This window comes from Hypomesus nipponensis, chromosome 26, assembly GCF_054491055.1.
Source record: "Hypomesus nipponensis isolate SF chromosome 26, ASM5449105v1, whole genome shotgun sequence".
NCBI classification, from domain to species: Eukaryota; Metazoa; Chordata; class Actinopteri; order Osmeriformes; family Osmeridae; genus Hypomesus; species Hypomesus nipponensis.
Genome location: NC_140386.1, coordinates 1,445,390 through 1,517,478, shown reverse-complemented (window position 1 = coordinate 1,517,478; position 72,089 = coordinate 1,445,390). Strand labels below are relative to the sequence as shown.

Below are 72,089 nucleotides of genomic sequence, written 5' to 3'. Positions count from 1 at the left end.
CTATCTGCAGTGTGGCTTCCTCACTTTGATTACACAACTACAGCGAGCACAAAGAGGCTGTTCAGAAACCGAGAAATATTTACCTTATTGTCGTAGTTAGAGGACGTCTCCCGATGTTTGACAAACGGGTCCAACCACGACAGAAACGTTCGGATGGCAGGCATCTTCTTCCCTCCTGCATCGCCACTTCTGCTTTTAAAACTTGTCCCGCAACCTCCTCCATCGCGTTGCGCAGTCTTTAGGGTCCAGCTCTACCGCTGCAGATATTGATCGCCACGAATTGGCCGTCATTCGCGCATCTTTATAGTCTTTTATTGATGTGTTGAAGAGGTGAGGATATTTGCGTACCTCTTCAGCAATGCGCTCTTCGGTGTTGGTGATCTCCATCTTCTTAGTTTTTTTTGTGGATTTTAAACATGTCGGTATTGTGATATAGGGAATGAAACAGGAAACGCGAGGTATAGAAATGTGAGATTCCGGAAATTATGTCATTTGGAAATGATGTTGTAGCGGACCAATCACGGCCAAGGTGTATCCGTCGCTGTACAGCACGGCGTGACGGATCGACGGGAATTTCAACGGTGCACGGGAGAGCTCTCTGAGGGCCCCGCAAACGACAGAGAGGGCGTTCCAGGGCGTTCCATCTATGTGTAGGCCCTTCCCATGTGTCCGTGATCGTGAAGTACGGAGAACCATATAACGGCCTTAACTGTACACTGAGGGCACTAGCATGAACAAGCACAGTAAGTTTCAGGCATGTGACACTTTCCTAGTCAGGGTTAGCGGAAGGTGCATTTCGTGACAAGAAGTAATACAACAAGCCTGTCGTGAGATGCACCCCCCCTCTATTGTCTGTTCTGTATAGCCCAGCATCAAATTATTCTTACTGTACACTGAGGGCACTAGTATGAGTAAGCACAGTAAGTTTCAGGCATGTGACACTTTCCTAGTCAGGGTTAGCGGGGGGTGCATTGCACTTACATCTAATGGAAAACCTGCCATGAAATGCTCTCCCCCCGCATACGTTTCTATCCTTCTACGCCAGCATTATGTACATTTAAAAGCATAAATTGAATACCAATACATGTGTATGTTTAGGGTGGACAGGTCTGAAAACAGAATAGTCCATGCTAGGTGAGGGATTATTATGTTTTATTTTTTCATTTATTTCATTGACTTAAACAATAAGAATAATATTTCCTATCTTAAAAAAGGATTTGATGGTTCTTTTGATGTTGAAACATGGTTGATACATTGTTTTTAGTACTTGTCTTTTGTAGGCTAGACATGTGAACCTTTGGTCCCTTTTCAGAACAGCTGATAGCCTATTCTGGATCAGAAGGCTGTTGTTTTCAACCTGTCAAAATTCTTCACTCTTTGAATCGCGCGCGCTCCCGCGAGGGGGTGCCAATCCAGTGAGTCATGCATCGGGTGATACAACACCGGCCGTTTCAACGCGAGTGTTCAGAAATTCACAAATGTTAGTTAATTAATAGTAGGATTCACAGTACATATAGAGGAAGTATGATCAATGTAAAAATGTGATGATTGTAAAAGTTTTAAAATGTAATAATCTGTATATGAAAGTTGAAAGGAAAGTGCGGGTAGTAGTTTTGGCGGGTTAGCCTAGCAGTGGACGTCCTTGCTAGATTTCGACTTCATGAGAGTTAACGGCTACTTGCTACTTGTCTTTTGTGTGTTTGATGGCTTTTCCAATAGCTTATTAGTTATAACTGTATAAGCTGAGTATTTCTGAATAATAATAATTGTAATTTGAAATATGTGTGTATATGCATGTGTGCCTAGTTGCTACATTGTTGTACAATTGAATAATAGGACTATGTATAAAGAATCATTTAAATGTATGTAATGGTATTTGTGACCAGCAAATATGCACCAGAATAAAATGGAAACCAAAGTATGCACAGTTTGCTAACTGTCTTCACACGACTTCTATCTTTTCTATTCTCTTTTCTTCTACCACAGTTTTAAAACATCTATGTATCGGCTCAGGCACCCCTATACCTGAGGCCGGTAACATTAGCTTAACGGGTAGCCTACCTCTATCGTCATCAACCGAAACGTATTGACTTTTGCGACAGTTAACTTGTCCACTGTGAAAGAAAATTATTGCTGGACTGTGTAGATTGAACATAGTCGAAGATGGTGGTTGCAATTTAATTTATTAAGACTATACAATTACATATGATTAAACAAAGCTTTGCTGATCAGTCATTAACGAAGGAGGTGCCATCCACACAGATCGTTCGTAAGAGTGATAGCGACTATCACACATGCTCAACCTTATATAAACTTTAGATCAATGGCATTCAGTAAGGTCAATCAATCAATGTAGCAAACTCTGTGATTGGCTAACTCAACTTAGTGACAGTCTAAAACAATACATTTCCATATCAAATGTCTCACTGTTCTCTCCAGAGCAGTATATAATAAAACCATGGGAGTTTGACCAGTCAAATGGTCGACTGTCCTTTGTGTGACCATCTTCAAACAAGAACTTTTAATTAACACAAACAATGAAACAGGACACAGTCCTTCTCTAGCCAAATTTCAGAGCAACTGTCTCATTGACCCCTTACATTGACCAGAGGACAGAAGGCCATGTAAGATGCTTCACCCATCCCCCAGGGCAAGCTGCCCACAGAGCCATCAGCACCTCACATTCCTTTGAACTCAACTTAATTATCTTCCCTTCCTGTCTCTTACCAATGAACATAGAAGATTATAGATTTAATACACATACATATATGCATATGACCAAAATTTCTACAACATTCCATTCTTTTTTTTTTTTTTTTAACAACACCATAACCCAAACAGTACATTAAGAAGAATAAGAATCAAACATCAACATAAGTATGCAATACAACTCAGTAAAAAGCATCCATACCGAATACAAACATACACAAAGCAAATGTATTCCCATCAATCTAAACATACCCTCATATTTAGAACATCAGAAGCAAACACATTAATATCTTCATCTATAAATCTGATTTCATACTATCATTCACATTAATCTCTTCTTCCATCTTCAATTGGCTATAGGCAATCTTCTTTCAGGCAGTGTAGTCTAGTCGAACCAATTGCAAACGACGATCAAATTGCTCACAGCAACTTTCAAAGACCTGCACTATACGCACAGAATCTGAGTTTTCCTTGGAACTACGCAGAACGCGCATCCTCTCCTTCCGTCTCCAGGCAAGGCGCTAGCGTGTATCCACGTTGCTCTCCCCTCGGTCTTTACCGCCAAATTAGTCGTCAGGAGAATCTGTTATGGCACCAGGACTTGGGTTTCAGGTCCTTCACCACGATCCAGTCCCCTGGTATCAAATATGCAGCGGTCCAGTCACCAGTGAGGAAAAGCCTCCTCCACCTGCCTGTGAATCTCACACAAGGAAACTACAGAGGGTTGCACAGTGCACATTCTCACAAAGGTCAGTTAATAGTTAACTGACTTCTTGTCCTCTGACTAAGTCTTCAAGATCCCATTTTCTCATTCAACTGAAGTAAATAACACAATGTTGACTCCTATCACCCCTCCTTGAGTCACCACCTTACCGCGGTTGAGTGGTTTGCGTGTCCTAGTGATCCTGGAAGCTATGTTGTCGGGGGCTTTATGCCCCTGGTAGGGTCACCCAAGGCAAACAGGTTCCAGGTGAAAGACCAGACAAAGCGTGGCTCAAAAAACCAACCATGAAGAAAAACATTAATGGTTCTCAGTTGCCCCTGCCCGGAAGCGGGTCACCGGGGGCCCCCCCTGGAGCCAGGCCCGGGGGTGGGGCTCGATGGCGAGCGCCTGGTGGCCAGGCCTTTTCCCATGGGGCCCGGTCGGGCACAGCCCGAAGAGACAACGTGGGACCCTCTTCCAGTGGGCTCACCATCCGCAGGAGTGGTCATGGGGGTCGGGTGCAGTGTGAGATGGGCGGCGGCCAAAGGCGGGGGCCTTGGCGGTCCGATCCTCGGCTGCAGAAGCTAGCTCTAGGGACGTGGAATGTCACCTCGCTGGCGGGAAAGGAGCCTGAGCTGGTGCGCGAGGTAGAGAGTTTCCGGCTAGATATAGTCGGCCTCGCCTCGACGCACAGCATAGGCTCCGGAACCAGTCTCCTAGAGAGGGGCTGGACTCTCTTCAACTCTGGAGTTGCCCTTGGTGAGAGGCGTCGAGCTGGGGTGGGAATACTTGTTTCCCCTCGGTTCGGCGCCTGTACATTGGGGTTCACCCCGGTGGACGAGAGGGTAGCCTCCCTCCGCCTGCGGGTGGGGGGATGGGTCCTCACTGTCGTTTGTGCTTATGCACCAAGCGGCAGCTCAGAGTACCCACCCTTTTTGGAGTCTCTGGGGGGGGTGCTGGAAAGCGCTCCTCCCGGGGATTCCCTCGTCCTCCTGGGGGACTTCAATGCTCATGTGGGCAATGACAGTGAGACCTGGAGGGGCGTGATTGGGAGGAACAGCCCTCCCGATCTGAACCCGAGTGGTGTTTTGTTGTTGGACTTCTGTGCTAGACACGGCTTGTCCATAACAAACACCATGTTCAAGCATAAGGGTGTCCATATGTGCACCTGGCACCAGGACACCCGAGGCCTCAGTTTGATGATCGACTTTGTAGTCGTGTCGTCGGACTTCGCATGTCTTGGACACTCGGGTGAAGAGAGGGGCGGAGCTGTCAACTGATCACCCCTTGGTGGTGATTTGGCTTCGATGGTGGGGGAGGATGCCGGTCAGGCCTGGCAGGCCCAAACGTAATGTGAGGGTCTGCTGGGAACGGCTGGCGGAACCCTGTCAGAAGGAGCTTCAACTCCCACCTCCGGGAGAGCTTCGATCATGTCTCGGGGGGAGCCGGGGACATTGAGTCCGAATGGGCCATGTTCCGGGCCTCCATTGTTAAAGTGGCTGACCGGAGCTGCGGCCGCAAGGCGGTCGGTGCATGTTGCGGCAGTAACCCTCGGACCCGGTGGTGGACTCCGAAGGTGAGGGATGCCGTCAAGCTGAAGAAGGAGGCCTATCGGACTTTATTGGCTGGTAGGACTCCTGAGGCAGCTGATGTGTACCGGCAGGCCAAGCGGTACGCGGCTTTGGTGTCGCGGAGGCAAAAACTCGGGCATGGGAGGAGTTTGACGAGGCCATGGAGAATGACTTCCGAACGGCTTCAAAAAGGTTCTGGACCACCATCCGGAGGCTCAGGAGGGGGAAGCAGTGCTCTGTCAACACTGTATACGGTGCGGATGGTGCGCTGCTGACCTTGACAGGGGACGTCCTGGATCGGTGGAAGGAATACTTCGAAGACCTCCTTAATTCCACCAACATGCTTTCCGATGTGGAGGCAGAGTCTGGGGACATCGGGGGGGGGCCCTTCTATCTCTGGGGCTGAGGTCGCCGAGGTGGTTAAAAAGCTCCACGGTGGCAGGGCCCCTGGGGTGGATGAGGTCCGCCCGGAGTTCCTTAAGGCTCTGGATGTTGTCGGGCTGTCTTGGTTGACACGACTCTGCAACATCGTGTGGACATCGGGGACAGTGCCTCTGGACTGGCAGACTGGGGTGGTGGTTCCCCTCTTTAAAAAGGGGGACCGGAGGGTGTGCTCCAACTTTAGGGGGATCACACTCCTCAGCCTTCCTGGGAAAGTCTATTCAGGGGTCCTGGAGAGGAGAGTCCGTCGGATTGTCGAACCTCGGATTCAGGAAGAGCAATGTGGTTTTCGTCCTGGCCGTGGAACAGTGGACCAGCTCTATCTATACCCTCCGCGGAGTCCTGGAGGGTACATGGGAGTTCGCCCAACCAGTCTACACCTGTTTTGAGGATTTGGAAAAGGCGTTCGACCGTGCCCCTCGGGGGCTCATGTGGGGGGTGCTCCGAGAGTACGGGGTACCGGATTCCCTGATCGGGGCTGTCCGGTCCCTGTACGACCGGTGCCAGAGTTTGGTCCGCATTGCCGGTTGTAAGTCGAACTTGTTTCCGGTGAGGGTTAGACTCCGCCAGGGCTGCCCTATGTCACCGATTCTGTTCATTACCTATATGGACATAATTTCTAGGCGCAGCCAGGGTGTTGAGGGGGTCCGGTTTGGTGACCTCAGGATCGGATCGCTGCTTTATGCAGATGATGTGGTCCTGTTGGCTTCATCGGGCCGCGACCTTCAGCTCTCACTGGAGCGGTTCGCAACCGAATGTGAAGCGGCTGGGATGCGAATCAGCACCTCCAAATCTGAGGCCATGGTAATCGACCGGAAAAGGGTGGAGTGCCATCTTCGGGTCGGGGAGGAGATCCTGAACCAAGCGGAGGAGTTCAAGTATCTCGGGGTCTTGTTCACGAGTGAGGGAAGAATGGAGCGCAAGGTCGACAGGCGGATCGGTGCGGCGTCCGCAGTGATGCGGTCTGCATCGGTCCGTCGTGGTGAAGAAGGAGCTGAGCCGAAAGGCGAAGACCCAGGACACGCTGGAGGGACTATGTCTCTCGGCTGGCCTGGGAACGCCTCGGGGTCCCCCAGGAAGAGCTGGTGGAAGTGGCCGGGGAGAGGGAAGTCTGGGCCTCTCTGCTTAGGTCGCCGCCCCCGCGACCCGATCCCCGGACAAGCGGCAGATGATGGATGGATGGATGACTCCTATCCACCAAAAATACACCAAAATAACTTCCTTAACCAAGTGTGACCCATATAATTACATATGCTCTTAGCAAAATCTCATTGAAGAATAATCTAAATTCACAAAAGCTTGGCCACTGACCCCAAATCTGCCTGAAGTCTAAAATGTCTTCCCATTTAACAGCCTTCAACGATCATTAAAACAGTATCACATCTTCAAAATTTAACTCCACAAAATCAATCTATCAATACTCAAATAGTTTCTCGAACCTTAACGTGTTAAATTCCTTTTTCCATATTACTTGTTCCACACGAGTCTGACAAAATGACTATGCAATTATTACAAAGCCCCTTGTATATTAAAATTAATGCATACTTGATATCACACAAACTGTAGAGGCATGATCTTTCCATGTGTTAACTGAGCAAAATTTCAAGATAGATGTTTTATGCAGACCATACAACCTTCATTTCATTCTCATATCCTTCCTTTTTCCAAAACGCATTTTCTTGTGGTTTAGTCCAATCTCCATTCCACCACTGTCTGCTGCATTCTGTAATTCTTGTAAAATATACTCAAACAAAACAAAATTCTCACTCTGGGTTAAATACAGTCAAACATTTCCACTCAGCAGTATTACATCAACCCCCACAATCTTATCACAGAGCCAAACTACTGACGCTAAAGTAATAAAACCATAAAACCTCATATTCACTTTCTGTTTGGATCAGTCAGTCATCAGTCAGTCATAAATTACTAAACGTCATCTCTTCCACTCCAAGAAGCCTGTGCTTCCCTTCAAGAATCTGTGACAAATATTGTATTCAAAGTCACACAACAATTTTCCTCGAGACTCCTGTTAACCCAAATTTGTTAAGTTAGGCTTATCCGGACAATGACAACACCATCTCAGCACTTCCTGCAAACATATGTCAACATCGAAAACACATTCAAGTTTGTTCATCATTGCTTGCAGCCAATCTAGAAACTGCTCCAGCTAGTTTCAGCACTAGCATTTCTCTGTAAAATAATCATAATTGTTACAGTGAATCCCACATTTGCATACCGCAAGTTGTTCTAAGAAACTCCCTGATCCCAAATTCATATGTAACACCAATGGAGTATTAACTAATCAGTAAATATACTGACTCTTTTCCCTTTTATGAATTGACAAGCTTACACTGAAGCAGCCAACTCCTGAACCAAATTGTAGAGAATCAAACTATTTTACAAAACAACCAAATTAAGAATAACCTCAACTCTCTTTTTATCTTTTCTAAAGAACTTTAGGAACATTTCAAATTAATACCTTAATATTTTAGATTCTCTTCCATTTTCTAATTTTATTTTTTATTCAAATTCACCAAATCAAATCTCTCTTTGTCAAAGACATTAGGAAAACTATCACCACTACCCATTACCAGAATTGAATCTGCATGATTCTTATATAGGTGAGATAGGTATAACTTCATAACTTTCTTTGGCTGCAGTCCAAAACAGGCTAATTAGCACAAACCATCATAACCACAAGTTATCAGACATAATGAGTCTTCCCAAATCATTTCAAACCCAAATTTATAAAAACCCTCTATGCACCAATACCATAATAAAACCACTTCAAAGCCTAACTGTTCATCCCAAAACATTGTGCCAGGCTCTTGATAAAACACCCAAATAAAACTTAAAACCATATTCCAATCAAACTCCAAATAAAGTACATTGTAATCATTCTCTTTCTCATTACATAACCAAATGACATCCAATACCTCTATTAAACTCTCTAAAAAACCTTAGATTTTACTATTTTGACTTAAAATATTTGCCCATATACTTCTTCAAAGCATATGCATAGTTTATTTTCGTTTTTAAACCTTCAAATTCACAATTTAACAAAGTAACATAAGCCCATAAAACAAAACCTTATTCTTTAACTTCTCAAAAGTCTTATCAAAGCATAGAGAATACTCCTTTGAACATTCTTATATTTACCAGCCATTACACCCTTAGCATGCGTAATGCACGGCTCTCAAATTTCAAATTACCGGACCAAAAACCCCAAAGAAAATATTTAACTTGAATATTTTATAGTTTGTATATGGTTTAATGTAACACATCTCACTTTTACTCTTTTTTTTTTTCGTTTTTACTCAATTAATCAACTCAAATAAACATAGCCTGTCAGCTTGCGTTTTAAACTCAAATCAAACAACCCGCTCTGTGACAGAGCAAAACTCAGAAACCCTTTTTTATTTTTCAAATCATTCTTTTTTACGACACAGATGGATGGCGTTTACCTTCTATTCACTTATCACCTTTGTAAGATCTCAAAGTACCGGGACTCTGTTTTAGCCCCCACCTTTCCTCGGAATTTCTGAAACTCATAAAATGTACTCAAACAAACAAGAACCTTGTTAACAAATGTATCAAAATACTCATCACGTAACATTTTTCAAAAGCAACCAAATCAGTATGTAAAACTTGCTCCAAATTCTTCTATTACTGTAAATTTGCATCTTCGTCAATTTCTCAATTTACGTCTGCGCATGCGTAATGCCCTTACTCATCCTGAATCTCAAATGTAAACTGCAATTCCTTTACTAGCCTGTAACTGCCATCACTGTTGAGTCTGTCTGTAAGTTTGTTAGCTACAAATGTTGTTGCCATAGTTGCAAATTCAACTTCCTGGACTCTCCTCTGTCTCTGGACAGAACAAAATGCACTTTCTCCACGTTTTACACCGTTAGCCATTAGCTAGCTAACAAAGTCACAGCTTTGATCTTTTCCTCTCAGATCCCAAAGCTACCCTAACAATTTGTAACAGACTTTGTTCAACAGGCTGGCCTAAAACGGAACTAAAACGCAGACTGAAGCGCATGCGCCTCTTTTCAAATGGAGAATTTAGCCAAAGAATTAACATTAGCATTTCAAAAACAGACTGTCTCCATCCTCAAAACAAAACAGATTGATGTAAAATCCAACATCAAATAGCATAACGGTCAACTCAAAGTTGTAAAACAATACAAGAACAATACAACAATACAATACAACAAGTCTCTCCTCATACCAACAATGTCTTAACCGATAAACATCCATGAAAATCTGAAGAGAATATAACAGTCTCTCCCAAGTGTCTCATCTGTACCCGTGTCAACATAGTACGTCACCAGTTCGGAACTCAACTTCCGTTCACAAGTTCCTCTGATTTGCGAGAGCTCGCCCCCAATTCCCAAGAAAATTTTAAACCGTGATGACACATCTCCGGACATTCATGCCCATAATGCTCAAGTACTCCCAGTCAAACCACACATTTTGTGCTCAACATAGATTCACCATTCCTATCCAATTGTGTTGGCATAACTTTGTGTCTTTGACTTTCCTGCATGTTTTCCAACCATATTTCAACATGTTCTGTATTCACTTTGATCAATAGTAACTCAGTGCTGTCCCTTGAGACAGAAGCAATAGCACCCAAGCTTATAACATTCTTAAACTCGTTCAGGGACTCAAACCCTTTTGTACCGGAGAGGACTTGAACTTCTCCTTCTTTTGAATAAGTATAGGCAATAGTGCAAGTCAAGGCACAAGCCGCAATCTTTGCGGTAATCCAAAGCAAATCTATACACAAATTCCAGGATCCTGCTTTCTTGACTTTTCCTACATATAACCGTCTGTCAGAAGACACCCGCATCGTAAGACAAATAACTGACCTCACGTTTGAAGTTTGTTCTCGCTTTGCCAGGAAAACCTCACTTGCGCATCCTGCCGCAAAACCCCTTCAGGCTGCGGTTTGCGGGACAGCCAGAAAATTTGAATCGTGAATCTGTGTGGAAATAGATGAAAAATTCCCCACACTATTCTGTTCTAATATTCATTTCTCTCTGACTCTACCTGCCTCCATCCATTCAGAAAAGCCATCCAATCAGGCTTACATCTATTATTTTCCAATTGTATAACTATTTCACTCTCCGCAAGCTTTTCATAATTTAACAACAAAACGACCCCACACTCTGAAATCCACATATATATCAATCAATATTTGCATTTTTGCAATACACTATCGTTACCATACTTTTGCTTAATGTAATCGATGTTTGGACAAGTCAATTCTGCCTCCAGACCATTTTTAGCCCTATTCATTTTCGAATTACAATCCATATTCAAACACATTGAACCAACAATAACCAACGAAGGAACATAAAGATTTAACAAAACTACCTCTTTCCTTTTCTAAAACTCTCAAATTCCGACTTCACAACTTGTTGATGAACATATACCCTTACCGAGTAGCCTACAATCGTAAATTACAAACGTTCAAACCAAAAATAAAAAATAATTTAAATTTTGATTTTTGTAATTTGTAGATATAGCTTTTACGTTGACACCATTAATTACTACTCATACTTCTTTTAACCTAAAAAAACATAACTTGCAAGTAACGCGCGTTTACAAACTCACTTTGAAATTTCATAGGACACTTCCTAACCTTTTTCTTTTTTTTTTTAACACTCAGCTGGTCTTCAGGGACTCTAACCCAATACCGGAAAAGGACTTTAACCTCTTCAAGGGACTCAGAACTGAATACAATTCCTTACCCAGGGACTTTAAGACACATTAAACGATATCACATGTGAATCATTACCCTTTTGTGCGTTCGTCAACGCAACCCCGCATGCTTTCGTGCGACTTTTAACGCAACAGGACCAACGTTCCAAATGTTTCCTAGTTTGTACGGACTTCAACCGCACAGGACAAAGTTTTCCTCCGGCCTCTGCCCTCCCAATTAACTTAACCAAATTATTGGCAAAAGTCTAAAAGAACACAAATTTAGACAATTCAATCACACAGAGGCCAACAGACTACCTCACCTGTTCTTTTAAGATCCCGCGTCAGCGACAGCGCAAATCAGTCAAACCCCCTCAGAATCGGCCCCGCTATCTCCGTCAAATTTTGGAGGTAAAGGCAGCCGTTTCCAGCCGGATTGATCAAATCGCCATCAGAGGGAGAAGTCTGTTAAACGCTGAGCAGACGAGGATTCAGGGTTTTGGCACCAAAGGTTTGAATTATACTTTGAAAGTTCTTTCCAAACCCAAAATGAGCCTCCTGGATGAAGGGGTGTTCAACAGTATCAAAGGCTGTGTAAAAGTCTAGAAAAAGTATAATTGCCTCATCATCAAAATAGTCACAATAATCTGAAATATCCAATACGACAAATATTGTTGGAAATGTGTCTTCCCTTCATAAAACCACTCTGAGAAACAGAGATTATTTCAGTCAGACAAGGCTTGAGTCTGTTAGCAGAGACTGAGGCCAGCAATTTGTGTCTGAATTTAGTAAGATTATAGGACCCCAGTTATCTAAGAAGAGAGGATCCTTATTAGGTTTAGGAATTAAAGTTATCAGCCCTTGTTTCATGGAAGAGGTCAACTCTGTGTTGAAAGCACATTCCTTAAAAAACTCCAAGATCAAAAGATGTATTTCATCCCCAAAAGTTCTATAGAATTCAAAAGGCAGACCATCAGGCCCTGGAGATTTATTTAAAGGAGACTTTCTATTCACAAGATTCAGTTCCTCTAAAGATGTAGGCCGATCACATAAATTCCTACTTTCTTCACATATTTTTGGGATGAAATTGCCAACTTGGTCAAAGAGAAGCTTGGAAGAGTTTGGGTCAAAGTTCGAAGAGTATATTTTCTGATAAAAAGTAGAGACAATTTTTTCATCTGAAGTACACTTATTATTTATATTAAGAGTACAAAGTTTCTTTACCTCACTGCGTTTTTTTTCCAGACTACCAGGTGCCTTTTGCCTTTTCCAAATATAAAACATTGCATTTTTCCTTAAAGGAATATAACTTTTGTTGATCCTCATCACTAGGAGATGGATTATCTAACAAGGTATTTAGACCATTTACAATTTCCTCAATTCCTTGTACCCTGTTTTTTGCATATTGTTTGCCAAAACGAATCGAGAATTTTCTACATTCAAATTTAAACAATTCCCACTTAGAGATTGAAGATAAGTTAGGTTTAGAAACAAATTCACCCAAAAGTGCTTTAATTCCAAGACAATAGGAGGGGAGTTGCAGCAATGAGCAGTTGAGCTTCCAGTAACCAGCTGATTTAAGTTATTGTCACACAATGTGAGATTAATGGAAGAATGATCAGTCAAATGAGCAGGAGATGTTTCAGTAGAGAGCAGAGAGTTTAAGTCATCAGAAATAAGCCATAGATCTATACGTGACTTTTGTGACATATCTGCTTTAAACCAGGTGAAAGCAAGGGAGCTTGGGTTCAAATATAGGTTGATGGACTTTCAGCAGGTCAGAAAGGTTAGTTAGGTGATTAGTGCCATGAGAAGATAAAGTTGTCCCTCCCCACTGGTTACGCCAGAAAGATTCCTCTTTTTGAGATGAATGTGTTTTCTTGTAAAAAGTAGATCCTAAAATAGATCATAAATCCTCTTTTTGCTCTTTACAGAAAAGAAATAAAGCTTTCCTTTCACGAATCCCCCTTACATAAAAAAAAAGAAAGTTGAAGCTGTGAACTGAAAAGGTTGCAACTACGGTGGCCCTGAAGTGCAAATCAAATCCCCTAATATGAGTACATCCCCCAAATGAAAACACTCCCCCCGAATACAAGTCAACTCCCCCCAAATCGGATGACTTGTTCACCTCCCCCCAATACAAAAACACACTCCCCCAAATGGAAAACGACATTATATTAACTCAAAAACACATTACATTAACTCTGAACAGAAAGGGTAGGTACTGCACTTCAGCGCTGATTGGATGCCGTAGGCTAACAAACAAGAAATAAGAAAATGATCGACAGAAGTACAAAATGCAATAGCCTGACAAAGTTACGTGCACCATGACATTTGTTTGGCTATCGAAGAATGTAGCAAATCGTAGGATAGCCTACTAATGCAAAAGTACTGCGTGTTAAATGTACAAATCGATAGCCAAACAACTATCCTGGTCCACGTTACTCTGTCATTGTGGCATTTCGTTCTAGTTGTGGACAATTCGTTTTTCTTCGGAAAAGTCCTGCTTCCTTCAACTGCGTTTTTAGCGCGCGCATAGTACTTATTTTAATATTGTGATACGTTAACAGCATATCTAAGATTTTTTTATAGGAATGACCCAGATTAAAATATATAGTATTTAGTGTATAGTGTCATGACTCTATGATGAATTGTTAACACAAATGTTTCCTCTTTCCTTCCAACCAAAACAACCAAGTTCATGATAATGACAGAGTACGTGGACTAGTTGTTTAGCTATCGATGTTTACGTTTAACACGCAATTCATGCTTTTGCATAAGTAGCCTATGTTAAATGCTTCGATAACCAAACAAATGTCCTAATGTACGTAACTCTGTCATTTTGTACTTCTGTCAATCAATTTATTGTTTGTTAGCCTACTGCATCCAATCAGCGCTGAAGTGTAGTACCTACCCTTTCCATTCAGAGTTAATGTAATGTGTTTCTGAGTTCATGTAATGTCATTTTCCATTTGGGGGAGCGTGTTTTTGTATTGGGGGGAGGTGAACAAGTCATCCGATTTGGGGGGAGTGTACTCGTATTCGGGGGGAGTGTTTTCATTTGGGGGATGTGATCATATTAGGGGATTTGATTTGCACTTCAGGGCCACCGTATGCAACAGCAACAAAACTCTAAAAGGTTAAGGATGTCTGAACAACTACCCTAGTGGTAGTGTTTGAAAGGTGTGCTCAAAGTAGTAGTGGTTGGAGTGCACATTTTGTACCCATCGCACATTTCTGAAATGAAAAATTGTGCATAGTCTTAATCGAATTATCATATTTACACTTAAAAGCAAATGGCAACATGAATGACATGTGGAATATGGGTATTAAGAATTAGATATCAACATAGATGCCAGTAGCCTAAAATCATAATCATTGATACTTTAAGTAACAATACTTATCACATCAGGAAAACGGTAAAAGCAAAATAACCGACCGAGCCTTATAAAGACACTAACGTAAGAGGTAGGCTACTAATTACGATCACGTATCATCAGCGGAGACTCTTTTTCCATCAATGAAGGCAAAAGGACCACTGTAGCCAGCCCGTTTTCCCTCCTTCCTCGCTTGTTTAACAAGGGGCAATAGTTTGCTTCCTGCCTCCTTAACTCAGTCTGTCAAATCTTTGAAAATCTTGATCGTCTTTTGCCTTAAAACTTCAGTGTTTAGCATCAGACCATCTCCTGTCTCTGTGTGTGCGGGAGGTGAATTGTACAATGATGCGACGTGAGCCCACATTCGCTTTTTTCCAGCCGAGTCTATGTGCAACATCGACCGTAACTGTAAACCTTTTTACTCGCCACGTGAGTTTGCTTCATTCATACTGGTCGGCGTCTACATGCCCCTTCAGGCTAGCGCCAACGAGGCTCAACGTGTGCTCACCAAACAGATATTGTGCGTGGAGCATGAAAATCCGGATTCCTTGGTTATTGTGCTAGGCGACTTTAACAAAGGCAATCTCACTCAAGAACTCCCCAAATACAGACAACTCATCAAATGCCCTACCAGAGAAGGGAACACTTTGGATCACTGCTACTCTTCAATCAGTAAAGCATACCATGCGGTTCCCCGAGCAGCACTGGGTCACTCAGACCACGCCATGGTTCACCTGATTCCTGCATACAGGCATAAACTTAAGCGTTGCAAGTTTGCTGACATCGAAACAGTGGACCAGTGAGGCTATGGTGGAACTGCGGGCGTGCTTGGACTCTACTGACTGGAATATGTTCATGACTGCCTCCAATAGTTTGGATGAGCTCACGGAGGCTGTGACATCATACATCAGCTTCTGTGAGGACTGCTGTATACCAACACGCACCAGGGAGAGCTACAACAACGACAAACCCTGGTTTACAGCTAAACTCAGAAGGCTGAGGCTGGACAAAGAGGCCGCGTTTAGGAGTGAGGACAGGGACAGATTCAAGGAGTCGAAAAACAGGTTTAGCAAGGCGGTGAGAGAAGCGAAACGACTGTACTCGGAGAGGCTGAAGCACCAGTTCTCTGCTAACGACTCTGCTTCTGTCTGGTGTGGGCTCAGGCAGATCACCAACTTCAAGCCCAGAGCCCCCCACTCCACTAATGACTCTCGTCTGGCCAACGACCTGAACGAGTTCTACTGTCGTTTTGAAAGGCAATTGGACAGTCCTGAACAACCCCTTTCCACCCGTGAGGCCTCCCCCCTCCCCCCCTCTACAGTGACGACCCTCTCCATTCAGGAGAGAGAAGTGAACAAACTGTTCAAAAGACAGAACCCCTGCAAAGCAGCTGGGCCAGACTCTGTCTCTCCAGCCACCCTCAAGAACTGCGCTGACCAGCTGTCTCCAGTGTTTACCTACATCTTCAACACCTCCCTGGAGACATGCCATGTGCCAGCCTGTCTCAAGTCCTCCACCATCATCCCTGTGCTCAAAAAGCCCAGGCCAACTGGACATAATGACTACAGATCTGTCGCCCTGACCTCTGTGGTAATGAAGTCTTTTGAGCGCCTGGTGCTGGCACACCTTAAATCCATCACAGACCCTCTACTGGACCCCCTGCAGTTTGCCTACAGAGCCAACAGGTCTGTGGACAAAGCAGTTAATATGGCCCTCCACTTCACTCTACAGCACCTGGACTCCCCAGCATCCTATGCCAGGATCCTGTTTGTGGACTTCAGCTCTGCCTTTTACACCATCATCCCCGCTCTGCTTCAGGACAAGCTCTCCCAGCTGAACGTGCCTGATTCCACCTGCAGGTGGATCACAGACTTCCTGTCTGACAGGAAGCAGTGCGTTAAGCTGGGAACACAAGTCTCTGATTCCCGGTCCATCAGCACTGGATCTCCCCAGGGCTGCGTCTTTTCTCCTCTGCTCTTCTCCCTGTACACCAACAGCTGCACCTCCAGTCATCTGTCCGTGAAACTCCTGAAGTTTGCGGACGACACCACCCTCATTGGGCTCATCTCTGGTGGAGACGAGTCTGATTATAGGTGGGAAGTAGACAACCTGGTGACCTGGTGCAGCCAGTACAGCCTAGAGCTCAATGCTCTCAAGACAGTGGAGATGTTTGTGGACTTCAGGAAAAACACCGCCCCACTCACCCCCATCACCCTGTGTGACTGCCCAGTCAACACTGTGGAGTCCTTTCGCTTCCTGGGCACTATCCTCTCCCAGGACCTCAAGTGGGAACTGAACATTAGCTCCTTCACCAAGAAAGCACAACAGAGGATGTACATCTGCCACAGGATTTACATCTGCCAAAGACAATGATGGTGCACTTCTACACATCCATCATTGAGTCCATCCTCACCTCCTCCATCATCACCTGGTACGCTGCTGCCACTGCAAAGGACAAGAGCAGGCTGCAGCGTATCATCCACACTGCAGAGAAGGTGATTGGCTGCAATCTGCCTTCCCTCGAGGACCTGCACACCTCGAGGACCCTGAGACGAGCGAAGAAGATTGTGGCGGGCTCCTCCCACCCTGGACACTCCCTGTTTCAGTCACTCCCCTCTGGCAGAAGGCTGCGGTCCATCAGGACCAAAACCTCACGCCACACAAACAGTTTCTTCCCTTCCGCTGTTGGCCTCCTCAACAAGGCCAAGAGCTCACTGACTGAATGTCTTAAAAACTATTTACATTTTGCACTACATTCAATTCCTGTAATATTTGTATTTTAGATGTATTTTATATTGTAAATTGGCAACGTATGTTTTATTTTATTGTATATTTTATATTAATTGTATTCCACTTAGTATTGCTAGTTTATGTATCCTTAGTATAGTTAGACCTATATATTTATTGTATGCACCTCCCTGCCAAAGCAAATTCCTTGTCTGTGCAAACCTTCATGGCGAATAAATCCCTTTCTGATTCTGATTCTGTACTTTGAAGTGAATCTCCAATTCCAGGCGACTCTTCAGCAAAACAAGTCAATCGCAGTCATTTTCACATTTTCCCTTTCCCATTCAGGAACGCCAGAGATCTTGAGATTCCATATCCTTTTGTAAGCATCCAGCTCGTCTACCTTGTCACAGAGTGCCTTGTTGTGAGATCCTGCAACTTCTTGCTCCAAGCCTCTTACCTTCCCCTTCATGTCCTCCACCTCCTGACCAGTAAACTCCAGAGAAGATGTAAGCTCATGAATTGAAGTTATCTTTGACTCAACTTTCAACAGCTTGTAGCTTTACCAGGAACTCATCTAGCCTTTTACCAACCTTTTCAATTGCTGTGAGGATATCAGCATTAGACATGTTATCAGAGTCGCGCCGGCAATTGTCATATTTCTTTGAGTGTTAGAAATGGTCATGATCTCTTTTCAGGCTGTCGGGATTAAGAGACGAATCCATATCTTCTGTCTCTGTAGGGAGTTGTGAATCATTCGTTGACAATTACATTTCAAAATTGTTGCATACAGAGAGTAGCCAGTAGCTAACTAGAAAAGTTCTTATTTGCCTGGTGCCTTAGTTGAACGGTGCGAACTCAGAACAATTTTTTTGCGGCGTTCCTGGTTCAAAAATCACAATTTGATATAAATCTTTATTCTTTATTTCAGACGCCAAGTTCCATATCAAATAACAGACATAGAGCTATAAAAAAGAGAAAAACAAAAAGATACAACATACATAATACAGTTTATTAAAAAGTACGAAGACTTTTGTGCCAATGTCGTCTTAAGTTCGAAGTAAATCGAAGGCAGCTCTTTAGAGGGTTGACCAGAGCCTCTACTATACAGTTCTCAGACTTGTCCAGTCGACACATGAAACCATACATCAATTGTCTCGAGAGTGCCTCACAGGTTGGTACGTGCTTAGACACAAACAACTGACTAGCACTGTGCCACCTAGGCACATTAAGCAGCAATCTAAAAGCATAATTGTAAGCTACTTTCAGTCTCTGTATACTCCTTTTTCTGTAAATAGACCACAAATGAGCAGTGTACAATGGTGTTATGTAGGTTCTAAACAGGGAACATTTAACAGAATCTGAGCACATAGAAAACTTCCATAAAACATATTGGCCTGAGAATATATTTACAGCGCTGTCGATATATATCGTTGTCATCGGTGTCCAATCATCAGAAATGACATGGCCCAGATATTTTATTTCCTCACATACACCAAGGGGACTGCCAGATAAATAAAAGGTAGGGAAGGTTAATATCCTGTCCTGATTACTTCTGACCATCATTGTGTGGCTTTTCTTTGCATTATATTTTATATCATGATCCAGGGTCGGACTGGCCATCGGGAGACTCGGGAGATTTCCCAAACGGTAGGTCAAACTCCTAATAGTTTACACTCACTTTGAGGACGGCCTTAATACCATATCAACTGTTTAACTGGAGCGATCCAAAATCCAAAGGGTGGGGGTGAGCATTTCCCCCGTGTAAACTTTTACGGTGTACTTGTCCGTCCATTATACAGATCATGATTGGTCAAAAATCAATCGTTTTCTCGGTACAGCCAATTCGTTGGAGCTATTTTAGCTAACATCTGTGTTTCTTTAGCAAAAAATGGAAAGTAAAAGAAAAGGAGAAAAACAACGGCACAGCAAGCAAATACTGCACAATGTAGAAGTATAGCATACATGTTTACGTCGTCAAAAGACGGAGAGTTTGCAGCCCGAAGATGCAGCTGTACCAGAGGTGCCAGGTGCAAGTAGCTGTAAGATGCTGTAATTTCGACATTTAGAAAATTCTAATATCATTCCAAACCATATTATTTTCATTTTTCTAATAACATTATACATTTGGTATTACTGTTAGCCAATATATAGGCTATACATTTTAAATGAAGTAAAAGAAATTGCAAAGAGAAAAAGGCAATCATCTAAATAAGCACAACATGTTTTTTGGCTTTAAATAATTAATGCTATGTGGCTCAAATGCAATTGTGTTGATTTTTTGTTCTGTGTATTAAAGCAGGCACAGGTGACACAGGGAAAGAGATGGAAGCTGCTGTGGTGACAGGGTCCAGTGGAGAGACTGTGACAGGTGCAGCACTAAAACTGTACAAAAGAGTCAGTCTGTTAACAGGGTTATTATATGGAAATTAGTTTGTTGAATTGATAGTCATGATTGAATATAGTTAACTGATTATTGTTCTTTTGCAACATCAAATAGCAGATGCAGAAACAGAGACAAGTATGGAAAAAGTAAGTGAGGGAGAGGGGGGGGGGCGGTCTGTGTTTCAAAGTCCCGGGCTGTTTTTAAGTCCCAGTCCGACCCTGTCATGATCTATGCCATACTGAGAGCACACCCTCAGCATCTGTTGCAACCCAGCACTATATGGGCTGAGTAAGACCAAATCATCTGCGTACATCAGATGATAAACAATAGATTTGCCTACAAGACAGCTGTATTTGTCTTATTCAGCTGGCTTGATAAGTCGTCCATATACACATTAAACAAAAAGGGAGATAAAATTCCTCCTTGTCGAACTCCGTTACCAACATAGAAAGGAGCTGATACAACATTGTCCCATTTAACATGAAAAGTTTGATTGGCATACCAGAACACCAAAATCCTCACAAGAGGTTTAGGGACACCTCTCGCTGGCAGCTTGATAACCTGTTTTTCATGACATATTCGATCGAAAGCTTTGGAAGCATCAATAAAGCATTAAAATACAGATTAATTAAGACTTGTGTACCTTGAGACAATCTCCTTCAGAGCATAGACACGTACAGAGATCAGAACCGTGTTTTCTTTTAAAACCAAACTGATGTCAGCAGTTAGAACATACATTTCCAATTTCATTATTAGAATTCTCTCAAACACTAGACAAAATACTGGCCAATGCAATGGGTCGATAGTTGTCTATGTTGTTCAGTTTACCAGCCTTATCTTTAACAACAGATAAGAGTCTATAAGAGTCTATAACTGGCATTTTTTAGATGCTCTGCAGAAATGCAATCCATAACACAAGCGTTGTTGTTGTCTAGCATTAGTCAAACGACTTGATCATTAATAATACATTAGCACAATGTATGTGTTAAATACCCATTTAATACAAGTTTTGCACAGAAGTTTCACTCTGCGTCAAAAAGGCATGTTACATTACATACCATCTTGGCCCTACCAGAAAACCTGTGCAGTTGCTCTTGCGAAAATGTGCACGGCTTAACAGACGGCTGTTCTCTAATCGATCTCACGGTACTTTGATTGATATGTCACAGTGACAAAAAGTCTAACCAGAATTCACTGCTTCAAGTCAGCCGTCTGCGGCGCTGCATGAAGTCGAACACACCTCATGCTCTTGGTACCCAGAATGCCCCGCGGCAAGCTGAAAAGTTATTAAGTTAAGGGCATTAGCTTAGTTAGATAAGCATTGTTTGGAGTTCTATTGTTGTATTTGCTCTGTTTTGATATGTGTAATGCTATGGTCTGTAGTTTAGATCATTTGAGTGTTCACCCTGATTGGGAATGTTGTCTAGTTAGATCGCTATCGAAGCTGTCCGATAGAAAATTGCGTCTGGTAAAATAAACAGTGGTGAACATTGTTACGCTCAATGTTAGCTGGCGCTACGGTATCATTGTTCCCAATTAAATTGCGTTCTACATTCCAGTGCAGCCTGTACTCCGATTTACAAACATAAAGCTCCCATTCTGGTGGGTTGCGGTTAAAGAAAATGGATACTGGAAGTATGCAAACTGTTTATACCAGCACAGCTTCTATCCTATCGGGATGAGAAGCTGATGAAGAAAGTGTTTTGTCCGTCTCTTCATAAACGGAGTGACTAAGTTGAGTTGAGTTCTGGATTTTAATAAGTATTTATCAATCTGCAGATTGGGAGAGAAAACCAGACCTCTGACAATAAATGACAACACAACACCAGGTTTAGGTCTCAATCATGTCTCTCTCTCCTCTGAAGGCCGGAGGGCCATCTTTAATAGGGCACAACAATGTAAACATAGATAGTGACAGTCAGGCAGTAATGACGTTACAACAGTCTCAGAGAAAGAGGTTCACAGCTCCCAACACATGACCACTCAGACTAGAGAGTTCATAGTTGGAGCTCTCCTTGTAGTCATGACAAGGAACATTTAGCCAGTACTTTCTCCTGATCTCGAACATCTATTAACCCTGACACAGACATAATCTACTCTTATTAATAGCAAGCTTACATGAGAACATACTAACTAGTATCCAATGACAAGTTCTCTTGATTAGTGAATAATGTGAGCACACAGGAAATCTAAATTTCTTCCACAAAGCGATATCCCACAGCAGAAGTGTATGTGAATGTGCAAGGAAAGTCTTATCTGCTTAGAGTAGGCCTGATAGACGCTCCCATTCCTGGATATGTTAGGAAGAGACCTGCCTATCCTGTTTTAAATACTGCATCCTAGTCAGCCATGTAACATGGTCCTTACCAGAACACAAGCCAAAACAGTGGAGGCACAGACCCCTACTCTAAGTGTTCTACTTTTTTACCAGTCAGAGATTGAGGGGCAACTGGGAAGACCCAAGACAGCCAACAAAGGCTAGGCAAGTTCCAGCACACTGTCGTGAACCTTGTAGGTGTACTAGGCTGTGAAATGCCCATCAGTTCCTGAGGATATTGGTCAACAGCAGGAAACTGACCCCACCCTGGGCCCAATACGTGCAGGCCAAAGAGAGAGAGAGCTGTTAACCCTGTAAGACCCCTGGTTGTAAAAGTTCAACGTCACTTTTAGCTCTCTAATTGCAAATTTTTGAAAGTTAATTTCTGTTTTTTGGAAAGCTAAAAGTGACGTAATTTTATAACCGGTTCTTACAGGGTTAAGCCCAACTGAGGTTGTTGAAGCTAAGGAGGGCTATTTTTTAAAGTCATGAGTACTGTACTGGCAGAAAGGTGAGGTTCTGCAGATGGCGGTGCCAGCAGATGGTAGGGACATAATATTGACATTGGGTCACCATACCTTGGGCAGACAACCTGGGGAAACACAAGACCATGGCACGTATATCTCAGCACTTGGCTGGGGCTTCGTACTGAGGTCGCCAAGTTCTGCTGAACCTGCCCTCGGTGTCAACTGACTTCTGAAAGAGGACCCACCAAGGATCCTCTACAACCACTACCTGTGTTGCGGTCCCCTTTGAATGTATTGCAATGGACTACAATATCCAGTGAAAAGAAGCAAGTCTGGAAATCGTTTCATGCTGGTTGCATGGGATTATGCAACTAAGTACGCAGAAGTCTTCCCATTGAATAATAACCAAGCCAAATTTGCTTTGGCAGGATACCACCCACAGTCAGACGGTATAGTGGAAAGATTTAATGCCACGCTTTAACACATGCTGAGGAAATTTCAGAAAAGGTCAGACTGGGATCAGTGGATTCCCTATCTCCTTTTTACATATAAGTTCCAAGTTTTTGGCCAAGTGGTAGGGGCCCTTTGAGGTAATCAGAAGACTGACCAACTACATATTAAATTGTCACACCTGGGTCTGGCTGTTCCAAATGGACATTGCACGAGACCCTCCTGAAGGAGTGAAATTCGAGACCTGAAAAGCAAGCAAATGTGCTGCTGATCAGAAGAGTGGGGGAGGAGGTAGAGCAACAGTACCTGCCTGTTCCATCCACCCCTCCCCCCCAATCTTGGACATAGGTTACCAGCTGAATGCTCCGTGTACTCCATCTTTCAGGACATGCCTGGACATACTACACTTCTGGAGAATGATATTATTTCTAAAGGAGGATGCTCCTATTAGAAGGAGTTATCATACCCCTGAGCGCCTCCTGGTGGTGTTGAGTTTGGCGCTGGACAAGATGTTGTCCATGGAAATTATTGGGTCATCAATAAGTGAGTGGTGCACCCCTGTGGTGTTTGGTACCAAAGAAAAGAAAGAAAAGAAAAATGTCAGTCTTAGATTTTGCACTAACTTCCGATATCTAAACTTGGTCTCTCAGTTTGACTCCTATCCAACACCGAGGATTGATTACATCATTGAACGTCTGGATCAGGCAAAATATCTAACAACAATAAACCTATGTAAAGGATATTGGCAGGTTCCCCTAAGTCACAGGTCCCATGAGTTGACAGCGTAACGGACTCCCTGGGACCTATACCAGTGCTCAGTCCTTCCCTTTGGACTTCATGGTACTCCAGCCACCTTCCAAAGGATGAGGGACCAGGTACGGTTTATCTAAGTTTGCTTCTGCCTACCTTGATGATGTTGTCATCCACCGCAGGACTTAGGAAGACCACCTGAAGCATCTGAAGCTTGTATTTGAGAGTATCCAGGCAGCTGGCCTGACCATTAACCCTGCAAAGTGTGCCATTGCCAAGACGGAGTCTGAGTAGCTTGGGTATGTGATTGGGAATGAAGTCATCAAGCCGCAAGTCCAATCCAGACCATTGAGACTTGTCCGCAGCCCCAGGTGACATCCTTCCTGGCTGGTACCGTTGGTTTATTTAAAACTTTTCTGCAAGGACTGCTGTGCTTTCAGATCTAACAAGAAAGACCCAACCTAACCTCATCCAGTGGACTGAGGAAGCAAAGAAGGCATTCTGAGACATCTGAGGAGCCCTCAGTAAACATCCGGTATTATACAGTCCCAATTTTAATGAAGTTTATCCTTCAGACTGATGCCTCTGAGTACAGTAAATGGGGCGGTCCTCCTCCAAGGGTCACCAGGGAACAGACATCCTGTTGCCTGTGTCAGCAAGAAACTGTTAATCAGAGAAACCCGCTACTCCACAAGGGAGGAGTGTTCAGCCATTAAATGGGCCTTGGATACCTAGGAAGTAGTGCTGGAACCTCAGCTTGGAGACTGACCATCGGGCCTTTCAGTGGATGAACAAGATGAAGGACTCTAACAGACACATTACCCGCTGGTGCCTTACGATACAGCCCTTCTGGTTCACCATTCACCATGTCCCTAGCAAGGACAATGCCACCGCTGACTTTCTATGCCGCTGTACGCAGGGACCTGAGGTGGGGGAGTGTATGATGGACAACTTACCCGTCCGCATAATGACATACCTTCACTGGACAGTTTCCCCTATGTTACACATGTTCACATCCAGTTGCACCTTACACTTTTCCTTCTTCATGTTAACATCACAAATGGCACAGACTTTTGTTATATCATGTCCCATCCATTGCTTTACTAACTTTGATTTGTAGATGTACCTTCCTTGGTTGCCTGATTTACACAACGGTCATGACTGCTGCATGGCCATCATGTTCCTCCATAAGGTAGTCCTTCTGGAAAACGGGGATTTGAGTGCAGGGGAACCCTCTAGCATTGTCTGGACTTTTGTATATGCGCATTATGTATCGAGTGTATAGGGCTGGTTAATGGCACATAGGTAATTTTGAGGCTTGATGATTTTTGACACCTATTGTCTTGCTTGAGATTATGAGGTGGTGTTGCTACCCCTCCTGTGGCAGAGTGGGCTAGGTCAGCCCTATATAGGGTTGTCAGGATCACACTCAAGAGTATGTTTTCTGACCAACACATGAAAGGTGGGGGCCCAGTGTGACCACACTGCCTGCCTTCTTAAGTCCTCCTATGGGGACCCGGTTAGCTTGGGGTAAAGCCCTACACAGGACTGTTTTTGTAATTCCACATCCGCCCGCTCCCAATAAATTTCTGACCATTACTGCCCGCTGTAATATAAATTATGTTAGTTTCAAGAGTGATTTAAATTACAATGGTCTATTGTTGGGGAACATCCTGAGACTTACAGTGTGCAGAAAATGAGTTAGGGCTAAAGGGAAGGTTTGTTTGTCCTGAGGCTTCTCACCATTTACATTTAGCAGACGCTCTTATCCAGAGCGACTTACAGTAAGTACAGGGACATTCCCCCCGAGGCAAGTAGGGTGAAGTGCCTTGCCCAAGGACACAATGTCATTTTGGCACGGCGGGGAATCGATCCAGCAACCTCCTGATTACTCTAATCACAACCTTTGCGTGGGAAGTGGCGTACGCACATTTTCAGCCCCGTTATGTGCGTACGCCACTTCCCACGCAAAGGTTGTGATTTAAAAAACAAACTTTGACGGGAGAATGTGCGGCCCTCCATGCAAAGTTGGACACAGTGGAGACAGTGAGAATTGGCGACACAGATGACCGTACTGTAGTCAGACTGCAGAAAGTAAATGTGGGAAGAACGATTACTCATATTTATACTTATTTAGTTTTCCTCACACAATTTTTTCACTCCATATCATAATTTTAATGAAGATTAAATCCAGTGTTATTTGTTCTTGTACTGAGTGATAATTGTTCCATAAACACTTTACAAAAATTGTAAAATCCAACTCAAATCTTAAATAAAAATTCAGCGCTGTCTCACCATCACATTGTCCACTATGGGTGCAGGGGGAGGAGATGTCCTGACTGCATGGAATACAGGATAACATCATATATCCTACCTTTAGATAGCTGCAAAAAACAGTGGGCCTAATTTATCAAGCCGTTTGCGCCTGTTTCCAGGCGTTTATTGTTCGCAATGACTGACTTAACGATGCGGGCTATTTACAAACGGGGCACACTTGGGTAAAATCACAGATTGCCTGCCACGTGAGCGAGAACAGGCAAGTTGCGCTTTCAATATGCGTTTGTGGGGGGGTCATGGGGAAAGTGGGAGGGTCGTGGGGTATGTTAGCCTTTGTCATACTCATAAGTAAGTTAGACGTTGTCATACTCATAAATCTAGTCAGAGTATGAGTCTGAAACCGCTCTCTTGGGCTAGGAGAATGGGGCGTTTCAACCGAACCCGGAAAAAAATGCCTCTTTGCTAAATTGGATAGACCTATAACCAATCAGAGCAACGTAATATATTGTTTGTTGAAAACAAATTCAACCCAAGCTCTCTTTGGTGACATGGTTGATAACATTACTGTTGATCATCTGTCCATCATTGTATAAAGCCCGCCCTGACAATATGATTGGACAATTTGATTGGTCCGAACAGCTCCTGTACATACTTTTTCCCAAAACTAGCAACCCCAGACCCAACTTCCCGACAATTTTTTTTGTAGGCGGGGCTAAGTTGGGCTGGCAGTCAGGCTCGGGGTGAGTGGGAGTTCCACCCAAAAAGGTGGGAAGATATGTGTAAAGTGTGCCCACTGACACAAGCTTTGTGTATACAGAAAATCTGCTCATCACATATTGTCACAGGTAACAAGCTAACCATCGCAAAGTGTTGTGATAATTCTGGGAACAGGCAAATTGTATCTTTATAATTGTATCTTGGCTGCAGTACCCACATTTTATTTCAGAAAAAATATATGATAGAAACATTTAGTATTACTTTAGCTATTTCCCCCACAGAACACTACACATGTCCGTTTTATGCAGATTTTATTAGTGGCAAGCAAAATTATTTCCCATGTCCATCTACAGGTTTACAGAATTCACCAATTCTAAAAGCTATTGGAGAGGGACAGAGCATTGACAGTGTTTCTTCAGATTACATTGTAGTAGACCCCATAAAGTTATCTTACAACTGATTTAGATTCTGTACTGTATGGATGGTCGCTGCAGGACATGCTTTGAATTCATAAGATTTAGCAATACAGTGTTAGGGACAGATCAGATGGCCATCTGGCACTTGAGACTTGACTTGGACTTGTGGCAAAAGACTTGAGACTTGACTTGAACTTGCCCCTCAAAGACTTGAGACTCGACTTGGACTTCCCAAAAATGACTTGTGAACACCTCGACTAGCGTGTGATGTCTATTCCAAACGAACAGCAGGTTCCTGATGTCCTCTCCTATTTTTGACACATGATTTTTGACAAACAACACCCTCGAAATGAGACCAAGTCATTGTTTGTGTAATGAATGGTGCTACATATGAATGAAGTTAATATGGGTCTTGCATATGGGTTATGGACCCAGTGCCGGTCCTTGCTACAGGCGACATAGGCTGGCGGCATGAAGAGGGGGTCGGCAATTTCCCAAGTGCATCCAATGAAATTAACCATCCCGCTGCCCTTGACTTTCAAACGCACTACCAGCAGAGAGCGCCAACCACTTCACGTCATATGTCCATGTTGTGGTTGGCGCCCTCTGCTGGCATTAAAAACTGGGTAATCTTAGAAAGCTAAAGGAGGCATATTGCTGAAGTGGTGAGCTGTGTACGCATTGGAATGCTCGGAATGTTGACGGTAACTTGACTTGAGTAAACTATATGTATGGTGGCCTGCGGAAACCCTTCACATGGTGAAAATTGTACTTTCTGTGTATTATACATATTTGAAAACTACAAACTATCCTGAATACAAATCTGTTTAAATCACTCAGATATCTTTATCACAACTGAAGTTACATAATTTTAAAGTTGACCTGTGTAAAAAAAAGTGATAAGGAAGAAAACTGCATTCAAAGATTCCACTCCGTTTCATCATTCGATTTGACATGGCTTGAAAATGTTGCTAGCTAACATGTCCAAAAGACATTCCCCCCGAGGCAAGTAGGGTGAAGTGCCTTGCCCAAGAACACAACATCATTTTGCATGGAGGGGAACCGATTCTGCAACCTTCTGATTACTAGCCCGACTCCCTCACCGCTCAGCCATCTGACTCCCTATGTTGCAGCAATGTAGGTTATCTTATAGCCTCGCTCAAACAAAGTATTGATGATTCTGTGCACCGTGATGTGACAGTTCCGATGGTGATATGCTAGCTTCAGCAACTTTAACCCCTGCCACAAGGGCCAGGGGCAGACGTGTCAAGAAATGGGAAGACAATAATGTAACTAAAGTAAGCGACTAGCCTTACACTTCATATAATATATAATAAAAGTCCTTTATAAAGTCTGAAAATCCAGTTGTCAAACCTCTCATGAATTAACCTATTAATCAAGAATAAACTATTTGCAACTGTGTTGATCAAATTGTGTATATAGAGCTTTACCATTTCATCTGTTATTATAAAGTGTGACCTTTACAATGTAATGTCCTATACCCTCTACTTCAGAAGTTATTAGCTACCTATGAATTTAAAAAGTCTAGACTGATTTTGATACGCTACAGCTAGGGCTGGGCGTAAACATTTTTGATTTATCGAAGTAATGACTTTCCTCAATAAAGATATCGTAACATGAATTCATTTTCAATAATATCGATAATGTCAATAGAGAACAATTAGGAACAGCAGCCCATTTAATTTCTGTGATGCAGCAGGAGGTTGCGGAGAAATAGTAGCCTACGCTGACTAAAATATACTGACTGAGCTTCTCGAGTGGAGTAGCTAATGTTAACCGCGGAAAATTAGTCTTATTGCCAAAAACAGTGGCAGCGATAGCCATGGCAAGGGAGCAACTTCCAATGAATAAATTGTTGATAAAAAGGGTTCGTCTTCTTCAGTTATTTGGAAGTGGTTTGGCTTTTTGAAATCTGACAAGAGCAGAGCTATGTTTGGTGCAAATTGTGTAGTAAACAAACAGGTGGCTACCAAGTCTGGTAATAGGCCTACGACAAACCTTTTTTACCACCTGAAGCAAAATCACTCGTTGGAACATGCAGAAAGTGTGAGTGTGCGCCAAAGTCAGTGTTGGGTAAGTTACTTCAAAAAAATTACTTACTAATTACTTCATCAATATTTTATTTAAAATACTTTAGTAATTACTCTGTCTAAAAAGTTAATTCAATTACTCAATAAGTAATGTAATGCATTACTTCTTACAATCCCTATAAACTTTGACTGGTTGGACAACAGAAAGGAAAGTCTTTCAAGAATTAAATACAAGTCTTTCAAGAATTAAATACAAGTCAAACTTGCCTTTTAGTTTTTTTAAACATAGCCTACTAATACACATTTTAGTAACACATGTAACCTTCTTTCATCTTTAGTTACCAAACAATATGTGCATGACACAAAAGCTTAACTTTAAGTTAAACATGACATCACAGCAAGGCCGTAGCCATGGAGTCAACATTGGGGGGACAAATTACATTTTTTATGATAATTTCGGACAGCGTGCGTGGTTGCCTGTCGTAGCATAGCACATTTATATGTTTATATCAATATATTGGGGGTGACATTTTGACCAGATTTGAATATTAGGGGGGATGTGTCCCCCCAATATGTATTATGATTACGGCCTTGCATCACAGGATTCTACAGTAGGCAGCGGTAGCATCTCTTCCTGCTATCTAGTTTGCAGGAATTTTTTTAAGCTCACTTTCAGACACTTTCTGCACTGGCGATGTAAAATAAAGTTTTGCCTGCTTAAAAGGTGTTGCTGAGGTGTTATCTGTCAATGCCAAAGTAAATTCCTTGTCTGTGCAAACTTTCATGCCGATTAAAAACCCTTTCTGATTCTGAAGAACATGGATCACTCAAAATGTTCGTGGATGCTGCATTGTGAGGTGCTTCAGTAGGTTACTTGTGCTAGCCGCAGCTGCATATCGTTTTTCTCCCCAGGACATAGCTTTCATTTTACATTAATGTTCTTGTCAACCTGTGACAAAAAGTCCTTAGACTTCTAGGTACTTAGAATATTTCCATTTGGTAAAACAGCTGGAGCTACTTGCTTCAGCTGAGTCCGAAATCTTCCACTTCAAACCGCTAGAACCCGCGCTTATGCAGCAAAAACTCGCGTCTCCCGTGCAACTGCACTACAGCTAACGATTTTAAAGAGGCAGCATTCACTTTTACCCTAAAACGATACATTTTGATTTTAATTCAATATTGATTTATACAGAACTGTTTGACTAATTTACAGTATGTAACGCAAGTACATTACAAGTAACTGTAATTAAATTACCTAAAGATGAACAGTAATCCCTTACTTTACTTTTTCAGTGGATAAGTAATTTATTACAGTAACGCGTTACTTACTAACGTTACTTAGTAATGTTACTTAGTACTTAGTTACACTTAGTAACGCGTTACACCCAACACTGGCCAAGGTATTGATAAAAATCTAGTTTTTAAAAAGCTTAAGTTACTTGACCCCAGGTAAGCGCTCCCTGGCCGCAAACATTTCTCTCACACAGAGCTGCCTAAACTTTATGCCGAGTGTAGGGAAAAAGTGGAGTAAGAAACTTATTTTTCTACTACTACGGATCTGTGGTCTATCATCTTAATTATCGTTATCAAATGGAAATATAAATATCTATCGTGATAATTTTTTACCCATATCGCCCAGCCCTAGCTACAGCACAGATTACTTCATGTTCAATTCAAATTACAGTCCACAATTCTACTATAATTTATTGCTAGTATTTTTGTACAAGCATTCATGGTGTATCTGTTCCAGCAGATGCTTCAGGTGTTTATCAGTAGAAGTTCTTCAAGTGAATCTGGAATTCTGCTTGTGCTTTATTTCTTTCTTTCCTTCATTACCGTCAGTGTGCATGTTCTCCCTGTTGGCCTGTATGACAAAAGACATCAAAAGAGAAAAATTCAGCATTGTGGTATTTGATGAATGCTAACAACAATATTAATTTACACAAGAACACTATTTATTGCGACTAAATGTTTATTTACGCATCCATTTACCAGATGCTAACAGATAATTGCACTGGCTCATCAAAGCAGGTGGATGGCCTTTGTTGACTGTGTGAAGGATATTGTTGACCCACAGTATAAAATGTCACTTTCCACGAACCAAAAACACTTACCATTAATCTACGCTGGGCTCAGTCTATGGAGTAGACATGAAACAGAAGGTGAGAAAGCATGAAAGTGTTTATTTTTGTGTGGCAAATCTAGAACTTGGAAAGGTATATTTTCTGAAGATGTGGTGTCAAAAAGTGAAGTTAATAAATATATGTTGTCACAAAGAAAGCTGTAAGGTTAAATGTGACTTTAGGCATATCTTGCATAGACATTTTTCCACTAATAATAATGTCAATATTAGTATGTCAGACCAAACAAAATAAATTGGTTGTTATAGTACACAAAAAAATATGAGTATTCAAGATTAAAATAGTACTTCCATATTAGTTATTATAGATTAAGAGGAATTTCCATTAGTGGATTAAGGTTGTTGTTGTTCTTTTTGTCATCTGGGGATTTAATATATTGACAATGGAAGGTTTATTTGTGGAGGGAGCTGGGGGGTGTTCCATCAACGTCGATTAAGGGAAAGCGAGACTTATTTTGCCAAGTCTCACTTACTTTAGCGACTTTTTGAAGTGCAGACATGAATGATTCGCGTGTTTAGCCCTACTTCATCTCCAAAAAAGATATTAATTTAAATTAACAAGTTAATAAATAATTTCACTTTATCTGTTTTCAAAAGCCATAGGTTAATTGACATAAAATAAGGCCTTAGAAACTAAGCAGAGCCTCAAGACAAGTTACAATCAATTATGGCGTATCCGTTCTTTGACAAGCCTGTGGTGGATGAAGGTGCTCAGAGTAGACAAAGAGCGTTTATCCCACCAGCCCCAAGGGTCTTCAGAGACAGAAGTAATGCTTCCCTGACCAGTATCTGTGGAAGAAGTATAGGTTCAGCAGGCCCAGCATAGTTTATCTAGATAGATTTAATTGTCATTCTTAAATAAAATAAAACATATATATATATATATATATATATATATATATAAAATAACACTTAAGCAACTCTTAAGGATGGCAATGAACACATAAGAGCAGCCTACCATCCTTTGTAGAAAGTAATAGAAAGGAGAGTAGACTATAATAGTAGAAAGGAGGGTAGTAGACTGCAGTTTATGTAGGTAGGCCTAGACTATGTAGTCTAGTCTATGCTTGAGTGCCCAGGATGCCCCACGCAATAAATGACAGTGTGCCCTCTATAAATGTAAAAACATGTCTTAATGAGTTCCTTTATAGTATAGAAAATGTGATGCAGTACCCTATATGGTGCCCTTATGTCCTAAATTGGACTGTTCCCATGCCCTTACTTCCAATGGAAAAGGCTGCTGTTATGAAGTGCCCTTTATGCTGCCCCTACATGACAGTGTTCCACGTTGCCCTTTCCAAAGAAAACAATTAGATGCTGTGCCCAACAGTCTCCCCTAATGTTCCCAGTAGGGCATGCTTTCCCAAAGTGAGTCTATCACTGTCCAAGCCCCCTCTGGATCTGTGGAGGCAGACTATGTTAATTGAAAATACTTGTGATATAATAATGGTAGTCATGCTGAGCAATTTAAAATTACTATTCTGCCAAACAAAGTGTGCAGTTTGGGCACCTTCTGATCTAAAAAGTCAGTGCTGGATCTGTGCAATACTAGTCATTTCAGTTAATCCCTATTTCAGTCATGGTTATCTTTCCCTTTTATCTTAAAGCTCAGCATTTAGCCTATCAGTTAATAGCGTGTGGCAAAGTTATTTTGAAGTAAATTATAGATTTTGTTCATGATGTGAAGACAAAAACATTATTAGCCCACATCAAGTGCATGGCTTTCTTTAGTGTTTTGAATTTTATCCTACAATTTTCAATTGCTCCCACGTTCTTTTTTGGGCTATTATTCTTAATCTCCTGTTGAGAATATCGGCCATAGGCTAGCCTGTCAGAATGGTTTCAGACAGCTCATCAAATTACGCTAATTATCAGTAGGCCTAAATGCATATATATATATATATGCATATATATATGCATTTAGGCCTACTGATAATTAGCGTAATTTGTTAAGTAGATTTGGTAGGTCTACAATATACGCATTTTAACGGTCGTAATGGTTTGACAAGTTGTCTCCCTTGCCATGTTAATTGCGGCAACATTGCCCTTTTTGGGGACAACTCCAAAAAAACTCAAATCTATTTACGCTGCTGAAACAACACCACTCGCTGGTTTACGCTTTACTTTTTGCGACATAACTCTTTTCTCTTTTCGACGATCGCCTGATCTGGGCTGCACAGTCTAAGCTCATTGAGGTCTAGCTTGAATTAGCATTGCCTGTTAGTGGAACGGAACATTAGTGGAACGGCTTCAGGCTTAAATCTAAGTTGACGTTTACCCAAGTGAGACTTATTCGCGTTAGCGCGACTTGCGTTAGCGACGTTGATGGAACACCACCCTGGGGTCTGAATTGTTATTTATTTGGGGAATATGCATGTGTACTGATTTACCTACAGGTCCAAGTCCTATCTTTGATTTATTGTACAACAGTGATTTCCAACCTGTGAGAAATGCAGGTGGGCCGCCAAGCCATTGAAAACTAAAATATGAAAAATGAATAAATATCAAAAGATTTTGTATTCAGACTCAAAAGGGCTTTCTTTAAGTATAATGTCGAACCACGCTAAAAAGTTGTAAAATAATGATGTTAGAAGGTTAAGTAAAAGTAACATTATGACAGCTACATTTGGACTTATATAACTGATAAATTATGACTTTTCAAAGAGACTAATGTAAGTAAATATTACATAAGCGAATCTGGTACTACTTTAGGACAAAGAAAGTATAAAATGAATATGAACAGACAGAACTACAATTCCCAGAATTGCCACCAGAGCGTCTTGACAATAAACATGCGCCATATTTGTAGTCCGCTTATAGTCACATTCATGCAAGTTGCTACTGCTAGACTCCATTAATTAATCTCTCTCTCTCTCTCCAACCTATGTCTGGAGACTTTCGTGTTTTGGGATTGAAAAATATTCGACGATATAAGAAAAATCTTCCGTATACAACGGCATCCCACCCTTCCTTTATCCAATGGGAATGGTGATCAAAGCGTCCAATATTGCCTCGGATGGGTTTACATTGGAGTTAGTTGAAACCCCAAGACGTCTCATATCAAAGGGTAACCTGTGCGTCCGGATCCGATGCCTAGGGCCGCAACAAAGCGTCGGTATTTGACGAGTTGGGAATGAGAACGGGTTTTTATATGGCTCTGGGATCACTATATGAAAGGGGCGATTGTAAACTTCTGCCCTTCTGCTGGTTTAAGGTCCAGGCTGGCTCATTATTAACACACACGGCTTAGCATATCATTAGACAAATCGAGTAATTCCAACCTTAACTAGGCCTACTAGTAGGTCAGGAGGTACCCTACTACTGTATCGGGTGTACTGGGATATGACATGTTTTCGGGCAATGATTCGCTTTATTCACTGCCATATATATTAGGATAACAGCAGTTGCCCCAAAAAATAGCATCGTCCGAATAAAGCTAGATTCGAATTGATACCATCATGGAAATTTACTGAGTGTGACTCAGCTGGTGGGTTAATTTACCTGGTTATGTTGCATAACCTGCTTTCTGGAATACCCCCCTGGACCTATGTGTCCATGCAGCATTGGCTATTTGGCAAGCTCAGAAGAGCGCGCTGAAATAGAATTCGGAATGCATATAGGTTTGGGTTTTCGGTTAAACACTTTTACAAGTGTTGATTGGGATACTGCGTTAATTTTCCGGGATTATCAATCTAAATTAATGCACTGACTAATAAAGTAAATTGTTAAAACTCAAACTTCAGATTTTACTGGGGCACAGCAGATTTATACTACAGATTTATACTTTATATAAAATATACAGAAATATCAGTTGTAAAGATGTCTTAAAAAAACCCGGACCCATCTGCAACCGACGCACACCCCACAATTACCCCAGAAATTGTACCCTCTCTGGTTAATATTATCCTTCCAATCCGTTCAATGTGAACTGCAACTGCAATCCCAAAAGTGTAACACAACACAGCAAGAAAGCAAGAACGCCCAGGCAAGCAAAACACAGACCATAATCCACCAGTCTTTCAACTCGGGAAAGAATGAAAAACAGTACATGACATTAAAGGAAAAAAAATCTAATCTAAAGGGCTAAATAAATTATTATGTAGACACAAAGTATGTGTAAGATGCCTGATATACACCATTTAGACATATCTGCCCCGTACTGTAGGCAAACATATTTAGTAAGGCTTCTATTTCCGATAGAATAGTAACATACATGTCATATATTCAATCGGAAGTAGTTATTTGACCATTCTGTGTCCGTTTTTAATAGAGGGCGTTTTCTCCTTAATCCAGAACAGGGGTTTTCAATTGGGGGCATTGCAGGGGGTCCGTGACATGAGCCTATGTTGATCAGTCCACCATTGATTTAAAAATATATATAAATTTGCTAGACAGATTTTTCTAGATTTATTTGACTTTTTTGTAATTGTATTTATATTTTATTAGTGTTCACTATCTCACATATTTAAATTTTTCATATTCTATGTATATTGTTTGAGGTTTTTAAGTAGATATATCTAGGTTTTTAAATAAAAGCAACATGGAAAACCAAATGTTAAAACTTCCTTCATATCCACATGCACGCACGCACACAAGTAGGCATGAGCGTGCGCAGGCACATCAGTTGGCCACGGATTACTTTCTAGTAAGAATGGTGGTCCCTTGGACAAAACCAGTTGAAAACACCTGATCCAGAACATCAAGATGTTTTTCCTGGCGGCAAAGGTTATAATGTTAAAGAGTCTTTTATGGTCTTTATTCAGGATCTTTCCAGTGTGAAGTCCTGGAATAAGTGTACATGGATCAAGATCCAGATTCATATCTAGAACATTTTCAATTTGGTGTACAATCTTTTCCCAATACAATTAGTCAGCCAACAATTTATACAGATATACAGATTTAAACACTATGTTTTTCTTATAAAACTATTTCACATAATATTTGACCCAGTTCTAGTGCTATTAGGACTACTTAGGTGATGAGAAAAAATGTGTTATTGTTTTACTTACTGATGTATCTGTGCTGGGTAGGCCTTTGGCAGTTGGCATCTGTGCCGCAGAGAGAGTCTTGTTTTTCACCAGTGTTTGAAGGACTGCAGCCAGAGAAGAGAGAAAATACATACATTAAGTATATAAAAGACAGTTTCCTACTAAATTTGGCCATTCTGTTGGCGGCATTGTGGCACACAGTAATAGCACAATAGTTAGGATGATGGAAGAAGGTACATCTTTGGGGGTTATGCTGCGTTCCATTTGCCTATGGAGTCTGAACTGGAATTTTGTCACACCCGAGTTAACCCTAGTTGCTCTCTTTTCAGAATCCAAAGTCGGGTTCCTCCGACTTTCCGAGTTGGGATGTAGTAGCCTCTGTCCTCACTCTATGCTTCAGCTTGCGCTGTGAGGTGTCAGATGGCTGAGCGGTTAGGGAATCGGGCTACCAATCAAAAGGTTGCTCCTAGTCTAGGTTCCTGGCCGTGCCAAATGAAGTTGTGTCCCTGGGCAAGGCACTTCACCCTACTTGCCTTGGGGGAATGTCCCTGTACTTGCTGTAAGTTGCTCTGGATAAGAGCGTCTGCTAAATGACTAAATGTAAATGCTTCCTGTAATGGTAGCTGTCAATCAAGGTCGGATGATGTTTCACCGCTGCCCCTCTGCTGCTGTGTGTGAAGTTGTGTGTCAACTGATGGAGGCGAAGACGGCACTGTTGATATCGATACTATTGCAAATGAGTATCTAATCCAATTCAAATGTAATTGTACCGATTAGTATCCGAGCATCGTTTTTTTTTACAACTGTATTTTAATTGATTCCACTTGCATTGCTTTGGTTGACACTTCTTCAAGTTGAATTAGCTTGCGATGTTTTCTTCTATATTTTGACCCGACTTAATGTAGTTAAGATATAACAGATATAACATACAGTTTAGGTTATGTTTACTCAAATATAAACTAATATCCTGTGCTCATTTACAAGTAAATGCAGCCATGTTGTAAGGGTCACACGATCTATGGTCACACTACAATGGACAGATGTAAGACTGTCCGGATAATTAGTGTCCAATTGAGATAACAGATGAGCTCTGATCATGCATTTCCAATACAGTTATTCTTTTTGTTTTACTGTCTTGTAATTAATGATCATATGTGATGCAGGCAGCAGCTACCTTTGGATAAAGATTTTACACAGAGAATGTTTAAGCATTGGTTGACTATTTTGACTTCCAAACAGTAATTCTGAAAGCTGATTGTGGCAACAAAAAGCTCAGTTGTTTTCTGTTTTTGAGTGGAAGAATGAAAGGCATTAAAGGGGGATATTGTTCACCTACCATGGGTGTTGGAAGTAGGGATGCAAAGGGTGTGCTACACCCCCTGGTGGATTCTAGAGGACCTACAAGTTCAAACTACACGGGCTATGCCACCTACTTTTGAGTAACGTCTTAGTAACCTCTGAGAACAAAGTCTCCTCCAGCCACAACACATTACCTTTCAAAGAAAGATTTAAATGTAGTAAACCTTTCTGGCCACTCAATGATTAGCGTGGAAAAGGACACTTTGACCAAATATTATTCCACAAAAATGATGAGCAAACCCCCATGGAGTTGTGAGTACAGTATGTGAAGGAGTGTGCCCGAGCGGTGGCTTCGGTCAGGGCTGAAGAATAAACGAAGGCACAGCAGTATTTCCATGAAACGACGTAGTCTTTAGTTGTAATCTTATTTACTCCCTTAGGACTTGCTCCCACAATGTTGGAAGACAAGCTAATGAATATGCAAGCATGGGCATGTATGGCTGCCAATGGAACTGGTTCCCTTGTATTTATCGATGATGTGACTGCTGACAAAAGCAGTAGGATGAATTCTGAAGTGTTTCGGGCAATATTATCTGCTCAGATACAGCCAAATGCTTTTAGAACTCATAGGACGGCGCTTCACAGTGCAGATGGACAATGACCCGAAGCATACTGCGAAAGCAACCAAAGAGATTTTTAAGGCAAAGTAGTGGAATGTTCTGCAATGGCCAAGTCAATCACCTGACCTAAATCCAATTGAGCATGCATTTCACTTGCTAAAGACAAAACTGAAGGGAAAATGCCCCAAGAACAAGCAGGAACTGAAGACAGTTGCAGTAGAGGCCTGGCAGAGCATCACCAGGGACGAAACCCAGCGTCTGGTGATGTTTATGGGTTCCAGACTTCAGGCTGTCATTGACTGCAAAGGATTTGCAACCAAGTATCAAAAGTGACAATTAGATTTATGATTATGTTAGTTAGTCGAAATATTTTTGGTCCCTTAAAAAGGAGGGGGCCACATATCAAATATGTTGTAATTCCTACACCGTTCACCTGATTTGGATGTAAATACCCTGAAATTAAAGCTGAAAGTCTGCACTTAAAGCACATCTTGATTGTTTCATTTCAAATCCATTGTGGTGGTATACAGAGCCAAAATGATAAATATTGTCAATGTCCAAATATTTATGGACCTAACTGTATCTAGGTTTTTAAATAAAAGCAACATGGAAAACCAAATGTTGAAACTTCCTTCAATCCACATGCACGCGCACACACACACACACACACACACACACACACGTAGGCACGCGCGCGCAAGCACATCAGTGGGCCGCGGATTACTTTAATTTCGTTCTGTAGTAACTAGCTAGCTAGCTAGCCCGGCTGGAACTCACTATCGCGTATCGACAGATTAGCAGAGACTGAGGAATATAATAAAACGTTTTTTTACACATGTCAACGTATATGTCTATTAAGCAGATTTGTATTTTGTATACAAGTTGTATTTTGATCAATGTTTCAACTACGTAAACCCAAGTCTGCACACTTGGCCAGGACAACTACAACAGTGATTTTATAGAACTACATTGTACATTCATCTGTTTGAAACAGAGCGTGGTGAACTGTGGGAAGGCGAGCGATGGCAAGCGATTTGCGTCGCTGCAGTGGACACGCACTGTTACGGTGCGTTCACACTGCAACGACGCGATGCGAGCGACATGTTTTCCATTCATTTTCTATGGAGCCAGGCAAATCTCTTGCGTGGTGCATTGTGGGTAGCGACGCGACGCGATCGAGTCGAGATGTTCTCAACTTTATGCAAATGAGGAGCGATTTCCACTAGCGATGGCCAATCGCAGTGTTTTCTTGTTTCTCGTAACATAGCAACCATGGTAAACATTTCTAGCTTTCAGTTTTTAAGATGCAATAAAAAAATCCATAATTTTAATACTGTAACATGTACATGTACAGGATTGACAGAGTTTGTGCCTACAGCAGACCAACATGTGTTTAAAATAATCCCTTGTCTTGCAAGGGCACCACTTGGTCTACTGCATCCTTGATTAATGATCCAATTTGAATTTGTATGCATTAGACAACTTTTCAGTCATATGACCGGTGTCCCCATTTTAGTCAGGCTTGGGTGTATATAGGAAGAAATGTTACCAATCACTTTGAGCACTGTTTACGATACAGCTCCGGTGCGTTAGGCGCCTAGTCTTCATTGTTAATACCTTTGTTAACCATTGCTCTGAAGGTATGTTTTGTATTTGATATTTCAGTATCATTGTATTGATCATCTTACTATTTAGATAATAAACTATTATTGTGCATTTTTAAGTTACTTGTTCTCCATGAAACGTATCTATCAAGCTACGGCGGTGAAAACGTTGATGTAGTCTGGTTGATGCGGCTAACTGATTATAAACATAGACTTTTGGAGTAGGTTTTAACTTAAGGCCTCTGAGTGATCGATTACATATCCTACTAGGTCTACTATGGTTAAATCCATATTATAGTAGAGATAAATGACTGATTAGTGAACACGCATACTTTAGGGTCGGACGATTTTTACCTACGTCAGAGTTTTATGTCATTAACTGTTTAGCGCTCAAGGTTACAGGTGATGCACTTGTGCACATTTCTAAAATTGGAGTCAGATATTAGCGAGTCAATTATCTCCCTGAGAATCTAACGAAAAGTTAATTGTGGTTCCCAAGCCAGGGACAAACACCAAGCGTCTCTGGCCTTTCAATTCACCACCTACACTTCAAACTGGTTCGAAGTTTTGCCACTCTTCTGAACCAGAGCCATAGAAGGAACAAAGCCACCGCTTCTTGTTACAGACAAGTTACACATTGCCAGAGAAGCAGCACCAGGCATCGCTCGAGTTTCTTCCATCAGTCATTATGATTTAGCCAAATCCGTATTGTAATAATTATAAATCTGTGCATTTGAGTGTTGTTATTTTATTTAAATGAAACGTAACATGATAGGATTAGGTCGGTCTATACAGTGCCCAGAAAACAAATGTTGTTGATTCGTCAACAGTAATAATAATTAGTAAAAATAAAGTATCCCAGGTCACAATAGGCCTACACAGGCCCGGCCCTAGCACATTTGGTGCTCTAGGCGAGTTTCACCCTTGGCGCCCCCCCCCCCCCCCCCTCCACAACAAAAATAAAAATTTAAAAGATTTTGCACTAAAACGGTATTGCAACTTTCAAACGCTATTTTGCCCTGCAAAACTGCATTTCTTTTAAATAATATATAAATAATATAAAATATATAAATATTTCAAGGTACCAGATGGCACCGGTGAGGGCGCTTGCGAGGAGCGCTCTGTTTTGTCTGTTAATTCAGTGTTCTGCCAAGATTTCCGGGGTTCTCTAACAAGAGAAGTACTTCTGAACATAAGGACCACAACTCCTGTGGACTTATTTCCCACTTTTCTGCTTCCAGCGGCAGATTTAGTGGGAACTCTATCCAGTGCCGCGCTAGGCTTTGCTCATGCGAAACGCCTTAGAAGGGCAAAGCGAGCGGGAGCGCTAGTTCGGCTACGCAGACGTGGAGTCCGAACAGTGCTTCCAAGTTTTTTACTCTCCAACGTAGGTTCACTGTGCAATAAAATGGACGAACTTAAGCTACTGATGGTGAAAAACAGAGACTTTCTTTCATCTTCGGTTTTGTGCTTCACGGAGACATGGCTGTGCGATTTGATCCCGGACACCGCCTTACATCTGGCAGGCTTTCAACTTGTGAGAGCTGATCGGGCCACTGCACTCTCTGGCAAAACCAAAGGCGGTGGTATTTGTTTTGTACATCAACAGTGGCTGGTGTGTAGATGTGACAGTGATTCTGCAACATTGTTCTCCGGATCTGGAATAATTTTTTATAATCTGTAAACCTTTTTACTCGCCACGAGAATTCGGGTCGCTCATTTTGGTCAGAGTTTACATGGCGCTGGGTCCACAGGTTAAAGATGCTAACGCACGCTCGCCGACCAGATTCTGAGTGTGGAGCGAGCAAACCCGGATTCCCTTATTGTACTCTGCGACTTTAACAAAGGTAATCTCAGCCATGAACTCCCTAAATACAGACAATTCATCAAATGCCCAACCAGAGAAGAGAACACTCTGGATCACTGCTACACTACAGTCAGTAGAGCCTACCACGCCGTCCCTCGTGCAGCACTGGGCCACACCATGGTCCATCTGATTCCTGCATACAGGCAGAATTTGAAGCTCTGTAAACCTCTTGTGAGGACATCAAAACAGTGGACCAGTGAGGCTATGGAGGATCTGCGGGCGTGCTTGGACTGTACTGACTGGGATATGTTCTCGTCTGCTACCAATAGTCTGGATGAACTCACTGAGGCTGTGACATCATACATTAGCTTCTGTGAGGACTGCTGTATACCAACACGCACCAGGGTGAGCTACAACAACGTCAAGCCCTGGTTCTCAGCAGAGCTGAGAAGGTTGAGGTCAGAGAAGGAGAAAGCTTTTAAGAGTGGGGATAGAGACAGATTCAAGGAGTCGGAGAACAGATTTAGCAAGGCGGTGAGAGTGGCTAAACGACTGTACTTGGAGAAACTGAAGCGTCAATTCTCTGCTAACGACTCTGCTTCTGTCTGGAGAGGGCTAAGGCAAATCACCAATTACAAGCCCAGAGCCCCCCACTCCACTAACGACTCCCGCCTGGCCAACTACCTGAACAAGTTCTACTGCAGATTTGAAAGACAATTGGACAGTCCTGAACTACCCCTTCCCATCCGTGAGCTCCCCCCCACTGTGACGACTCTCTCCATTCAGGAGGGTGAAGTTAACAGACTTTTCAAGAGGCAGAACCCCCGCAAAGCACCAGTGCCGGACTCTGTCTCTCCTGCCACCCTCAAACACTGCACTGACCAGCTGTCTCCTGTGTTTACAAACATCTTTAACACCTCCCTGGAGACATGCCATGTGCCAGCCTGTCTCAAGTCCTCCACCATCATCCCTGTGCCCAAAAAGCCAAGGCCAACAGGACTTAATGACTACAGACCCGTCGCCCTGACCTCTGTGGTAATGAAGTCTTTTGAGCGCCTTGTGCTGGCACACCTCAAATCCATCACAGACCCCTTCCTGGACCCACTGCAGTTTGCCTACAGAGCCAACAGGTCGGTGGATGATGCCGTTAACATGGCCCTCCACTTCACCCTACAGCATCCTACGCCAGGATCCTGTTTGTGGACTTCAGCTATGCCTTCAACACAATCATCCCCGCCCTGCTCCAGGACAAGCTCTCCCAGCTGAACGTGCCTGACTCCACCTGCAGGTGGATCACAGACTTCCTGTCTGACAGGAAGCAGTGCGTTAAGCTGGGAACACAAGTCTCTGACTCCCGGTCCATCAGCACCGGATCTCCTCAGGGCTGCACCTGTACACCAACAGCTGCACCTAACCCCATCGAAGTTCCCGTTTGGCGGTGAGGCAACCGGTCCCGATCGAGGAATGGCCTGTTCCTCGACTTCTTTCCGGGTACTACGAAAAGAGCCTTAATCCTCCGGTTGGTCTGTCTCATGAGGATTTATACCCCCATTTCATGGACGTGTGCGAGGAGGGAGCCGAGGTTCCCATTCCCCGCAAAAGTCTGGGGAAGAGCAAGCGAGGTTCCGCCGCGGGTGCCGGCCTGGCCAAGAAGCCCAGAGCAGGGTTAGGGTCAGGAGGCCCGGTCGTGGCGCCGCCAGACCCCGTGCAGCATTCTGCTCCCGAGCTGCAGCCCGATCCCGTGCTGGTGGCGCTGATCGATCTGCGGAGCATGCTCACTGCCCGTATCCAGCACCTCGAGGGGGCTGGGGCCTTGGGTGCAGCTCCCGTCGCCGCGGCGGCGAGTGTGCTGTCTGCGCAGGAGTTCCGGCCTTCGTACACTTTGGCCAGCGCGGTGCCAGCTGCTGCCTCTGGGGCCTCCTTTCTGCCTCCGTCTGCTGCCGTTCCGGCGGGTCTCCGCGAGCAGATCCTGTCAGGTAAAGACGTGAACCTGGTGAAGATATTGCTGTGTGGGCCTGAGTCGGTCGAAAGCGGGAACGTGGCTGTGTTTCTGCGGGACGCCGATCCCCGTCTGACTAAGACGCTCACGATGTCCGAATTCGTCGTTGCTTTTGGGGTTTTTCGCGACGTCATGTGCGAGGGGTTCCCCGGGAGGCGGGTCGAACTGGACACCTACCTAGCCATCATTGCTGACCTGTCGCTCTCCTATGGGGGAGCGCTGTTCTATGAATATCATAAGGGTTTCTCCGCCGAGGCAGCCCTGTACGTTCAGCGGTTTAATCTGCGTCTGGACTGGTCTGTGCTAGATCTAGAGCTGGTTAGCCGCACATTCACCGGGCTTCGTCCCCTGTCATGTGTGGTGTGTGGGTCATTCTCCCATCCTATGGGGCTTTGCCCTCTCATGGTGCCTTCTAAAATGGGGGATTCTTCCCGTGATGTGAAACCTGGGTCCAGTGGCACGGAGCGTCGCTCCTTCAAACGCCAGGTGGTTAATGCTGGTTCCGCTCCTCCCGTGTGCATGTATTTCAATGAGGGGGTCTGTACCTATCCTAATTGTCGATTTCTTCATGTCTGCAGTCAGTGCTCATACGCCCATCTGAGCTCGACCTGCCCGCGTCAATTCCGACCGGCGGGCAAGGCCATGAAATAAATAATCATCCTTCTACCCCCGTTAACATTGTTCGTCTGTCTGAAGCTTTGAGTGGTCACCCCAATTGATGTTTCGTGAAATACCTCCTCACCGGGTTGCGGGAGGGGTTTATGGCTGGGGTAGAAAGTGTGCCCACTGTCACTCGTGTGTAATAACTTGCAATCGGCGCTCAGGGAGCCAGACGTGGTCGATGCGTTACTTGCTAAAGAAACCGGCAAGGGGTATTTGTTGGGGCCGTTCGTGGAGTCGCCGTTTCCCGTGTTTCGCGTCAGTCCCATTGGCGTGGCTACCCGCAAATATTTCGGGAAAAAGCGCCTGATCGTGGACCTGTCCGCTCCGCACGATACTCAGATCCCTAGCATTAACAGCCTGATTCCGCTGGAGCCGTTTTCTCTGTATTACACTAACATCGATCACGCAATTCGGTTAATCAAACAGGCAGGCGTGGGCGCTTGGCTTGGGAAGGCCGTTATCACCGACGCGTTCAAAGTGATGCCCCTTCACCCGTCGCAGTGGCACCTGTTCGGCATTAAATGGCGGTCGCAATGTATTTTTACGCTCGCTGGCTTTCGGCTGCCGCAGCAGCCCGCGCATTTTGACACCCTGTCCGAGGCGCTGTGTTGGGTTTTGCTGAACGTGCACAGACTGACGTTTGTCCTGCACCTGCTGGACGACTTCCTGGTGGTCGATTTTCCGTTTTCGCCACCGGCTCGGTGCATCTCGGTGGTGAGGGCAACTTTTGGGCAATTGGGCGTGCCGCTCTCGGAGGAGAAGACGCAGGGGCCTCTCACGTCCATCGAGTTTTTGGGCATTCAGTTGGACAGCCTGTTGATGCGTGCGTCTCTTCCGGCGGAGAAGCTCGTACGGGTGCTCGCTGTTCTGGCTTCGGCGGCTGCGTCGGCTTCGATGACTAAACGTGATCTTTTGTCGTTGCTCGGGCACCTGAATTTTGCTATGTGCATTATTCCCCGCGGTCGGCCGTTTGTTTCCCGTCTGCTAGGCGTGGCTAAGTCTGTTCCGGCGCTGCACGACGTTGTGCGTTTGGATGAGGGTTGCCGGTCCGATTTGCGTTTTTGGGCCGTGCTTTGCGAGCTTTGGAACGGTTTGTCGTTTTTTTACAACGACGAGGAGGAGACCTCCAGCGCCCTGGCGTTCTACACCGATGAGGCGTTGTCCGTTGGGTTTGGGGGTTTTTTCGCGAACGAGTGGTTCAGCGAGTCGTGGCCCGTTGAACTGGAGTTTGTGGCGCGATTGCAAATCCACAGCATTGTACGAACTGTACCCTATCGTTGTAGCGTGTCTTTTGTGGGGTAAACACTGGTGTAGGAAGAGGATTGTGGTGTTCTGTGATAACGAGGGCACGGTGAACATCATCAACAAAGGTAGATCTTCCGTGGCATTGATAAACAAATTAGTGAGGCGTCTGACCTGGACATGCATCACAGGCAACTTCGTGTTGCGGGCCGCATACATTCCTGGGTTACTCAACAATGTGGCTGATGCTCTGTCACATTTTCGATTTCAGGAGTTCCGGGCACTATGTCCAGAAGTGGAGCCGGGCGGCCTGGTGTGCCCAGCGTTTCAGGAGACACTGTTAGATTAAGCAAGACGCTAGAAGGCTACATGACGGTCGCCGCTCGATACATGCGAGCAGGCTTAGGCAAGGGCACATTAAAATCTTATGATAGTGCTTGGTTGTATTACTGTTCTTTCTGCCGCGCACTCAGTACGCCCCATCACCCGGTGAGCCTGCTTGTCGTATGCGCATATATCGTTCACTGCTTCACCTCCCGAAAGATCCAGCCGTCGACGATCAAGGCAGCGGTGGCCGGCATTCAGTTCCATCTCAGATGTCTGGACCCGTCTGTGCAGAGCCTGTTGGGGAACCTGTCGGTTCGGCTGCTATTCAACGGGTTGCGGTAAGAGCGACCACAAGGCAATGACAGGCGACTTCCCATAACCCTTCCTGTACTTCATCACTTGGTGTCGGCTTTGCGGGCGGGTTGTTTTAACGCTCCCACTGATGTCATGTTGGAAGCTGTGTGTCTCATGGTTTTTTATGGGTTCATGCGGTGCGACAAATTCACTTGTTGGTCAAGCACATATCAAATCATGCACAATCTCACCCTTGACGATTTAACCATGGATACATGTATGTACACAGTGGTGTTAAAACACAGCAAGGGTGTGAAAGCCGGTGTGGGTACTCCTGTCGTCATATCGCGGAATAACTCAGCTTTCTGTCCCCTCTCCTCCATGGCGAGATATCTCCGCTGGCGTTCATCCACAGCTACGAGCGAGCCCCTGTTCGTCACCAATGCTGGGAAAGCCATGACCCGTTACTGGTTCACTGGGAGGCTCGGAATCCTTTGCCGGCGCTGTGGTCTGGACCCAAAGCTGTACACGGCTTACTCGTTCCGAATCGGTGCGGCTACGTCAGCGTCTCAAGTGGTCTCAGCCTCGACGCTGAAAGCGATGGGTTGTTGGTCATCTGCAAGTGTTCAACGTTACGTCAGACTGAATGCCATTCTGGAATGCCAGAGGAGAATGGCTTCCACTCTCCATACCTCTTACTAACTTACTTCACGTTGTGTATCCCATTTTTCTTTCACATACCATGTACGTGTGCATACTAATAAATGTCGTCAGGTGGCGGCGCGGGTATACGGCAGCACGTAACAAGGTGACGCGTCACCATCAACGTTGGTAAGTCGAGGCCGTGCCTCAGTGGTAAGTAGAGGCTGTGCCTCAGTTGGTATGTCGAGGCCGTGCCTCAGTTGGTATGTCGAGGCCGTGCCTCAGTTGGTATGTCCGAGGCTGGGCTTTCGTTGGTAAGTAGAGGCCGTGCCTCAGTTGGTAAGTAGAGGCCGTGCCTCAGTTGGTATGTCGTGGCCGTGCCTCAGTGGTAGGTCGAGGCCGTGGCTCTGTTGGTATGTCAAAAAGAATAATAATAATAATATATATGTGAGATAACAATGGTTGTGCCCTTGCCGAAGGCAAAGCACACCCAATGATGGTGCACTACACAGCCATCATTGAGTCCATCCTCACTTCTTCTATCACCATCTGGTACGCTGCTGCCACTGCCAAGGACAAGAGCAGACTGCAGCGTATCATCCGCACTGCTGAGAAGGTAATCGGCTGCAATCTGCCTTCCCTCGAGGATCTGCACACCTCGAGGTCCCTGAGTCGAGCGAGGAAGATTGTGGCCGACCCCTCCTACCCTGGACACTTCCTGTTTCAGCTACTCCCCTCCGGCAGAAGGCTGCAGTCCATCAAGACCAAAACCTCACACCACACAGATCCAGGAGCATGATGTTACAGAAGGAATGTTTCCTCTACGGAGTCCAACCATAAAAAGCATGTCAAAACAGCATTGTCTGACACATGTAGGCCTCATCATTTTGGAGTAAAAAGACAGTGTCCCATCTCTGACAAATTGAGTCACTTTCATGCCAAATCAGGTTATCCCCCCGACGCTTTGCATGATTTGCTTCAGGGGATTGTACCTTTGGAATTGGCACTGTGTCTCAATGTGTTTATAAAGAAGAAATACTTTTCTCTTGCGGAGCTGAACAGTTCCATCCGTCAATTTCCATACAAGTGGTGTGACAAACTGTCCTCCAGCTATTCCCCTGAGTTTTGCATCACGCAAGAATGTAGGAAGAAATGCACATATAAACTGGTGCTTGTTGCGGAACACCGTCACAGGTATTTGGATGTGTTCCCAGAGGAGAGATCAAAACCAAAACATCACTTCCTTGAACATTATCCACGGCTTACAACTGCTTTTGGGCCGCTTGTGGCTCTCTGGACCATGCGTTTTGAAGCCAAACACAGATTATTTCAAAGGATTGTGAGGCAGACCGGGTCTTTCAGAAACATTCTAATGACCATGGCAAGAAAACACCAATTAATGATTGCATACCACACTCATGATGCTAACATTCAAAAGCCAACATTATTGGTTTCTAGAATGACCCAGGTGGCCATGGAGGTTCTAACAGACAGCCTTAGAGTAAATTGCAAGAAAGTTTCCCAGTGCATTGGTCGCTAACATGACAAACAAGGTTACCATATTCGGCACCGACTATTGTGTTGGGATGTTGTTACCTTTTGTATCAACAAGAGGATTGTCGGACTTTGGAGAAATACTTCAAATAATCAATGTGCATGAAAGCCCTTTCTTTGTTCTGAAGTTGCTGAGGGGGTGGTACCATGAGCACATGAGAAGCTTCAAAGTAGTGATGAAGAATTATCAGCACACTGTTGTAATCATCGAGATGGAGAAATGATCATGGTACTATATAATTGATTTTGAACCACTAAATCACCTTTTTATTTTTAAATGCTATATTATTGAAAACCAGATGCAAAGGTGTTGATTGATTGGTATTGACTTTAAAACATAGAAGAAATAAAGCCAAATGTGGAAGTCCAGATAAGCAGAGTTTGAGTGCCAGAGAGAGAAGTATGTGTGTAGGATTCACAGAGAAAAGACTATAACTGCCCAGGCAAGGGACTATAAGGCCCAGATAGTAGACGACAGATTTATGACATTAAACTCTGTATGCCACTGCAGCTGGGCCCTGGGTAAGGCCCAGGATGGAAAGTTTAGAAAACTCCAGGCTATTCAAATTCTGTGACAAAGGACCAACTGGGTGTAAAAGGCATATATGAATCTGTGTCTACATATAATGTACCAATGATAAAATAACATAAAATAATGGAGAACAAATATAAAAGCTAATGTCCGGAGAAAGATTTCAGTCTGATCTCAAGGCCATTCTCATGTTTGTTGGAATCAATCCTCTGTGTTAGATTCAAATAAACACTTTGCATCATACTCTGCTGCCGTTTTCCGTGCTGTTTTAAACTTTGTTATTTGAAAATTAAAGAACTTAAATTATTTTGACTACAGTAGAGCCCACAGCCAAGATGGTAGTCATTCAGAACGCAGAAATGAAAGATGCACACCCTTTGGCTGCATACAATACAGGAGATGGTCGAATGGTGTCCCTAAAACACTTAATTTGCACATCAGTGTAGGTTTGATTTATTGGCATGATAACATTGATTTATTCTGTTATCATGCCATAACAATCATGTGTGTCTAACATTTTCAACATTTCAAATTTTAACATTTACAATTTTTTCTCTTTCTTTCTCGCTACAGGTGATGACAACACATACTCCAAACATGTCAGTTGTGTTGCGAGTCATTCTTGAAGAACATGATATACGAAAAATAAAGCTTCCATCCGGAATTCCAAATACGGTGGAAGATCTTGTTTCAATCATCGTTGAAACATTCCAATTACATGGGGAGTTTGGATTATTGTACGAGGACCAAGATTTTGAGAACCAATTTTTTAGTGTAACCTCAACAGCCGACCTGTACGACAAGGCCACTGTGAAAATTGTAAGAAAAGAGCCTCTGGTCACCCTTGACCTGTGTCCACTAGATTAATATTGTCTGTCCTCTACCCTGAGTTCAGCAGACAGCTACCCTGCAGATAATAGTGAAGTAGACACCAACACTGTAGATTACTCTGCATCATCCAGCTCACAAGACACCATTCTTCTCCCTGAGTCATGCCGCTCTGCTCCATGGCCAGTGCCGTTTCAAGTCCCAATGTTTTCCCGCGATGTTGAACTTATCCTCGCAGACGCAAACAAGACATATCAAGCCAATGGAACACACTTCCATGATGCCAGTGTTAAATCGGCAATAATGCAAGACCTTGCCAAAGCCATATTCTCTTACTCAGCCTACCCTTCAGGTCAGCAAATTTGCTCAGTGGCTGAAGCCCTTGTTGAGAAGTTTCCATGCCTTAAGGAGCTTGGGTCCTTCACAGGGATGTATGGTTGGCAGCAACGCCTCAAGTATAAGATGCACAACTAACGTGTGTCGTGGACATTGAGAGTATCAATCGTTCAAGCTGAAGTCGGGTGAAGTATAGAGTTAATGTTTATTTGACGTAGGTTTAAACATAATAATAACGTTACCAACATAACATTATCAGCACACAAACATAAAACAATAACACAAAGACAATTCCATACAGCTCCATCTAGCATTCTACATTTAGTCTTTTTTTTTCTTCTAGAGTTCTAGAATGGAACCGGGAGAATCCAGCCCACCAGCACTACTCAGCTGATGGCCCTGAACCCCCCAGAACATTCTTCAACAGACCATTTTATAGATACGACAGTTCTCAAAAGTCATTGGTCCATCCTACAGACATGAAGCTATACCAAATCTCTTCTATCATTGGTTAAATCCTTAGAACAATACAGTTGAATCCACATTGTCTTCGGAACAACTGTCTCTTCCCCCCAGGAGACAAGAACTCTTTCAGGTCACCCAGACTTCCCGTCTCCTAGACTTCACGTCTCCTAGTTAGGTGTTATAAAACTACAGGTGGCATCTCTACCAAATGAGTTGAATCCACATACATTGAATCAAGTGTCTTATGCAATTGTAAACTTCTTCTAAAACACATTAATTGTACATAGGTCCAAAATGTCTTTCACACGTGACATGCAAAAATATGCCTATCCTGAAATAATGAGTAAACACTTTAAAGAGGAAGCAAATGAGCGATGCAGCCCCAGCCAAAAATGTTAAAAGGCCAAAAAAAAGCTGAGGTCAATTATCTTCCTCCCCACCCTGTTGGAGAAAATGATGACACGTTGGAGAAAGAGAGGCTTGAGTTAATTGAGGAAACGAAAAAGAAGAACAACAAAAAGATAATCGGAGAAAAAATGTCCAAAACCTTTTCAATGCAAAGAGTGGAGGTGGTGACCCTCAACCCAGCTGTCAGTGTCTTCAAAGAGAGGTGGCCTGGATTATTCAGTGAGGCTCAAGTAAGACTGTTTTGGTAATATTTTTCAGTTAATCTCATTTGTCTACTTAAACTTCGTTTTGGGTCTTTAAGAATTGGTAACTATCATTGAGAAAGTTATGTGAATTAAGAATGGCCGGGTTTCCCAGTTTCGTTAAGAAGCTCTTAACGCTATGCGCTTCTTAAGAACACTAAGCGTTAAGATCATCTTAACGAAACTGGGAAACCCGGCCAATGTTCCTTTACTCATTTCCTAGATCAAAGAAGAGTTCCGACGTATAACAACAATTTCCCTGGAACAGACGTTCATGCTGAAGCTTGATGGGTACACACCATGTCTTTTGCAGTTGATGCGGGCCAAAGGAGGAGCTGCTGGTACCAGGATGCTTAATCTCTTGAACACTGTAAACGAGGTATAGTTGTTTTTTCACAAAAAGTGTTAAGAATTTGCAGAAATAAGTTAAGTCATTAAAATGCATCTATTTACTGTCCCAATGTGTCGAGCAAAAGAGGGATGCAGTTGTCTGTTGCCTAACTGAGTACCTTGGGGAACGTCAAGAGGAGCTCTTCCAAGACTGCCAGGTATGTTATTAAATGATCGATCGACTAAGGTATCACATGGCTTGCCCTGATGTCATTGTTTAGTCTTGGATACCAGTCACACATGGATATATATGCGTAGATATGGCATCGGCCACTGCTGTTTATTGGAGTGATATGTCAGCAATGTCGCCATTTTAGGACTGACATGCCACGCCTCCTAATGCAAGTGTTGTTTTTGTGTCTTTTTTTAAGATGGACGTACATGAGGGCCACATGGACCAAACAATGAAGGTCCTTGTGATCCACAATCAAGCAGGCGAGGAGGATCCAGCAGAAGTGTCAATTGTAATAGAGGGAAACCAAGTGCACACGTGTGGCTACCAAACCAAGGCATGTGTGCTGTTGATGGGCTTGATCTACGTCCTCAACCTTGAGTATCCGAAGAAGCTCAAGCACACTTTTGAAGTGTTTCAGAAACATTTTTCAGAGCTTGATGGAGCAAAACTGCTCAAGAAGGTCCAGAGCCTCAAAAATAAGCTACTGATGAACTGTTACTAACTGTGTTGCAGCACAGACTCTTTTCTTTTTCGTCCCAAAGGACTTTTTGGATCTTGGAACTTGCGTTTGATTATCTTCTATCTTAAATGGGTAGGAAATGTACCTCATTGCCTATGTAAAATGTCTCTCTAAATGAGATTGAGTGAACACTGAGTTAAACATTTTATTTTACTGCTCAAGAAGGTCCAGAGCCTCAACGATAAACAACTGATGAATGTGTTGCAGCACAGACTCTTTTCTTCTTCATCCCAAAGGATTTTTTGGAACTTGGAACTTACGTTTGATTTTCATTAAAATGGGTTGGAAATGTACCTCATTACCTATGTAAAAGCTTGTCTCTTGAAATGAGTTTAAGTGAACATTGAGTTAAATGCACAAAACTCACATTTGAAGTGTTAACAATGTTTTGTGATTCAGTTTTCCAGTTTAGTTGAAACTGTTGGTCAATAAGACAGTGTTTATCATAGGACTGATTAGATGTATTTGTCATTGTGCAGATACACATCACAATTTGCTTGTGCAACCACAGAAAAAAACTAAAAAACAATGCTTACATCCACATACACCCTTCAACCACACTAAAGCACATTGAAGCATGCTTGCAACCCCACACTCACACATAAATATATTAACAACATAAATTGGGAGATCATCAAGACATCATATATATTATATTGTTTGGAAATACATAAAATGGATTGCACATATCATTTACTTGAATGTGGAGAGGGCTATTTTTGAACATTTGATTCAATAAAAAAAAATTGTGTTCAATTATATCCTGTGTCTGACAATATTTTCGCTGAATAAGTAATGGTTAATAAGTCATATAGTTTGATTATTAATAACAATTATTAGTTATTAAATGGTTACAATCTAGAGTTAATATTACCTACTTTTGTAAGAAATCAGTTGTATAAAGTATTGATAAATGTTAGGTAGACTTTACCTAATTTATTTTAGTGTATCATAGTTGTAAAACGTAGGTACACTTTACTTTAAACATGTGGTGAAATCTACACAGAGTGCAAATTGTTACCTCACATTTTTTTTGTAGATTCTATAGGTTGTTTTTTACAGTGTTGTTGGTTCGATTCCCGGCCATGCCAAATGACGTTGTGTCCTTGGGCAAGGGACTTCACCCTCATTCTCGGGGAGAATGTTCCTGTACTTACTGTAAGTCGCTCTGGATAAGAGCGTCTGCTAAATGACTAAATGTAAAATGAGCTAAATGCATAAATGTAAATATCCCATCCCCCTTCTAATGATTGGTCACATAGTGAATTAATGGATTTGGTCTCAACAGTTTTATCAATTGTCTAGCTTACTCTAGTACAGTTACCGAACATTCCAAACATTCTATTCTTATAGGCCTACTTACAGCTCAAGAATCAATTTAATTTAGCTTATTGTTTCATTCACGCACTATTTGTAAAAAATATGAGCATTGTTTTCAGTCAGATGTAAAAGTTTGTAAAATGCTCTTTTACTCATTTATACCTCACAATATTTCAGAAATGCTATTGTACACTATTTTATTGCGTGGGCTGTTATAATGTTAGGCAAGAATTAGAAAAGGGGACTTTGATTGATTGTGAAGGAGGAAGTCGTGTGATGAGAGTAGAGACAATAAAGTGTGGCTGGCCGATTCAAGGAGTCACGGAGCCCTGTAGTCTGTCTGTGTCACTAATTATTATATATTATAAGCCTTCAACAACGATCGGTTACACTACTGTAAATCCAATGATCATAACAGCCCCCGCCCATGCCGTCATCTCCTTTTACTAAGCTTACCATATTATAATCAGAAATGGTTTAGCTTACCATTTTCAAAATAGATGAAAACTATCAAAGTCATATAATTTGATTAGTTTTAAGAATATGGAAAATGCATTTATTAGTTATGTTCATCCGTTTACAAAACATATTTGCATTTTGCAATTACAATTATAGTTCCCACTATGGCATGACATAAGATTTGCGCTTACTTAGTCGACACATAAACGCCCATGTGAAGCTAATGCATTTAATAGAATTTAAAAATATTTTACATTATATATTAATTAAAAAAAATATATATATATATTTGACATATTAAGGGAATTGTGGGTAGGAGCTAGTAAGAACTGTGTACAGTGACACTCTTGCCATACTCACCTGGCAAAGCTTTATTGGAACCAATGACACAATTTTATTACCTTCTCTGGTTACTGTTTCTGCTGCAGTCATGGCCTTTCCACTCAGGTCGCTGACCATGCTGTCCACTCTGGCCTCGTGGCGCAGGAAGATAGGTCTTACTACACGGTTGTATAGAATCTGAGAACCGTTCCATGTTACTGGGGCCATGCACCACAATAGGAACAAGCACTAGACAAGAATAAGGAGAGACATAAGATAATACACTGAAAAACAAATCATTACTTGTCATTCCAAAAGCAAAAAATAATACATTTATCTACACCAACTAGATCCTTTAATTTGATTCTTTGGCAAAGATGCCTGAGGAGCACAAGCCTGAAGTTTTCAATGTGAACACATCTAACATCTCTTTGTGTGATGTAACTGAAATAGATATAGATATTGGCCTGCCTTCTGTCTTGAGTGGAGATTTGCATAAGAGAGTTGTCTTATCCAACCCAACCTTTTGACATACAGTTGGAGAACACTGGTATGTTAGCTAACTTCTTTGCCAGAAAGATAGACAACATAGCATTAAAGTTTTTTTTAACAAATACAGAATGAGGCTATATATTCGTAAGTATATTATTGGTGAGGGTCTATCTTGTTTTGTGGGCATCATGGTAGGCTAGTTTATATAATTTCATTACAGTTTTTTACAGTCGCTATGACAAATCGCTATGATGCCATTTTTTCAATCCTTCTAAAAAGTTTCCTAAACTCTTAACACACCAACGACACAAAATTGGCAAAACAGTTAATTTCATGCTCAAAATCACACATTGTAAACTAAACTCAAACACTAATTGACATAACATAAAAAATTACCCATCTCAGAGTAGCTTTATGGAATGTATGGTCACTGTATTGAAGACAGAAACATAATTGCTGCAGTAAAGGCTTCATTTGCAAAAGGACATTACTGCAAGAAATATGCAATATAGCTGCCATTTACAGCATTTCATCACCCTAGCTCAGGCCCTTCTCTGAGCGCCACCACGCATTCTAAATCCTCTCCCTTGCCCATGTCCCACTCCTCTCCCTCATGCAGGCATTATTCTTACTTTCTTCGTGTTGCTCTATATTGTTCTTTTTCCACACAAGATCAGCCCAAAGGGGTCCTCTTTACTGTATGGTCATGCAATTGAAAGAACCTCAACACCTGAGTGTTTCCTAGTTGGGAACCAGCTGTGATTTACAGTATTTGCTTAACTTCAACCAGCTATTTCTCAGTAGCAATGGAATAAAATACAGGGGATATATTTGTGTTTCAATTCATAATATGAACAGCTGTTCACTCTGACTTTAGCCAATAAGTTAGGTTTTGAACATGATGTTATCTGTTCTGACATACAGTGTGAAAGCATTGGTAAATTGGGCAGTAGAAATCGATTGTTTTGGTCTTGGTTGAGCTTGTGTGTAAAAGAAGTTCAAGCATTTTAAATTTGTGTTTACTCTATGCATTTTGAGTCAAAGCAACAAGAAATGTGTTAATTCTATAGTCAACACAGTTGGATGTTGTGCTAACTGTGTCAAGAGTTTAGGAAACTTGTTAAAAGTATTGAAAAAATTGTGATTGTAAAATACTGTAGTAGTTTAAAAAGAAATGGAAAAACATTTCCTGTAACTATCTTTATAGTGCACTTGATGACTAGAAATCTAACTGGTTAAATGTATTTCCTCTCTGAAGTTTCTTTTTGGGGGGTAAGTTACTAGTTTAATTATTGATGACAATGAAGTGATAAATGGGAAAGTAAGATTAACAACAGGGCATTTTACACGAAAATGTATTTATATATATATTTGTTTTATGATTGGGGGGAAGCAAGATATATTAATTGTAAAAAATATTAATTATTTAATGGAAATGGTTTCCCTTTTGGAATTTTGTTGTTGTCAAATTGTATACGACAATGACTACCTTATATTTGTTGAATACATTTGTTGAATAAATGTGCACTTAAAACATCATGCACAGTCATGCCTTGCATTAGTACATTTTCTTGATATGTTTTTCTGTGGGAATTCAATCCATGCTATGAATGCTCAAAGATGAATAAACACAATTAAGATAATCAGGTCAGAATTCCATAGAACATACAGTAGCTACAAAGTAATATATATTATAATATGGGTAGATGAAATCAAGAATTCTGATTGGTTGAGAGTGAGTCACGGGGTGTGCTTTATTAAGCCATAAAGTATTGTACGCCTGTTTACATTTACCTTAAAGGGCAGCATTCCATATTAGTGTGCACTCAAAATAACGGTTACATTTTGCGCGACCGTTAGTTTCAAGCTTGACAGTTAGTAAACATGATTGATCTTTGATTACTTTGATCTTTTGGGGGGAATGACTTTTGATGAGTGGTTAGCCGAAGAGAATCATTCAGGTGGGCGTCATGCTATAATAGATAAAAAAGAAATTGAGGTCTATGGAAATGTTTTGCAACTTAAGAAACACTGTCAGCCAAACTAACGCTACTTGTAAGTGGGCAATTAACTGCTTCACCAACTGGTGCGAAGAGATGGGGAAAACCGTAGACCTGAAGACCATAACCAGGGAAGAAATGATTATGTTTAGGCCTAATGTTTAAATTAAATATTGTTTTATTGAAAGTGTCCCATTGTCATTGTTGTTATTTTAAAGGCAACTTTTATAAAATGAGCAATGTGAATGAATGAGACGGTGCGAGATCTAGCTCGGCTAACAAACGTGATGTTCATAATGCTGTTTGTCTGTTGCATAGCAACAGCCACACGTACGGGACTATTTTCTCTCGGCTACTGAAATGCGATACACAGCGTTTGTTGGCTATAACTATTTTGTGCTGAAAGGCAGCTTACTATTTATGTTATATTTATAATGTCTCAGGTGACCATATTATAAAAGCAATAAGGTACGAGAGGCAGTACTGTATCCTAAATAAAGTACGTGTTCAAGGTTGTTGTTAGGCACGATGCGCACCTTATTGCTTAAGTATTATCCACATTGTCTAGTCATTTTAAGCCAATGTGGGTCAACCTAGGACAAATTACAACAGATGCAAACTCAACTGAGTTTGTATCCTTAATATGTCCTGAGTAAGGAAAACAAAGCCCCGAAGAATCCCATAAGGGAAAAGTGTCGAAAAAGACCAAAATATAGCCTATTCATATGCTCTTCATTCATTGTGAATAGGCAAACAAAAAATTGCCTTTAGATATCACCATGAAAATTACTAAGCTGATTACTTACATTAAGACAAACAAAAAATGTATTACAAGTCTTTCAATTGTTTTTGGTAACATGAGCAAACGCTGCATGATAATGTATGCGCTATTTTGCATAAATACCACAACATATCTAAACATTGGATATAGCCAGGTGAAAATGTCTTGTAGAATCTTGTTGACATCTTACAGTAAAAGACTATAGAGGCAAACAAATGGCACCATAAGGGCCAGAGATTCAGTCATTCATTCAAGGTCCACTCAATCAACTGTCACTGAGCTGTCACTCAGGTAATGTCACTCAGGTCATAAGACACACCTGGTGATCAACTACAATTTATTGGGAACATCTGGATGCGTGTTTGTGCTGTGGTACGACTATTATTGGTGAAACGACCCAGCCCCAAACCCCATCTCGGCAATAATAATTAATAAAGGCTGGTTTAACCCTTGTCTTATCTTCGGGTCATTCTGACCCATCAGTCATTGTGACCCACCATCGTATTGCAACAACTTTATCGCATACAAAAACAAAGTGAAGCATTTTCTTTTAACCGTTGGGCTGTCTCAGACCCCCCACATTGCGAAGGTTAAAATACAATTATTTTTATTTGTTTTTGTATTGGGTAAACACAGCGATGATTCGTTATGAACCTTTGGGTCATGTGAGTACTCCTTCCTGCCTCTATGTATTAATGCTCATGGGTAGCCGAAATGTGTTCCATTCAGACCTTAACATTAAGTCTTTAACTGTTATATGTCAACAAGATTGAACAAGATATTTTCACCTGGCTATACCCAACGTTTAGATCTGTTGTGGTATTTATGAAAATTAGCAAAGACCTAATTAGATTATGCACCATTTGCCCATGTTAACAAAAACATTAAAATACTTGTAATACATTTTTAGTTTGACTTAATGTAAGTAATCAACTCAGTAATTTACATGGTAATATCTTAAGGTTAAAAACTTTAGCCTATTCACATGAGAAAAAGAATGAATAGGCTATATTTGGGTCTTTTCGAAACTTTCCCCTAATGGCATTCTTCTGGGCTTTTTTTCCCTTACTCAGGACATAGAGGATACAAAATTAGTTGAGTTTGCTTCTGTTGCAATTTGTCCTAGGTTGACCCCCATAGTGGCTTAAAATGACTGGACTAACAGTATATGTGTGCAAGATATCACCATATTAAAACAATATGACTGAACTAATACATTTAACTCTTTTTTTCTAGAGAACCATATCATGTCACATAGCAGCATCACTCAGATGCTGGTGTAGTAATTTGGCTAAAAGCCTTATATTTAACAGTTAATGTATATACAACTGTTTTATATAAGGCTATGAACTGTATGAACTGTTTAAGAAAAAGCTTTTGTTTTATGATAGATGCAAAAATAGGCTTTATAAGCAAGTGTATTGCACAGATCATAACTGTTACCAAGCATTAATATGATTCTGCATAAAAACATTTCTCCTTGTATAACAACATAGCTTACCTTGAAGGCATAGTAAAATGGAAACCAGTAGAGGAAAATATCTGAGAAGAATTCACCCAGACTGAAGATTCCGTAGACCACCCAATACGTCAACCATTTTGTGTCATCCTCTTTGTTTTCGCTTTCAATGGCTTTAATTCTACAAAGAAATGGTAGAAACAGCAACCAAAACTGTTATTTTTACACTCAATTCTGGGTAGTCTACGTCGCTACAGGCACCAGTCACACTCGCTAATTGCAAGCAAATGTTACAACTGTGTCATCGAGCGATGATCAAATGGTGTCTATGTTCATCTCGTTCCACCATTCCTTTATGTTTTCAAATGTTCCTAGCTATCAAAGAACATATAGTTAGTAAGCTATTACTACATTTGTATAAACAGCATGAACATCTATCCAATGCTATCCAATGACATCCAGAGACTTTTGGTCTGTACCCGTTGATAACTCCCCATGGAAATGAACTGAGAGGCAATTACAGATTTGCAAAATCGGTCAGGCAATTCCTGGCTAAGCAAGCAAGCGAATGTGAGAAAAATTAGACAGCAGATCACAGTCTTTCATAAACTGTGTTCATGCAGTGTAGCATTTGGTAGCAATCCAATAAAAAGATAGGTCTGGATAGCGGTACCTTTTAGAAAATATTACATTACAGGAGCTGTGTTTGGTTTCATGGAATTTACACTCCCATCTTCAATTCAATTCAGCCGGTAAAAAAAGCCACATCTGTCTGAACTGTGCTGTAATTAGATGTAACTCATTATGAATATTTTCAGAAGGAAAACGGACAGGAAAATGCATAGTGGATATGGTCCATAACTCGGTGCCTTGAAGTGCCACACTTTGTAGTAGTAGCCATGTAGTTCCCTGACAACCCTCCTTGAAAGGTTTCATGAAAATTAAGTAAAGTGTCCATTCCTTTTATATTCTGTGTCGTGAGAAGTGTGCTGCATGGCAGGGCACTGGTCTCATACATTGTCCACAGACATGATAAAGGAACCAAGATGTCATTTTGTAATTTGGGGGAAAAATCCTTTTAATTGACTGAAAATGAATATGTTCCCTGTCTGGATTGGATGGGGTGGTAAACTCTGTCGTAGCTGCTCTGGATCCCTGTGTTTTGCCTGTCTGATCCATCAATTAATTTGTATTAAGTTAGTCATAAAGTTTTTTACATTTGAAGAGGGAGTGAACCCTCACCATTTGCTTCTCAAAACAGCTCCCATTTTCAAATGAATTTCTGATGCAGGAAGAAATAGGAAAGGATGTTGAATTTTTTGAACTGGTGATTTTTATCAATGTTAACACCAGTAACATTAAACTTTTGCTGAGTGAGTTGCAAATATTTCCAACGGTCCCCACAGCGTAAGTAATTTTTCAGAAACAGTGGCTAGCTAAAATTATTACATTTACATTTAGTCATTTAGCAGACCATACTTTATCCAGAGTGGCTTACAGTAAATAAGTAATTCTCCCCGAGGCAAATAGGGTGAAGTGCCTTGCCCAAAGACCCAACGTCATTTGGCATGGCCAAAAATCGAACCAACAACCTTCTGATTAATAGCCCGACTCCCTAACCGGTCAGCCATCTGACCCCCACAGCATTGTCCTAATTTCTACTTGTAGCAATGCTACTACCATGTTAGTGTTACTTGCTAGCCTTCTAATCTGTACATTTTGAAGCCATACTAAAGCATTTGTCGCATTTTTTTTTGTCTATTCGAAAATATTCAATTGGATTGTTCGAATCACAAATATGCCATGTTACGCTGTGGCGCCCCTTTCGAACGCTCACATATTTGTGGTGCTACTCATTAACAGTGGTTCTCAAACTTTTTGGGGGCTGTACCCCCAAAAGATTTTACAAATGCAACAATTAGAAATGTTACTTAACTGACTCGTTATTGAGCAGAAACCACAGCCAATCTGAAAGCAGAAATTTGGTACCTGTGCCAAACAAAAATCATTCTTACAACAGAAAACAATAACAGCCTACCTAGGAAAAAGTATGTGGTTACTGGATGGAAAATGTAGGCTATCCTATATTATAAAGCCTATTTATCTCAGCTTTCGGAGGAAATTAGTAAAACTGCTTTGAAAGTTAGGGTGAGCCCTGTGCCCATAGTTGTCTGCAAGTTTCTTTACTGTGGGTTGCAGAGAAGTTAGTTTCCCTGGAAACTAATGGCCTGTATCGGCCTGTATCTATCAAACATACAATCAAGGCTGTCTCCCAAACTTCCTGACCCAAAAGCAAGTGATCAGTAAACTTGTTATCTCCATGAATGATGTATGAGCCCTTGGGGCAATGAGTAATAAACAAGCCACAACAATTGTTGCTGAAAAACTGTAAATAATCTCTACCTCTTCATAATGGGGATTATAATTGTAAAGTGAATTTTTTATTTATTTTTATTATGCCTATCTCATTGTTACCTCTCGAGGGGTTAACCCATAGAACAGACCAGGGGTCTCATTTTTTAAAGCTTGTGTACGCACAAAACGGGACTGAAAATGTGCGTACGCCACTTTCCACGCAAAGGTTGTGATTTATAAAAAACAAACTTGACGGGAGAATGTGTGGTCCTCCACGCAAACTCTGACCCTCCCGTAGGCCTACGCACATTTTGAAAACAGTTGGAATTGGCGACGTAGATGACCGTACTGTAGTCAGACTGCAGAAATTGAATGTGAAATTGAATGTCGTAATATTTATATATTTTGTTTTCCTCACACACGTTTTTTTCATTCAATTTCATGATTGTCATGAAGATTACATCCAGCAGTGTTATTTGCGCTTGTACTGAGTGATTCTTGTTCCATAAACACCTTGTACAATCCAAAAAAATCTGCGCTTCCTCACCATCAGATTGTCCACTACAGGAGTTCAGGAGGAGGAGATTCCCCGACTGCATGGAATACAGGATAACATCACATATCCTACCTTTAGATAACTGCAGAACACAGTGTATAACTAGATATATTTATTTAATACTGTGCAAATATCCTCATATGTCAAAAACTGGAAATACAGTCATTAAGCTCCCGCAAAGGCTACACTCAACGTCCTCGTTATCAGTCCAGACTTTAATAGATTACTGTTCATAACAAAACACTTTTGTTTTCAAATTGTATCTTGACTCGAAGTATCACTGGCACAGTTAACGCCACTCGCACAGTTTTTTTAAATTGGTGATCAACCGGTCACCACATTTTCGGAGTTTTCGGGCTCCACCAATAGGCTAACAGTGTCTGAGAAGTTGTCATGAGCTATGATTCACCGTAAAGAACAATCGTATGCCAAGGTCATGATGAGATACTAGATTAGCATTCATGAGGTGCTTTGCATTGACTATATATGGTTAAAAATGGGCGTGTTCAGGGCGGGGTACAATGCTGATTCACGTACGCACACGTGTGGGTAATCTGTGATTTATAAAGGGAACATTGCGTACAGGTGTGCGTTCGCACGGTTTTATAAATCAGAATTTTTGTGTGCGTACGCCATTTTAGGCTTTTGGGCGTACGTACACTTTAAGTAAGAATCCTACGCACAGTTTTATAAATGAGACCCCTGCTGCTTCTGTTACATACTCTGTCAAGAGTTCCTCCTGTGCCTCACTGAAGACCTTCTGACTACTACGGTAGCCTACATGGGGCCTCTCACTTGAACCCTCCTCTCTGAGCTTCTGTGCAGCTTTAACATATCTGTATAGTGTAACGTGACAGAATAATTGGGCCACTGATCTCACAGAATCTCCCTTCCTGACTTCAATTGCAGCCTTTCTTAGAATTTCGGCAGGGACACCCCTGTTTGTTTTGCGCTTCCACTGCCTAGGCATGCTAGAAAAAAGGTGAAAAGTACAAAAACCATATTGAGTCATCATAAGGGGATGGTTGTAACATATTTTATGAACTGTTACAACCATCCCCACAATGACCAGCCATTACATAGCTAACTGTTTAAGGTATTTGGGTTTGAAGTTAGCATGAATGCTAAGCATGAAATTAAACTAGAGAAACAGCTCCATTAGGTGATATAAATTGCAACATTGCATGTACAATACAATAAACGCTAGGCAAATAACAATCTTGATAAAAAAAAAACACTTTTTTACCTGAAAATCCGTTTTTTGGTTGTAATTTGTTTTGTGTTGCTAACAAAGAACTGCCACTTCTCATTTCCTGCTTGAAAAGGAAGTGGGAGTCTACGATATTGATGACATCACCGTAGTTCCTTTCTAATTGGTCAAACTAACAGTGTTACAACTAACCCTGTGTTGCTTTCATCCCCGGTCTCCCCTATGCTAACTTTATTTCTTTAGGGGAAATAGGACGAACATATGTGCAATATTACATTAGCTATTAGACTTACATTAAGCTACTCCGAAATATAGGGTTAGCACTTTGTTTTGGCTGGGGGGGGGGACCTGACCTGCCCCCACTGCAAAAAAAAAATCATAGGGGAAACACTGATCATAGTTCAATCAAAACGAATAAATTGGGAAGTACGGTGTAAAAATTGTCCTCATCTGTATGACTTAAACGTCCCTTAAGTTTTTTTCTTCAAGTGTTCAGGCATTTAGTCTACTCATATTGCATTCATTCATTAATAAAGAACCCCCTTTGAAACTTATTATAACAACGTTGTCAACTGCAGTATCTCAGATGGAATCGCGATTCAAACAGTACCATCTGCTAACTGAAAATATGCCCCCAAAAACGTAAATAAAACGTTTTACATATTTTCACATATCAAGGTGAAACTTTGCATGGTACTTCAGGGGACACAAACATATTGAGGCAATGTGTACATTTACATAAATACACCCCTTTCAGACATTTTGTATTTTATTCAAAGTAACATTTTTAAATACGTCAATGAAACATATCTGTACAAAATTTCAAGTTAATTAGACCTTTGGTTCAAGAGAAGAGGAATTTTGAAGGTTTTCCCAAATTATCACTGTACAGGAAAATCCATCAGGCGGACCTTATGGGTCCTTGAAGCTTTTTTGTTCGCCATGAGAAATAAGGCATGCACACCAAGTTTCAGAAGAATTTGAGCAATGGGGTGGAAATGCTATCACTTTCAAAATCTGGCTTTTGGACGTTTCCTGTGGCGCCCCCTATGGTCTGATGTGGCCCATAGTTGGTGTGGGGTACCCACTCAGATGTAGTATCACTGTGACAAATTAGAAAATTAGTTACCAAATACCATGTTGAGTTATTGAGGCGCAAGGAGAAGAGGAATAATAATAATTAGGGTTCCTCCGTCAGGACCAGCACAACAAGAATACCAACAATAACAATAGGTTCCCTCCTACCGGAGGAATCCTAATAAGAATACCAACAATAACAATAGGTTCCCTCCTACCGGAGGAATCCTAATAAGAATACCAACAATAACAATAGGTTCCCTCCTACCGGAGGAACCCTAAATACTAACAAATATAGCTGCAAGCAGCAATGAAGGGGCCAAGCACCATTCAATATGGAAATTCAGTAGCTAAAGAAGCAAAGCAATACTTGTTTATATTCAGTTTTTTTTTTATCGCATTATACTTTTTGGCAACGCAGTGGCGCTACCTCAAAACTTCTGATTACCTTCACGGCGTTGCGCAATAGACCGATACCGAGTTTTGTAACGATAAGCCGATGCGTTCGGAAAATATGTCATTTTGAGACAAAATGCGCTGGCTAGATGTAGCAGCGTTATATCTACAAAGCACAATAAATCTGACTCTTCTTGAGTATAAATCCCCTGAGAATGAAACATTACTGATATCATTCTGATTATACTGCAAGACAGCTGTGGCATACCTGACTTCGCTAAACAGATAATCTATTATCACGATATGCTTGATGACAGTGGCTGGATTCAATCCTACGACCTTGCGTTTCAAAGGAGCCTATCTTATCCCAGTGAGCTATTATCACTGCTGGAAATCCTGTGTTCGGAGGAAGCCGTTTCTCCCGTGGCGGGCATTGTCAGATTTGACCCAAGTATAAACAGCTGTACTTCAGTCATATTTTGACATATCAAGGTGATTGTTGTAGGAAAATGATTATTTGACATGCTTGTGATGACATTTCCAAAGTTTCGTCTCCATACGGTAAACCGTTGCAGAGACAAGGCCTCACGTCCGCTTTGGCCTGCTCTTTGTCAAAATTGTATTTTATAAGTATACGTAACGTATATGTGCTATAAGGACAGTATGATGTTGTGCTAACAGTTATTAGCAATGCTAACGTTTCCTATATAGAGCATACCAGGTAGAAGGCTAAATACGTTTCTACACACATCAAATGACTCTAGCTAGACTAGCTGCAGTCGGCATTAGAAGGAAAGCTTCCGAAAAATAGCCAGAAACCGAATCTAGCCTATTGCTAACGCCTGTCTAAAGTATCTATTTGAAAGAACTGGACAAAGGCAGGTGCTAGATACAGGATACGTTAGTATTGCTAATAACTGTTACCGACAAAATCATACTACAGCTTGCGGTTGTGATGAACATAAGGTCGGAATGCACCTCTTTTCAGCAACAGCTTCATAGCAAATCCTGCTTTACATTGTCCAAGGTTTTCAAACCCGTCCTTGGTGAAATGGTTTGCGCAAATGTGTCGAGGGTCGAACTGCACAGGGATCTTATACGCTACGGTATAGACAAACATCAGCCATGCCCGTTTAGTCAATGTTAGCTAGACTCTAGCTCATCTACTTTTTATTAACGCTGATTTGCAAGCAATGCAAGAACAGCTAGGTAGCGAAAACACCAAGACTGTAGGCATGTAAAGTAGTTTAGCTTGCTAACCTAAGAGCATAGGTAGAATGTGTAATGATTTAGCCTAGTTTATTGGCAATGGGGCTAACGTTGATTCATGTTCCTGACTGCGTTTCATTCAAATAAATAACCTGTGTTATGTAAATCTACAATTCACGATGCATGTTTGTCCAGATCTTTGTCAGGTTATTTTTCAGCAAGATATCTAGAGCTAGCTAACTGAAGCCGAGTTAAATCATGCTATGGTTTGGTTGCTAAGCTGTAGCCTAACGTTCTACCCATCAAAGTCAATCCAGTTTGCTTCGACAACAGAAGTTGAAACAACTAACGTTATTTCAATTGATAAGTAGTTAATCTGTTGAAAACAGTGTTGTGTAGACACAATAGATTTATTTGCTCGTTTTTATTTCAAGTCTCCAACTTCGGTCTTTCAGTGAGTGTTGCTGTCGGCCGTGTTGCGTTTTTGGTCCTCAACTTCACTCGTTGAAAACCAATCAATCAGCGTGCAGCTCATCTAAATATTAATAAGCATACCATAAAATTAGAAAATCTAGTGTTTTTTCCCGAGAACTTTTCAGAGGATCTGTCAGGGGGCATAGAACAGCACCCGGGCCATTTTCAACCCAACCAATGTTACATACCAAAAAAACCCAGTCAATTGCCCCTTTAAAGAAAAATGATCTAGCTAAATTATGTACACTTTAAGCTCAATGTACATACCTTGTTTGGCCAATTTGGTCGATTGTGGAAAAAAGTTGAACCGTTTTTTGTTGTGGAGAGCCATCGCGCTAGCTTGGAATTGCGTTTTCCCACTCATCACTTCAGTGGTCATAACTTTTAAACAAAATAGTCTATCTTAGATCTGTCTGCTGTTCTGAATTCACGACAAAATTACGTTCATTTCGGGACTTCCTGTGACATCATGGACGTGCTTGCTGTAGCTTGGCTCCGCTGGACGTTATTAAAAATAAGAGTGACAACAAACATAATTTGACGCTGAAACGGTACTGGAAGAACTGAGAAACTCAGAAAAGACAATCAGACAGTCATAACCACACAAAACTGGCCCTTGGCCGTGTGGAACAATCTATTTTGGACATAAAAGACCAGCTGGTGAAACACAGCTGGGCGGGTACATGCGCTAATGTTTACAACGGATGTATCGCAATGGCTCGTAGCCCCCGTTGGTGTAAGATGCCTCGAATTTAGCCATTCTCATCTGATCACCCTGGTTTGCAGAGGTGCACACTCAGTCATTTCAATGAGGAGAAAGGCGGATATCGCGCGCCATAACACCAACAGCAGAACCGTTATCCAAATAACAAAGAAGTGTACAACACTCGCGTTACAGCGTTTGTATTCTCACACACACACTTGATACCATCTACCTTTACATTAGCGACAGTAACTCAGCTGGCTCGTAGCCCGGTTGCTGTAAGATGCCTCGAATTTGCCCATTCTCATCTGATCACCATGGTTTGCAGAGGTGCACACTCATAATAATTTCAATGAGGGGAAAGGCGGATATCGCGCGCGCCATAACACCAACAGCATAACAGCTATCCAAATAACAAAGAAGTGTACAACACTCGCGTTACAGCATTTGTATTCACACACACACTTGATGCCATCTACCTTTACATTAGCAACAGTAACTCACCTGTTAGCGGCAGAGCTAATGTTACAGCCACAACATTCTAAGAGTAGCAAGCTAGGTAACCATATACAGTAAAGCAACAAAATGATATAGTGTTAGTTAACTTACTTGTCCAAGGTTTGTAGCTTGACCAAGGAGAGTTAATAATGATCCAGAATTTAATTTCAGCAAGGCCAGCTTTGTGTTGGCTCAAGTTGAGGAAACAGTAGTGGCTGAAATGTTTGGCGCAGACATACAAAACTTTGGGAAGTTGTGTCGGCGCATTTCCAGCGAAAATAAAATTACTGGTTGTACAGAGGCTTGGATGAAGGAACTAAAAAAAAACTTTTGTTTTGATTTGTACATCCAAACTCTGCGCAACTGTTAAGCTTCGTTCGTTTTATAGCCATGATGTCTCTCCATGAAAAAACGATATCGCACTTGCCTTTGCACGATCGTAATTCAGTTTTTCATGGGCGGGCCAGATTATCTGGGCGGGCAAAGCAGAGAGAAAGGCGGTAGCCTGGCTCCTTGTGACGTCACAAGGAGGAGATTTTTAAACAGAGCAATTGAGCCTTCATTTTCTCAAAGGCGGAGAAGAACACCCAGGGCTTGGTTTACACCTATCAAAAATTCTAGCCACTGGGGGCCCAAAGGCAGGCTAGGCGATCTCATATTAATGTTAAATAACCTCCTAAAGTGAAGTGTTCCAGTCATGTGACCCTTAAAGGCCTGCTCCAGAAGGAACTTAAACTACCACCAGACTTGGACATTAAGATTGAAAGAGCACATTGTTCACTGGCGGCTAAGCATAAAGATCCAACATCCCCTCCAAGATCAATAACAGTGAGTTTTCTGGACGCAGCGGTAAATAACTCAATCATAAGGCAGGCATGGAGCCAGGGGCCACTTCTCTTTCAGGACAAGCGGATCTATTATGATCAGGACTATTCCTCCGATCTACAGAAGAAACAGATGAGGGTCCACAAAGTTATTAAGCAGCTTATTAAAAAGAAGGGCACACAGGCAAGGTGTTTGTATCCAGCGCAATTGAGAATGAAGCTGAACACCGGGGAGAAGACATTTGCATCATTGACGAGCGCCGCGACGCTGCTGAAGGAGCTGAAGAGAAACTGAAGAGAGATTGGGTTGACCAGGTTTATAGCATCTTGTGGGAGGACAAAGAAAAGAGGGGTTACTATACTATTTCATAAGTCGAGAAAATTTATGAAAAATCGAGAAAATCTTTCAAGATGATAAAGGCCGGTATGTTACGGAAATAGGCACAATTGGGGGAATAAAAATAACTATACTTAATGTGTATGCGACAAATGAAGACTGTCCACATTTTATCAGATAGGTTGCAACTTTACTAGCAGATAAATTGAGGGGATTATACTAGTAGAAGTTTTCAATTGATTGATTCAATTGCACCCTGGACAGGTTACCTACAACAAGAAGATCTCCATCTAAAATGTCTAAGGGGCTGTCAGATATGATGAAGGAACTGGGCCTAGTAGATATTTTGGCAGCAACTACACCCTAATGAGAGAGACTTCACTTTTCTGTCCCAAGTACATGGGACTTATTCAAGGATAGACTTTTTCTGCTTATCAAAAACTGAAATGCATAGAGTAAAAGATATACAATTGAACCAATCACTATCTCAGACCATGGCCCTGTGACCATGAAAATCAATTTAAGAGCAGACAACCATTTTAGACACAGGAGGCCTACCTCCCTATTTTGACGATCTGAAACGCAAGTATCAAAACGCAAAGCGTAAGTAACTTTGTGGGCGGGACTCCGCCGCTGTTGCTTTTATACCGGCGGGATAAATGACTTTGCGCCTGGCGCAAATCTTAAATGGGTTGGTCGGTGTGGTTTGGGCGTAATGTGCAATAAACCAATTAGAGCATCATCTCACATTCCCTTAAAGAGTAGCGGTTGTTCCATGGCTGATTGCTATTATAACGGCGGATTTGCCAGGCGCACGCCAGGAGCGGTTCACAGTCGAGGAGACCAACGTTCTCGTCAGGGCCGTAAAAGAAAGAGAAATGACATTGTATGGGAAAGGCAGAGCAGTTTTCACATTGCACTAAATTGCCCGCTCATGCTGCTCATTCAAATTCTTATTTTTTTATAGATTAAATTTTTTCAATTGTTATATTTTTAAATTGTTTAGTTCTTAGAATTAGTTTAACTATTGTACTTTTTTAAACTTAATTTAAGACCGGTAAGCCCTATATGTTTATTGTTTGCGCCTTCCTGCCACAGTAAATTCTGTGTTTGTGTAACATAGGCTACGTGGCGAATAAACCTAATTCTGATCCTGATGTAGATGGGAGAAGAAACCCACCCAAATTAGCTTCGGTTAAACAGGCGTGGGAGGAAATTGCCACAATTGTTACAAATCAAATTCACATAGAGATTACTCATGAAAATCTTTTTATAATCATTGAAGAAATGTAACACGCCATAAATCAAAACAATATAACGTAGCTTCGCCAGCATTGCGCACGGACCAAGCTTGCGCCCTTAAAATAGCATCTGAATAATACGCCATTGACTTTAGACCACGTTTTTCCTGGTCAGTGGCGGAATTGTTTTTCGGAAACTGCAAAATAGCACCAGGGAACGTTTGCGCCAGAACACGCCTCCTTTTTTGCTGAACCGCCAACGGGAGCGCAAAGTCATTTCGAAGTGCGTCTGTGAAGGGAAAAGTTGGCTTTGCGTCCAGTGCAAACAAGGAATGACACTTGCGTTGTTGACTAAGTCAATTGCGCTGGGTGCAAGATAGGGCCCCTAATGTCTCATTACTATGGATTCAAACATCAGGCGAGAAATACAAGGAGTTCTGAATGAATACATGACTATAAATGACAATGGTACTGTCTCCCCCTCAGTTGTATGGGATGCCAGTAAGGCCACGATGAGAGAGAAGATTATTTTTATAAGATCTAGAATAAAGAAACAAAGGTTAGCAAAACAACAAGGATTGGAAGCGGAAAAAAAACAACAACGAGGGAACACAAACAGTTTGGAAAGGAAGACACTTTTTAAAAGATTACGGGAAACTTTGACATATAAAGCAGAGGGTGCTCAGTTATACCTATAGAAAATATTACGAAATGGGTAATAAAGCTAGTAGGTTATTGGCCGTTCAACTCAGAAAAGCCCACTCTAGCCGTACAGTTCCCAAGATCAGGAATCTAGAAACCAGTCAGATTGAAACCGATCCTACTAAAATATCAGACTTGTTTGCAGCATATTACAAACAGTTGTATAGGGCTGAAGAACTAGAATTCAAGGAAGAGAAAATTACAGCGTTTTTAGGTACCCTTAAACTAAATAAACTATCAAGTGGGGAAGCATAACTATTAATAAGACCCATCACAGAAAATTATAATTAAAAAATTATAGGATCCTTTACCAAACTAAAAAATAAGTCGCCTGGAACGGAAGGTTTTTCTGGAGAATACTATAGAGTATTTGTGAATGAACTCGCTCCTATACTATGCAAAGTATACAATTATGTACTAAAATCAGGAGACCCCCCAAATTCATGGTCAGAAGCCATATTAACATACATTTTATAGGAGGGGAAGGACCCCCTTCAATGTACCAGTTATTTCCCAATAAGTTTACTTTGTGTGGATTATAAAATCTTGACTTCTATAATGGCAGACAGAATTCAAAAACATACTGAGGAATTAATACAACCGGATCAAACGGGATTCATACTAGGACGCCAAGGAACAACTAACATAAGGAGAGCCCTGAACTTGCAGGCAATAGCGGCAAGAGATAAACAACCATCAATAATTTTCAGCTTGTACACTGAGAAGGCATTTGATCGAGTCGACTGGTTGTTTGAGGCGGACGCTAATTGAAATGGGCTTTGTGGAAGAATTTGTAACCTGGATCAATCTATAAAGAGCCCAGCTCCAAAGTTAGAGTTAATGGTTGCTGCTCAAGTTTCTTCATGATTGAGCGAGGTGTGAGACAGGGGGACTCGTTGTCTCCCATCTTACTTGAACCTTTGGCAGAGGCAATACGCCAAAACAAACAGATTCAATGGATAGCAGATGAAGGGGGGTCAGTTTATAGGAAAGCTTTGTTTGTGGACAATATTCTACTTTTTGTAAAAATGCACTTCTCTCCATCCCCGCACTGATGAAGTGCCTACATGAATATGGGTCAGTATCTGGATACAAATAATGAGACTAAATCAGAAGCCATGATGATTTTGGGTACCTGGCCTGAACAACTAAATAACAGTGTCTACTTTCACTGGTCCAAACAAGGATTTAGGTATCTGGGAATTATTATTACACCTAACCCCACTCAATTGTTCAAGGCCAATTATAGCAAATTAATTAGACAAATAAAAAATGATATGACGCGTTGGGAGGTCCGTTGGGTGCACAAATAAAAGCAATAGTGGTATGGATTGGAAATGACCCGGAGGCAATATGGCCTTGGTTAGAACAGGACTCAGTTAAAGGTGTTTCTTTATTGATGCTGCCCTTTCTGGATACAAAGTCTATCAATAAAATTTAAATAAAGAACAAATGGATAAAACACACTATAAAAGTCTGGACAACAGTAAAAAAAAATGCTTGGGGGACAACAGTCAATCTCAAGGGCC

General features: G+C 41.9%; 2 protein-coding genes and 1 long non-coding RNA gene across 3 annotated transcripts in view; 1 reads left to right on the top strand and 2 right to left on the bottom strand.

The window, feature by feature from the left end:
• The window catches only part of LOC146220971 (uncharacterized), a 1,951-nt gene extending 1,221 nt beyond the window's left edge, over window positions 1-730 (bottom strand). The window contains exon 1 of the long non-coding RNA XR_014750795.1: window positions 84-730. This is a non-coding gene — a long non-coding RNA (uncharacterized LOC146220971). The remainder of the gene's footprint in view (window positions 1-83) is intronic.
• A 28,464-nt stretch (window positions 731-29,194) lies between these two features.
• reep6 (receptor accessory protein 6) lies at window positions 29,195-59,151 on the bottom strand. The gene is made up of 5 exons (XM_084692772.1): window positions 59,021-59,151; window positions 54,327-54,495; window positions 36,221-36,303; window positions 31,186-31,208; window positions 29,195-30,935 (listed from the first exon to the last, which is right to left on the bottom strand). Exons 2-4 carry the CDS (start codon window positions 54,472-54,474, stop codon window positions 31,188-31,190), a joined length of 252 nt encoding a protein of 83 aa, XP_084548898.1. The 5' UTR covers window positions 54,475-54,495; window positions 59,021-59,151; the 3' UTR covers window positions 29,195-30,935; window positions 31,186-31,187.
• Window positions 50,948-52,817, top strand: LOC146220970 (uncharacterized). The gene is made up of 4 exons (XM_084692269.1): window positions 50,948-51,049; window positions 51,285-51,402; window positions 51,488-51,609; window positions 51,823-52,817. The coding sequence occupies exons 1-4, from the start codon at window positions 50,948-50,950 to the stop codon at window positions 52,126-52,128; spliced, it is 648 nt and encodes a 215-aa protein (XP_084548395.1). The 3' UTR covers window positions 52,129-52,817.
• Window positions 59,152-72,089: the final 12,938 nt, after the last annotated feature.

Excerpts from the sequence above, each read along its gene's own strand:
- LOC146220970 (XM_084692269.1), top strand. The coding sequence starts at position 50,948 with ATGTCCAAAACCTTTTCAATGCAAAGAGTGGAGGTGGTGACCCTCAAC. Across the intron at positions 51,403-51,487 it reads GGCCAAAGGAGGAGCTGCTG|TTAAGTCATTAAAATGCATC; the intron begins GTACCAGGATGC and ends TGCAGAAATAAG. Across the intron at positions 51,610-51,822 it reads AGCTCTTCCAAGACTGCCAG|ATGGACGTACATGAGGGCCA; the intron begins GTATGTTATTAA and ends TCTTTTTTTAAG.
- reep6 (XM_084692772.1), bottom strand. The coding sequence starts at position 54,474 with ATGGCCCCAGTAACATGGAACGGTTCTCAGATTCTATACAACCGTGTA. Across the intron at positions 36,304-54,326 it reads AGAAACAGTAACCAGAGAAG|TCCTTCAAACACTGGTGAAA; the intron begins GTAATAAAATTG and ends CTCTGGCTGCAG. Across the intron at positions 31,209-36,220 it reads TACCCAGCACAGATACATCA|ACTGAGCCCAGCGTAGATTA; the intron begins GTAAGTAAAACA and ends TCTACTCCATAG.